Raw genomic sequence first — 72,089 nt, forward strand, 5'->3', positions numbered from 1 at the left:
TATCCAAGCATAATTTCCTAGCATGTTACAATTCAATTCCAAGTCATACATATCCTTGAGCATTAAATCCTTTACAAAGAAATTAATTAAAATTAAATTCCAAGATTTATACAAAATTTGCATACAAGTTGTATAAGCATATGTAATCATCAATACAACACAAATATAATCCTGAGACACCCCCTACCTCAATTTAAGCTGAAAATCTCAAAAGCCATCAAAACGAAACGGCTCCGAATCTAACGAAACTCCTAGGTTTTGTCGGGGACAACACGATCTATATGAATCTCCAAGAAGCCCCATGAAAATCCAAACTTGGCCTAAATCCCAAACTCAAAATTTGGTCAGAAATGGTTTCTAATAAGGGGTAATGGTAGAGCACGACGAGGCGAGCAACAAATACAAAGGCCGAAGGATTTTCATTTAGGAAAAGTAGGTTAAAGGAGGAGAGAGAAGATGGAAGCTCCATGGGCATCCATGGCTGCCTTTGGTCGTGCAAGGAGAGGAGGAAGAAGAAGAAAATTTGATTTTTCATCTTTAAGGCACCTATTTATAGTAAATCACAAAAAGTGCCCCGAAAGGGCCTCGCCAGGTCCGGAAAAGTGGATTTTGAGCAAACGCGCTCAAACGGAAAAACTCCATGAACAAAAAAGATTAAAAATGAGAAAATATAAACAAAGGAAGAAACCGCGTAAAAAACCGAGTCCCGAGTAGAAAGTTATGCCTTGAACAAATTCGGCGGCAATCGGGTTCAGAAACTCTGAAACTGGTAAAAAACGACCAGAACGGAATTCTATGAATTTACAAGTCAACAAAAAGTGAAAATGAATCCCATATGAGGATCCAGGCTCCAGACGAGACATTTTGCAATAACTTTCGTTAATTGCACAATGACCCCTACAAAAATGGTTAACTGCGAAACTGCCCCAGAATGAAAATATCTTCTAAAAGATATTTTCTTAGATGCCCCTGAAATAAAATATCTTCAAAAGATATTTATGAAAAACACCCCAATAAATGAAATTAATTCCAAAGATTTATGCATCCATGCCCCTATGGGCACCGGGAGCAACCAGAGTACTTTCTCGTAAAAGTAAAGATACGTATTTCGTGGAAACCACTCACGATAAGGATACGTGAAGTCAAAAACCAACTCCGAGCACAAGAAGTGAGGTTGTGCCAAAAACTGACAAACGGAGATAAGACGAAATAGGGAAAATGACAGAATAGGGAAAAGACGAAATAGGGAAAATGACAGAATAGGGAAAAAACGAAATAGCGCATAGTGTCTAAAAACGAAAAATGCGAAAATTACTCGGTCCTCAAAGGAAGTTGTCAATTCACATGAAAGAGTCTCAGAAACCAGTTCTGAGCACTCAAGATGACACTAAGGGACGAAAAACTATCCACATAAAAGAAAAGATAACGGAAAAAATTTATCCGCAAAATTTGAGGAAAAAGGGAAAAGGAAGAAAATGACCGGGTCATTACAATGAGGGCATATAAGAGATGGATTAACTAATAAGTTGAGTCATACCTAAACGTGTCAGGCCACGGAACCAGTTTGATGACATGCCATTGAAAGAATATGGTGAATAGTTTACTTTTCTGTTTTTGGATAGGATGGATTTATATATATAAAGATATGTGCCATGATATGAGCTTGAGGCTGCCTACTATTCAGGTTGAGGCTGCCCTATAGTTTAGTGAGAGTTCTTTAGTATGTATCTATATATATACGGATTATTTAGTTATTATTGAGTTGACTAGGATGTATACGTGTATCGAGTCTCTGTTTGGATTGTAGTAAAGTAGAACTTATTCGTGGGCTGACCCACAATTATTTTTCAGGTGTTCGTCAGTTTCAGATTTAGAGATTATTCGTGCTGAGCAAAGATAGTCTTCATCACTCTTCTACGTAGGATTCTTCTTTATTTTTTAATCATTGGATTTCTTTATTTCAATTACTAGTATTAGGATTTTATTAAGGATCCACATGATAGATTCCCGAGTTGTAATCTAGATGGTTATTGGTATCAGAGGATTCTGATGGTTTATCGAGAATTTATTCTATTGGATTATTATTAGAGGATTTTATTATTTAGTTTCTTTTCAGATTTATTATTTATTCTTATTTATCTTTTGTATTCTATGCTTGTTTATTACCTTAATTGTTTGATATTTTCCTCGGTTTCGGGCTTGGGCCTGATCAATCCGTGTCTTAGAGTCGAGGGGTATAACAGTTGGTATTAGAGCACTCCAGGTTCAAATGTCTCTAGGGATCTATCATTTATTGACTTCCGCGTAGCATATTCTTTTACTTAAAGCTTAAGTTTATGATTCATTGTATTCCTTTACGGTCCGCTTCACTCATACTGATGTTAATAAAATGGTTAATGCTGGAAGAAGACGGGACATACAAAGGGCAAGACAGCAAAGGAGAGCGGCAAATAGGCAACGAAATCTCTTACGATGTCAGCAAGTTGCGAAGGAGCAACAACTGCCTAGGTTTCAGGAGAAGGAAGAGGTATAGCAAACTCAGGAGTCTCAGGATAAAAACCATACTCAAGGCAGTGATATAGAGTATCCTCCTCAGATAACTGACATGATTGTTAAGGCTATAGTAGCAGGCGTAGCAACGGCACTTAAGAATCAGCCACAGGTTTAGTAGACACCTGTTCCAGTACCAAGGGTTCAGGCAAATCCTTGGGAGAAGGCTAGGAGTTCTTTCACAAAGGGGAGCCCACCTGAGTTCTCAAGTTCCACCGATGTGAAAGTAACTCATCAATGGAAGAAGGACATCGAGCGTCATTTTCGTATGGTTTTAGTGCATGGAGGTTCAGAAGTAAATGTTTGCTACTTTCAAGCTTGTGGATCAATCGCCTAACCCGGGGCGAATGATAGCCCGAAGGTGACATAGCGAGGGGTAGTAATAGGTCGGGCGATCAATGGCCCGACCCATGAGCGACCCAGTAGCGGAGAGGAAGCAGGTATGGGCGATCGATCGCGCGATGTAGAAAAAAAAAATAATAAAATAAAAAAAAAATTGGGCCATGGTTGTTTTATGCTCTTTTAAGCAAAACTTTTCTCCACTCTAAAATTTCTTCTCCACTCTCCTAACACACTTCTACATCCTTTCACAACCCTTATACATCTATATATCCATAAATTTACCTAAACCCATTACAATCTTCCATCTTTCCAGATTACTAAATTCCATCTTTCTAAATCCATTCCACCATTTTTCACCTAAACTAACTCTCCTACACCCATTAGAATTCCTTCACGACATCCACTTTCCTTTCTTCCTCCTTTCTTACCTTATATATACCTTGATTGTTCCTTTATTTAGCATTCACCATACCCACTCCCCTTGCCATTAGTTTATTGCCCATCTTATATGCCAATCTGGAGAAGAAAATTCTATCATTGAAGGAATTATTTCTTAAGGAATGGGGGCGCCACCAACTGTTGGACAAAAAGCCTCAAAGATTTTTTCTTTATAATAGCTCCACAAAAGAAGAATGCAACACAAGGTGCTTCTACAAGTTGCTCAAGACCAACTCCATCTTCTGAAATACCACCACTTCTTTGAGACTTTGTGGATAAGAGGTGGCATGGCCGGCCTCTTAATTATAAATTTGGTTTTGATATAGCCATCTTATTTACATCAATTCAGGAGACTCAATGGTCCATTATGAATTTGCGGCGCTGGCATTTTAATTAGTTTTTTGAGCCGGCAAGTGCACTCATCTACCCCAGATTGCTTAAGGTGTTTTATTGGAATCTACGTTCCAAGCCTGATGAACAAGGCATTCTACTTTCATCCATTGATGGTATTATGATCCAATTTGATCCATAGACTATTGTTATTGCTTTAGGATGTCTACCACAATGCCTTGCCAACTTGGAGTTAGTTTTTACTCCTATACCAGATGATCTTACTACTCCTCTGATGATTCAAAGCCTTTGTGCGTGCATTTTCTTAGGTCCAAACAATAATTCAACATCCAAATCAGCCATGCCACTATATCTATGGTTCACTGATGCCATCCTAACTCATAATGTGTGCCCTATTGGTTATCGGTCTGAATGCTGGTAAGATTTTTTGCATGCATTATATGCCACACAATTTGGCCATTTGGTGTCTTTTCTCGCAATAATTTAGGGCAGATTAAAAAGTTTCATGATTTTGTGATAAAGAAAAAATTCAGATACTGACAAAGATTGGGCTTTTTCTTTCCCAATCTTTATTTTTCAGCTTCTTACTTCTCAGAGCTATAACATTTTAGTGGACGAGATGTCTTATTCTCGGGACCTTCGAGATGGTAAGAATGAATGGATTCGTAGTCCGTCTCACATGGATATTAAGGTAGTAGCTGCTCTTGGAGAAAAGGCTTAGAAAATTATAGAAGGAGAACAAGTTTTGCCTGTTAATCCGAATCAATTAGCTACTAGACAGATATTGGAAGATGACCCCCACGATGAACTGATGGAAGAGGCAACTGCTGATGACATTGATGAGCATCCATATGATTATTTAGTGGGTGAGGTAACCCAACTCCGAGCTGAAGTTCAAGAAATTCGCCAAGAACAGAGGACGATTCGTCAGGATCAAAGGTCAATAATGGATATGATGTGAGCTCTTATAATCCATAACGGGCTTAATCCCGATGTTCCACCGCCTATATTCTAGATATCTTGCTTAGGAGATTTTGGTCTTTGTTTTTTCTTTTCTTTGTAGTTCTTATTTTCGTACTTTTGATTTTTGCCCAGTGAGGACACTGTCTAATTCAAGTTTCGGGGCATAGAGTCTAGTCTAGTTTCTAATTTAAAAAAAAAAAAAATTAATTCAATTCTTTTTCTTCGGCATATTGATTTTAATTCAAGTATTTGAGAATTGTCGAAGGGACTAAGACACTTTAGTAATTTTTAAATTATTTTCTTAGATAGTCCTGAATTCCTAATATTCGTGTTTTACCTTATGTGGGTTCCATTATCTAGTATGATAGGACTTCTAGTAATTGTCAGTCCTTAATGGATTTCACGTGCACAATGCACACTAGAATTTTATTTATAGGTATTTGTAATTTTAGTTGAATTCTGATGACTATGGATGTATATGAATTAGTAAACTTTGAAGGTTATTACTATGGCATACATATTAAAAATAAAAAATAAAAAAACTAAGACCTTACATGGAGTAATCGGGCCTCATGTCTCATAAGCATAAAGTATTTGCATGAAGAAGTGGGGGGTAATGATGAAAAAAAAAAAATGAAAAAAATTAATTTGGTTCATCTAGGTTTGTAGCCTAGTTGACTTGAGTAATTAAGCCATTAGGGGTGTTTTTACACCTAATGTGATAAGCGCTGAAAAGTGCGCATTTAAACCCTTTAAACTTGAACATTCTAGGGCCTTATTCTATCTTATTTTCCCGTTTTAGTCTAATTTTATGTTATTCCCTTTTCAGGCACTTATCCCCAAAATAAGTCAATTCAGCTGAATTATAGCATAATAGATGCAATCTCAAGCTTAGTAGAAGAAATGAGCAAAGTGGAAACAAAGTGGTGAAAAACAACTTTCTTCGATTGATCGAACTCAAGCTCCGATCGATCACACAGTGATCGTTCCAACCATGCCATGATGGATCGAGCCTTTTGTCCTTATCTTCAGCAAAATATCTTCTTCGATCAATCCAACATTTCCTTCGATCGATTGAACCCCTTTGATCTTATCCTCACCTACCATTTTTGTCCTATTCTCAAAAATATCTCAGCCTTGTCATTATCCAAAAAGTACGCCACCAAGGTTCGATCGATCCAAGTAACCTTGTGATTGATCGAACTACCTCAAGTTGCGTGAAAAGTTGATTTCAAATTAAATGTGTGCTCGTGGTGTAATCATTAGGAGGTCCTAGTGCGCAAGGACTGACCATGGGTGTGACCTTTGAGCTACCTATATAAGGATCTTGGCTATTTTGAGTAGAAGAAGTTAGTTAGTTAGAGAGACTTGGCTAGAGATTAGAGACAGAAATACACAAATTGGGAAAGTTCTTCCTCTTATCTAGGGTTTTTACCAAGGAGGAAGATGAGCTCTACAGTGGAGATAGCCCTTGAGGGTTGGATGACAACATCAATAAGTGGCTAAACCATCTCTTGGGGCTAGAGATAGCCCTAAGCATGCCTCCTAGACTTTGATGTTTTGTAATTAATGGGGATTAGTGTTGTATTTCTTGTCTTGATATTTGATATATATATATATATAAATCTTGTTTTTACAATGATTTGTGTAGTTTAATACTTCCAATTCATCATTTAATTCTATTCATATGTCTATATATGCTAGAATGGATATTCATGTATTTATCTCTAGATTTTGTGACATTGATGCATGTCTATATGTGTTGATATTTTGAATCTAGTGATGGTCAAGGCATGGTGCATCAATGGAATACTCTTGTAGTTAATTTGATGGTTCATACTTATTTCTTGATGGATTGTATCACAATCTTAGTTTAATTAGTTTAATTTTCGTGTCACTAGCTTAGTTATAGTGTAGTTGTCTTACTTTCTTGGATAAGTGGACAATCCATTTTTATTGTTTTATGTTCTATACTTATGAATGCAAGTAGTATATTTCTTTAATTTGTTCATTGATTATGGGCTTATGGAAGGATTAATAGCCTAATTTGATATGTTGTGTTATTCACTAGATTGGCTAAACAATGTATGCTTACTTGGCCATCTATGCTAATAGTTCAATCAATGGCACACACTTTCATTTACAACATATAATCCCCCTAATCCATTAAATATTGAATGTCTAAGAAAGTAATATTTAGTGGTGAACTCTATGACCCAAGACTCATCTATCTTATTCTCTACACCTTACTTTAGTTGTTTTCCATAGCATTTGTTTAGCTTAAATTGTAGTTTAATCCAACCAACAAACCATCTTTGATCATTCGACCTACTAATCCGACCATGATTTTCAAGCAAAAATACACTCCATATCCCTTGGGACGATCCCTACTTACTCTAGCTACATTTATAGTTAGTAGTGGTAGTGGCATTCTATAAATTCAAACTTGGCCACATTACACCTTTATTGCAACTTTGGTGCACACCGTGACAGTTGACACCAAGTTTTGGCGCCGTTGCCGGGGATTTTGGCAACATCGTATTTTGGAAATTAATTAGAAATTAGTACTTTTTTGATCCTGTTTTTATTTTATTTTATTTTGGTTATTTATTGTGTTTGTTCTTGTTTGGCTAGGTGCATTGAGCCAAGGAAGTGAAGCAAAAGGAAAATTCAAAAGCAAAGAAGCCAAGCAAAGCTAAGCAAAAATTAAAAAGCTAAAAATTTAAAAATTTGCAAAGCAAAGCAGGGCAAAGCAAAAATTGAAAAATCATTTGAAGTTGCTTAAGGACCCTTTGTGAGCTTTTCTAACTCTCTCTTTAGTTAAATCGTGAACCCGCATGGAGGAAAGTTTTTAATTTCTTAGATAGATCATGAGCCCGCGTGGAGGCAATTTACTTTTCTTGCATCTTGTTGAAAGCATGGGAGTATGGGAACAATTTATATGGAGTTTTGTTGATTGATTTGTTACGGAGGAGAAGTACTTTTTGATAGTGCATGCATAGTCGTAGATCATTAAATCCTATTCTTGTCCCACTTAATTTTCATCTTGAATCCGTTGTTGCAATCCAAGGGGAAAGAGTAGCTCTTATCACTCCATTTCATCAATCGAGGGCATTAATGAGGACCATGTGGAGGACCTTGGTCACATTGACCAACAAGGTATCCTCCACCTTAATATACATTATGACAACATTCAAGTACCATTAGGCATGCCAGGCCCTTCATTCCACAATAACAAGGCCATGTTTCATTGGGAATGCCTCGGCCAAATTTTGTTCAACCCCCACCTTCTGTTGCTCAAGTTAATCGTGTGGCTTATGTCGAGCCACCAATTGTGAATCCTCCTCTTGCTTTAAGAGATCATTATGTGCCCAATGAGTATAATGCACCAACATGCATTCAATTACCCCCTTTTAGAGCACATCATTATAAGATTAAACCACAAACAATCCAAATGCTTCCTAATTATCATGGACTTCCAAGTGAAGAACCTTACAACCATTTGGATGAGTTTCTTGAAGTATGTTCCACCGTGAAATACACGGATATGCCGGAAGAAGTTTTGCGATTAAAACTCTTCCTTTTTACCCTTAAAGATAAAGCAAAATATTGGTTCAACAATCTTAGACCTTTTTCGATAACTTCTTAGGCAGAAATGGAACAAGAGTTTTTGAAAAAGTATTATCCAGTTTCAAAGACCAATGCAACAAGAACCTCAATTCGAGAGTTTTCTCAAGGGGATGGGGAGATGTTTCATGAGGCATGGGAAAGATTAAATGACTTGCTTAGGAAGTGTCCATACCATGACATTCTTAAGTGACAATTAGTTTAATACTTCTTTGAAAGTTTGCCGGATAATCATAAGGGTATGCTTAATGCATCCATCGATGGTTCTTACCTTGATAAGCATGAAAATGATGTTTGGTAATATGAGAGCATGAGTGAAAATTCAATGCATCGATCTTTGTCATATAAAAATGGCAGAAATCTAGGTTGAAGGAAGAATATCGGCTTGTATCAAGTTGACAATTCCAATGACATAGCCACCGAAGTCAAGTCTTTATCTCAAAGGTTTGATCAATTTTTGATCAACCAAAATTCGGTGAATCAAGTGTCTTCCTCCCCTAACCATTCTCATCATCCATCTATGCATAACTTGTTCTAGTGTTTTACATTCTACTTCTGTCCTCATGGACATGTGTAAAGTGAACACCATGAACAAGTGAATGCCGCATTTGTTAACCAAGGGAATAATTCCTATGGCACTCATTACAATGTCGGGTGGAGGAACCATCCGAACTTCTCTTGGAAAAGCCAAGGGGAAAGCTCAAACCCTCCCCAAAGTGGTTTTCAAGGCAAGTATGTTCCACCCCCAATGCAAGGCCAAGGTTCCCAATGTTATAGATCATCATACCAATCATCACATGGAAACCAATTTTCTAACTCTCATTTTCCAAACCAATCTTCATATTCTCAAGGGAATTCAAGGAGTCTCATATTTGAGGAAAAAATTTTGACTGCTTTGGGTAATTTAGAGGCAAATACCCAATTACTTCATTCTCATTCCCAATCTATTGCGAAGCTAGTAACCCAAGTTGGGCAAATAGCTAGTACCTTGAATGCTAGGGAAAAAGGGAAGATGCCTTTGAATCCACCGCCCAAGCAATAATTTGTTGTGGAGACCAATTCCTCTTTGAAAGGTCCTACACTTGAACATGTGAACGCGTTGACCACTTTGAGAAGTGGAAAAATGGTTGACAATTAAGTAGGTGTTTCCAATTAAGAGAGTGAATCGGTGCAACCAAAAGTTGACACCCGTCCCGTCTCACATCTTATTCCTCCTTCATTGCATGTGAATGAAACCATTGTTGAAAATGCTTCCACAAATGATTTTGAAAAAGTTTTTGAGCCTAAGGCTCCATTTCCGGATGCTTTGAAAGCGTCCACCTCTCTTGAAAAGAAACAAAATAAGGCAAATGAAATCATTGAAGTGTTTAGGCAAGTGAATATCAATCTTCCTCTCTTGGATGCAATTAGAGAAATTCCGGCTATGCCAAGTTTTTGAAAGATCTTTGCACCCTTAAGAGGAAGAACAAGAGCCAAGCACCAAAAAGTGTTGTTTTGACCGAGCAAGTAAGCTCCATCTTGTAACACAACACTCTCTAGAAATTCAAAGATGGTTCACCCACTACTTCTTGCATCATTGGTGACCATGTCATTAACCGGGCTCTTCTTGATTTAGGAGCAAGTGTGAACCTTCTTCCATATTCGGTGTATGTTCAATTAGGCTTAGGAGACTTAAAACCGACATCGGTAGTTTTGCAACTAGCCGACCGATCCATCAAAAAGCACCGGGGTATAATTAAGGATGTATTGATCAAAATTGATAAGTTCTTCTTTCCGGTCGATTTCGTAGTCATTGACATGGAACCAATCGCCAATCCCAAGAGCCAAATTCTCGTTATCCTTGGCTATCCTTTCTTGGCAACCACTAATGCCAACATTAATTATAGGATAGGAATAATGAAAATCTCATTTGGCCACATGAAAGTGAAGTTGAACATTTTTAATCCAACCCCGAGTTCAATTGACAAGCATGAAGAAGTGTGCGTTGTTGAAAAATGTATTGAAAATGAATTTGCCAAAACTGAATCTTTGTCTGATGTTGAAACTTCCAATGGTTCGCTTTCCAAAAAGACTTCAAGGAAAAATGTTCTCAAATTAAGTGTTGAAAGGGCATGGAAGCCCAAGAGTTGCATTGACAAATGACCATCAATATAATTTGAATCAAATCGAATAAGTTCCTTAGGGAATGATTTGTTAGGTGGGATTCAAAATGCCATTCATCCCGTCAAGGAGGGGGTGCTGATAAGCGCCGAATAATGTATATTCAAGCGCCCTAAATTACATTAACAAAGTCCAGTTATTAATTATTTTATGTAGATTAACTCCAATTCTATGTTTTTATGCATTTTCAGGTTCATTGGCCAAAATGGAACAAGAATAAGGCCTTGTGGAATCTTGAGCAACAAAAGGTGCCAATGCTGAATTCTGGCAGCAGTAGAGCCTGGACTTTGCTTGCCATTTTGACCTTCCAAACTCGAGAACTGGACTTCCCTCATAACATGAAAGATTTAGAGCTCTGAATCAGCTTTCCAAATCTTCAAGTGGTTCATCATTCGGAGTTCGGAGCAGAGAGTTATGATCTTCACAACAGAGGTGCGCAGAACTGCCTAGCAGCACTAATGTACTTCCTTTCTCCCCATTTTCGACCAACCAGACTTGAGATTTAGGTCTTCATCAAAACATAAAGTTTTTAAAGCACTGAATCAGCTCTCCAAAGCTTCAAACAGATCGTCATTCGGAGTTCGGGGCACAAAGTTATAGCAGTTTTCCCAAAATAGGTCAGCACTGAGCAAGAGGAGCATGTTGCACATTGCACTAAGTTAGAGTGCTCGAAGTCACCAAGCGTGTGCTCGAAAATCAGGCAGAATGCCCTTCGGAAATGGCTCATTTCAGCCCACTTGCACATTGGTTTCCTCAATGCCATCTTCCTTCTTTATGAAGTGGTTGGAGGTGTTCCTTGGAGGAGAGAGGGTATTGTTGGAGCATAAAAGGCTACCCAAAGGCCACATATATGAAAAAAGCTTTATCTTGAGCAAGAGAAAGGAGAGAGAAGAGAGCAAGGAGAAGGGTGTTCTTGAGTGCTACAGTAGGAGCTCGAAAATGGAGATGAGGATGATGCTTCTTCCTTCTTCTAGTTCACCAATGGGTAACTAAACCTCATCTAGGGAGGTGATGAAACCCCTCCCTTGTAAGCATGTGTTAGTATAGTTTATTTTTGGGGATTACAATGTATTTTTGATAGTCTTTCCATGGTCAAGAGCCTCATTTTTGTTGTAATGAATGTTGAATGTTTTAAATGATTATTGTGAGTTATTCATCTTGTCTTGGATGGTTGCTTTTCTTAATCATATTGCTTGCACTTCCATGGTGACAATGGAAGTTAGATCATGGAATGGTTTTAATGGCATGGAGTTGGAGAACCTAGATAGTTCATGGCTTAGGGTTTCCCTTTGATGGGCTATACTTGATTCTTAGCTTTATGTGCATTCACCATTTAAATTAGGGCTTGATAATCCTTGGCTTAGTAAGCATGTTCTAAGCTACATTTTAGTTTAGGTAGTTGATCATGTGAACCTTTGATGGTTTATTCTTGCCTTTCTAATTAAATGAACTTCTTAAGGATATTATAGCAACCTAGTATTGTTATGTATCATGACTATCATATATGTTGTTTTCCCCTTAAATTAATCTTAACCTAGCATGTGTATAGGGATGGAGGTGGATTCATTTCCCTAGCCTTCTTTACTTGTACTTCACTCCCTTGAATTCTTGCAATTTATTGTTTTATGCACTTTTAATTTCCTAGCTTAAGTGACATCCAACAAAACCTCTATACACCCTTCATCATTCTAAGAATGATTCTAGACATTTAGGTTGTATTAGACTAGCGTAGTCCCTGTGGTTCGACTTACCCGACCAATAGCCCTATTTTACAATGATTCGTGCTATTGCGAAGGTTGATGTTAATTGACCAACCGATCAGGTGCATAACAAGATTTTTGATCCGGGCTAAAATAGCCCAACGTCTTGCTAGAGACATTAAAGACTTATACGATTTGTAGGGTTTACATCCCTATTCCTCCCTCATTTCTATTTTACTTTCATTTCTTGCGTCATCTAGATATGTTCTTGGATCATACATATTGTTTGAGACTTTGATTGGGAATGCATGCATTTTCATCTTCAAATTAGGCATTTAGTGCCTGTTCTATCAATTACAAAAAGAAGTTTGATCGATTGAACACCATCTCTGCATACAATCATCTATTTGATCCATCGTGCGAAAATTCTCTGCATATTTCATCTCTCTATGTATCGTGTGAACTTTCTCTTAGATTGATCCAAGAATTCCTCGATTGATCCAGTTTTCCCTTGGATCGATCTCAATTCTATACTTAAAAAAAATTTTGAACTCTGAAAAATCACTCCTCTATGTATCGTTCAAAGATTTCTGCAAGTTTTTACCTATTGGATCGATCGAATTTCGATCGATCTATGCGCTCCATTTGACTTTGACTTTTTGAATTTCAAATTTAAAAATTCAAATTTAAAAAAAAAAAAAAATTTATCTCAAAAAAAAAAAAAAAAATTCAATTTTTTTTTTTCAGTTTTTAAAAAATATTTTTCAAAAAAAAAAAAATAAAGTTTTCAAAAATTTCAAAAAAATATATTTTCCAAAAAAATCCAAAAAGATTTTTAATTTTCAAAAATTCAAAAATTTTCAAAAATATTTTGTCATTTTGCAGGTTCGATCGATCTGAGTACCTTCATGATCGATCCGTGTTTGATCAATCTGATCACCCATGTGATTGATTGAACATGTCGGGAACAGTTTTTTAAAAAAGACCTAAGGGTCATTTGAATCGATTTCTACATTAATCCAAAGCCCTTTCCTCTCTCTCGACATCTCTCTTTCGTCTTCCCCACCTCCGGTGACCTTCTAAGCTACACTCTTTATCTCAGATCGATCTCCCGATCTCTCATCTCTCTCGATCCACTTCTCTCTTCTCATTTTGGTAAGTTTTGAAATTTCCTTTTTCATTTTTGTTTCATTTTCATGTTAAACATGTTGCCATGCTTAGATTAGAGCCTTCAATGTTGATTTGTTGCCATTTTTGAAGCTTCTAAGCATGTGTATATATATGTTTATTTTATTTTGTTTCCGAATTTGATTTCAGGGGTCATGTGCCGATTTAAGTGACCATTCTTGCTTTGTTGAGGCGTATAGGGGGTCATGAGCACATTTGGATGCCCCCGTGTTGTCCACGTCACTGATTCGTGGCTGTTCATATTTTTCCATAGGTTCGATCGATCACACTAGTACCATGATCGATCATGGTACGATCGATCCAACTCATATCATAATCAATCTAACTTGGATCGATCCCATCTTTTTCATGATCGATCGAACTTCACTGTTTTGCATATAGAGCTCATATACCCTCTTCCGTGTTTCATGCTATCATATTATTGCCTAATGTCTGTGTTTTCCACATTGGTTGCATTCCATACTTATCATGTCTAGCATGTTTCACATATTTGAACATTCAATGTCTATACTTGGCTGCATTATCACTTACATAGATTCATGTATTTTACTCAGAGTTATCTATCTTCATCTGACAAACATGTTTCTATCTGTGTGCTTTCATTTCTATTTCCTGTTACTGACTATATTTGCAAGTGTTTCTTTCTTTTTGCAGGCCATGACTCGGTTCAAGACCACGACCCACTTGACATATGATCGCAGGGTCCGGCAATGAGTAGAGGAGCCTGAGGAGCCAGCTCTTGCTCAATCCGAGCGCTCCTCCTCCTCTGTATCTCCCTCTGCATCTTCATCAACTCCGGAGGCCGAGCATACGCCACTTCCTTCACCAATTCCAGCACCACCACCGGCACAACCTGGCATGGTCCGTGACAAGGTTGAGAGTAGATATTTGCACTTTTTAGTGGCGCATGAGTCAGTTTTTGACGAGACATTCTTTGCCCGGTTGGACACGACTAAGTGGGCCTATGACGAGATTTTTCGGCGTAACATTTCTCCTATCCTGGCCTCAATGGCCAATCCAGTTTACCCGAGGCTCGTCGGTTATTCTACCAGAACCTCCAGGCGGCCCCGAGTAATCTGGCGAAGTTGCAGACCACTATTGATGGGCATCTCATCCGCATTATAGTGGAGACTTTGGCAACAACTTCCCAGTGCCCACATATCTGCCCTCCCAGTATGGACTACCCTATTCTTCAGAGTCTTTCAGATGCAAATATAGCCATAGCTTTTAATGGCCCTGCTAGTGCCGGTGACACATTCGCCACCAGGACCTACATGCCCGACTGCCTATGGTTCTTTGATTTGGTTTTATACCAAAATGTTTTTATGGCGGGGCACAAGATTCAGTGGCGGGCAGACTTTTTGGCAGCCCTATATGCTTTCCACACAGGCCACTGGTTCTTAGTCCCAGCACTCTATTGGAGTGTTATGATGAAGCTATACATGGACTACATCAGCAAGACCTGGCCCAAGCGGGCCAAGTTCATCCCCTTTGTGCATTTGATTACCCAGATTCTTCGGGACCAGCATTATCCTTTTCACCCGGAGGAGCATCCTAAGACTGGGGCTTGCCACTGTGGCAAGAAGGACTGGAATAAGAGCTACAATGCTCTTATTAATAGTCTTGAGGAGGAGGCAGTCTTGGCGACTGAAGAGGCAGAGGAGGAGGCAGCAACAGCAGTCGAGGATCCGGCAAACGCACCTGTGACTGAGGGCACATTCATGGATATTGACTTAGAGCAGGAGCATCCAGCCAGAGGAGTCACCACATCACTCTCCAGAGGGGTCACCACTTCATTCTCAAGAGCAGAGTTAGGATGAGCATCAGTTTCCCAATCCTGCCATTCTTGGTGCTCCAGCTCAGACACCCAGCTTGGGGGAGCGTATCCAGACACTAGAGGATGCGGTCGTCTCCCTTCGAACTGATAAGGCCTCTCTCAGCACTGATGTGACTACCCTTCGCACGGATGTGCTGACTGCGCTGCAGAGTATTTCTAGAGATATCCGGGGTTCACGCCCTCCTAGACCGACTTCCTCTACCTGACCTTTCTCTCTCTCATTATCATATATGACTGTGTTTTTAGACTAATATTGTGATACTATTATCCCATTTTTACGGCCAGCCTGTTGACCCGTTACTCTGATGTACTTTATACAGTTTTTATTTTTATTATTTATTCATGCTATTTTGAATGTCTCGCTTTTATATCGATATATCTGTTGATGTTTAACACCATTATCAGGTGCATCCCAGTGACTTCAGTGAGAGAGTGCTACCCAAATCTTTCAAGACCACCCTTATTCCTCTCTCTCTTTATTTCATTTCCAATCCCACTTACACTTACATATCCACTGTACACCATTATTATCCCATTTGTTATCTGATAAGGTTTTATCCCAATGCAATATTTTCAGGACCACAGTTAATCCCAAGTTTGGGGGGGGTTATACCACCCACTTCGAATACTTGTGTCCCGACCATTCATCGCCATAGTTGCACTGGTATACTCTTTCCTCTTTCTTTTGTTTTCTTTGCACATTGAGGACATTATGCCATTTAAGTTTGGGGGTAATGTGTGTTCTTTGTAGTATTTGCATTCAATTCAACATTTTGAGCATGACTTGTGTATTTGAGGAATTTTCTATGATTGGTCCATAACTAGCTATGATTTTGATCTTTTGAGGACTATATTACTTAAAATTTAATAATTACTTGACTTGAGAGTCCAATATTCCTTGTATGCCTTGTGAATGTCGTTTAGGAGTAAATTTTTTGAAGGATTGATATCTTGCTTGCATTTGTGGTCCACATCATCTTGATTTTGGGATTGTTTTGAGATTCACTCTAGTATTCTACACTAGCACAGGCGCACACTACCATTCATTTGTAGGGTACATGCTTTGTTGATTATTGATTTGGTTATATCCCAATTGAGCTAGTAGTGCATTAAAAGCTTTCATTTTTGATAAAGGTGGATAACAATCCCTTTTCACTAAGTTGTCGGGATTCTAGCCTCATCAAGTACTGAATTTCTCGCGCCGAAAGGTGGAGGGCCCAAACTCTAGGTTAATAATTGAAAAAAAAAAAAAAAAAGTTGCAAAAGCAAATAAAAAAGTGAGGACTTCTCTCAAAAGGTGAGAAGTGGGAAATGATTAGATGGAGGTTGTTTTTATTTGTAGTCTAGTCGATTTAAGCTTGTAAGTCCTTAGAGGTGTTTAAACACCTAATGCCCTAAAACCGTCCGGTTTGGGAGTCATTGACCTAACGCTCGACCTCATGGATCGCTAGAAAGCTTAATAGATCTACACATTGCACTATGCTTCCATCTTTGATCTTTAGGGATAGAAAAAAAAAAATCGAGTGAAAAAAATAAGCGCACCTAGATTAATAAAGCTTTAATAAAAGGTCCACTCTTTGTCTTGATGATCGGTATTAGATTTGTGTGCTAGTTTAAGGGCAATGATGTGATCATTTCTTTAGTTGGCTTAGATAATAACATATTTGATGCCGGTTCACTTAAAAAGAATTCTAGAGTGGTTTTGATTTGTATGATTATTATCTTGATGTGTGGAGAACCATATTTGCTTGCTTGATGTTGAGATTTTGGGAGATTGCTTAGAAATGATTGAAAATTTGAATACTTGAGGTAGTTTTCTCCCAATGCTTGTCTGGAATATTGGTGCCTCTTTAGAGAGAATGAGCTTAATGTTTATGGGTATCATTTCTGGAAACCCTCACGAGACTTCACTCGTCCACTAGGGGTAACCTAGGGGTTTAAAAGGCTTATTGCATGTGCTAAATGCAATCGTGTTCTATACGAAAGTGGTGTTATCCATTTATTACTTTCTAGTTCATAGTTATATAGTTGTTCATTTTTTTTTCCTCCCTTGTAGTTCATTGTTAGGGACAAGCAATATTTAAATTTGGGAGTGTGATAAGCGTTGAAAAGTGCGCATTTAAACCCCTTAAGCTGGAACATTCTAGGACCTTATTCTATCTTATTTTCCCATTTTAATCTAATTTCATGTTATGTCCCTTTTCAGGCATTTATCCCCAAAATGAGTCAATTCAGCTTAATTAGAGCATAAAAGATGCAATCTCAAGCTTAGTGGAAGAAAGGAGCAAAGTGGTGAAAAACAACTTTCTTCGATCGATCAAACTCAAGCTCCGATTGATCACACAGTGATCGTTCTAACCATGCCATGATGGATCAAGCCTTTTGTCCTTATCCTTAGCAAAATATCTTCTTCGATCGATCCAACATTTCCTTTGATCGATTGAACCCCTTTGATCTTATCCTCACCGACCACTTTTGTTCTACTCCCAAAAATATCTCAGCCTTGTCATTATCCAAAAAGTACGCCGCCAAGGTTCGATTGATCCAAGCAACCTCGTGATAGATCGAACTGCCTCAAGTTGCATGAAAAGTTGATTTCAAGCCAAATTAAATGTGTGCTCGTGGTGCAATCATTAGGAGGTCCTAGTGCACAAGGACTGACCATGGGTGTGACCTTTGAGCTACCTATATAAGGATCTTGGCTATTTTGAGTAGAAGAGGTTGGTTAGTTAGAGAGACTTGGCTAAAGATTAGAGAGAGAAATAGGTAAATTGGGAAAGTTCTTCCTCTCATCTAGGATTTTTACCAAGGAGGAAGATGAGCTCTACCGTGGAGATAGCCCTTGAGGGTTGGATGACAACATTAATGAGTGGCTAAACCATCTCTTGGGGCTAAAGATAGCCCTAAGTATGCCTCATAGACTTTGATATTTTGTATTTAATGGCGATCAGTGTTGTATTTCTTGTCTTAACTTTTGATGTATATAAATCTTGTTTCTACAATGATTTGTTTAGTTTAATACTTCTAATTGATAATTTAATTCTATTCATATGTCTATGTGTGCTAGAATGGATGTTCATGTGTTTATCTCTAGATTTTGTGATATTGATGCATGTCTATGTGTGTTGATATTATGAATCTAGTGATGGTCAAGGCATGGTGCATCAATGGAATACTCTTGTAGTTAATTTGATGATTCATACTTATTTCTTGATGAATTGTGCCACAATCTTAGTTTAATTAGTTTAATTTTTGTATCACTAGCTTAGTTGTAGTGTAGTTGCCTTACTTTCTTAGGTAGGTGGACAATCCATTCTTATTGTTTTATGTTCTATACTTATGAATGCAAGTAGTATATTTCTCTAATTTATTAAGTGCGCATTGATTGTGGACTTATGGAAGGATTCATAGCTTAATTTGATATGTTATGCTATTCATTAGATTGGTTAGACAATGCATACTTGCTTGGCCATCCATGCTAATATTTCAATTAATGGCACACACTTTCATTTACAACACATAATCCCCCTAATCCATCAAATATTGAATGTCAAAGAAGGTAATATTTAGTGGTGAACTCTATGACCCAAGACTCCTCTCTCTTATTCTCTACACCTTACTTTAGTTGTTTTCTAGAGCATTTGTTTAGCTTAAATTGTAGTTTAATCCAACCAATAAAGCATCTTTGATCATTCGACCTACTAATCCAACCTTGATTTCCAAGCAAAAATACACTCCATATCCCTTGGGATGATCCCTACTTACTCTAGCTACATTTATAGTTAGTAGTGGTAGTGACATTCTATAAATTCAAACTTGGCTACATTACACCTTTATTGCAACTTTGGTGCACACCACGACAGTCGACACCATAATGCCCTAAGACTGTATGGTCTGGGAGTCATTGGATAAAAGGTTGTTACATAAGTCTTTTAGAAAGCTTAATAGACCGGATATTGCATAACCAATCAATAAAATAGCAATGTGTGTGAAAAAAAAAAATATTGCTATAGGAAATAACTTGAGAAGGGATTTGAGGAATTGAAAAGGTTGGAAGACCATATCCATTGGACCAAGCAATGATGAAGATCTAAGTCTAATTAGACTTAGAAAAGAGACCAAGAGAAGCCACAAGCTTATGAGAATGGAAATAAGAAGAAAATGAATAATCCTTCTTTAACTATAAAATTTTCTCCAAAATTTGTAACTTGAACCCATTTTGGTATTCTGTCTGTACCTCTTTCCCCAAGTGTTAAAACAGCTTAATTTTCTTACATGTTGAAAGGAAATTCGAAGATCTACAATTTTGTATTTCACGAAAATTTCATGAAACAGCTGTTTATCTTGTCAAAACTGGGCTAGAAATCTGTACGAATTTTGGAGTCCTTGTTTCGTAGAATTTTCATATATATCTTCCATTTGGAAAAGGGAACTTTGGGGCCATTCTTATCTTATTTAAAGGGAGTTCTCTACATCGTTAAGAAGATCATATGGAGGAGCTTGAGGCTGAGATCAGAGGAGAAACATTCAGAAGAAAGAAGAGATCAATCCATGGCGGTGAAGATGTCTTCCTCAACTATGAAGAAGTCCATTCTAGTCATGAGTGGCTAAACGCTTTGTTAGGGTTGTGATGTAGCCCTAACTTAGCACTATTGGTTTGATTGTATTTATTTATTGGAGAACAATTATTTTCATGCATGATTGTATAACCTAGAGAATTTTTACTTGACTTTTTAATAGAAAATGGTTTTAAAGTTTCAATTCAATTACAAAAGTATTTTCTATCTTCTCTTAAATATTTAAATCTTATGATTGAGCACACAACTCATTTACTTATTGTAGTTGTGAATGAGATGGTTATGTAAAGGTTTTTCACTAAATATAATATTAGGTATTTGATGGATTATGCTTAGAGAATATAGACCATACTACACCTTAGATTAAAGTAGTTAGGTATATAGTTTATACTAATCGAAGATAGTCCATACTTATCTTTAATTTTATATTATCTTCTAGTTGAATTAATATGTGCATCTAGCCATGATTAATTTCTTATGCATGTTTCATATCTCTCTAATAAATTAATGCAATTGACTCATGGTACGACGTTAGTGGTGAAATCATGTCCCTAGTTTCTTCTCTCTTATTTTCTTCATCTGGTTTAATTATTGTTTTTATTTAATTTTCTACTTAGTTCATTAGGATAAATAATCAAAACTTGTTTATCCCATTTCAAGTTAATTTAAAATTTAAGAAATCTATTAACAACTTCGTTAACTCAAATTTATTGGATACTACACCTTTACAGGGAAGTCATATCTACAAAAATTCGTGCACTTGCGATTGATTACATCAAAAGTTTACAATAGAGTTGGGTCGACACAGGAGTAAGAAATTGAATGTACTTCAATTAGTAAAGAGTAAGAATAATTAATGTACTTCATGCCTTATCTTATTTATTTTTAACTCAAAGGCAAATAAAACCAAAAGTTCATCTAAGCTAGTGAAAGGGGTGGTTGGTATCAGTTGATAATAAAGGAACAATTAATGAATTTTGGGAATTCAGAATAAATTTTATAATCTCATATTCTCTGCTAATTCTTTTTAATTTATCGAATTTTTATCTCCTTTTTTGCTTTAATTTTATTGGATGAATTTGAATAGAGAAGAATGTAAAGACATCAATTAAGCAGGGGTTTTAGCAATTTACTGCAAATATGTTGTCATAGTTATTATTTTATCATTATTATGTGCCAAATAAGAAAAAAATTGTGAATTGGGGAAATGTAATATGGGCCAACATGGTCACTGGAAGAAAAAATTAACCCCATGGACGATTCAACTCAGGCTCTCTTTCTCTAAGATAACCCCATCGATCTCTCATTGATTCTCTTCCGCGCGAAGCTCACTCAATATCTACTGAAATTTTCTCTGTTTCTAGGTAAAATCATCGATCTCTCTCTCTCTCTAAGCTCACTCACGATCGACTGAATCACTATTTTGTTCATAAACTTTACAGACTAATGTAAAATGTATAGAAACAGTTTAGACTCTGGAAATAAATAACACATAGTCTCATAATTGTTCTCCAAAATACTATCATCACTTCAGTTTTATACTAATTTAGTACAGATAGATGCATATACAGGTTTATACTTATCACTTGAATTTTTCCTTTTTCTTTTTCTTCTTTTCTTTAAATTTTGTGTTAATAGTAACAGTGTTTCACAGAATCACACACAGGATCGAAGAGAATTATTTCAACTTCCTACCAAGAACAATTGAGGTAAGGCTCGTAACATGTTCGATACAATGTCTGAATGGTGTAGACTGATTGCAAAACATGTATGAATTATTTTTGGATGGTTTGAATACCTTGTCTTTCAATTTAAGCAATATTACAGCATATGCACCATAATTTTTCCTTCATTTACAATCATGATTTTGACGATTCTCTACTTCTCTTTCAACCCTATAGTACCTAATACCTATGACAAAACATAATTTACTGGTTTATGATTAAAGGTGCACAATTGCAGTGGCTAAATATTAATTACTCAATAGCTAGATAAATTTGACAAACCAAGGGCTACTTTTTTAATCATATCAGTCTCTAATAAGAAATTAGCCTCACTATAACAGGAAAAATGTGGGAAGTACAGAACACTACTAAACCTGATACATGATAATCTTGATTGCTTTTAAATTTCAAGTCTTACCAATATTTGCTAAAAAGGAGAGTTAAATTTTTTCCAGTCTAACCAAGGCTTCTTCCATGTTGATCCTTTTCTCAGGTAAATCATTTGAACATTCCATGGCCAAACCCAATATAGATGATACACATTGCTCCTTCACAGAGAAATTTTCTTCTTCTTTTCCCATCAAATTAGAGTCCACAACTCCAATTATTGAACCATCCAATGCTTCATTCACCCAACGGTTCAAACTCATTTCTCCGGCAAACATTTCGTCTGTCGGCTTCTTCCTCATGAATGTTTCTATCAACACAACACTACAACTGTAGACGTCGCCTCTTTTAGATACTATTCCTCCCGTTCCATACTCTATGCATGCTATGAAAACAAGCACTGGAACTGAACTTTTAGCATGGAATAGAGAATTTCATGTTTTAGAATATATATATCGAAATACTGCAGCATGAACTAAATTAAATAACAAACATGGAACATCACCTGGTGCCATATACCCAATTGTTGCAAAGGTCATGGTTTGTATTGCAAGATCCCCTTCACTTAAGAGTTTTGCAATTCTGAAATCAGCAATGTGTGCAACCATGTCTTCATCGAGGAGGACATTGCTTGCCTTCAAATCACAATGAACGATGGGTGTTATATGATCATGGTGTAGATACACCAAGGCTGATGCGACATCTATCCTGACATTTAATCGTTGTAGGATATCCAAACAATAGTTGTGAGAATACAACCAATTCTCAAGGCTCTCATTAGGCATGTACTCTAGTACCAAGGCTTTGAAATCTAGGTTAGTGCAACTGATGATGATTTTAATTAGATTTCGATGGAGAATGTTGCGCATTACCTCATACTCAACATCGAAACTCTTGAAAGCTTCTTCTACTTGCAAATTGAAAACCTTTACGGCAATCCTCATCCCATCCAATAGTATTCCTTTATATACTGAACCATAACTCCCTGTGTCGATTAGGTTGGTTTTACTAAATGCTTTTGTTGCTTGTAGAAGTTTGTGGTCATAGGTTACGCCACGTCAGCAAAGTAGTCAATACAAGTTGACCAAAAGTAGGAATAAGACAAAAATGTTCAACACTTGGTCGATATACATGAACGGGCCAGCTCAACAAAAGCATTAGCGGCCAGTCGATAAGCCCATAGCCAGACTAAGCCACAAACTGTCAATCGACGGGCCCAGAACCTCGAGTCGAACCAAGCCACAAACTATCAATTGACGACCTAGAACCTCGATTGGAACCAAGCCACAAACTGTTAATCGACGGGCCCAGAACCTCGATTCGACTAAGCCACAAACTGTCAATCGACGGGCCAATAACCTAGATTCGACCTAAGCCACAAACTGTCAACCGACGTGCCTAGAACCTCGATTCGACTAAGTCACAAACTGTCGATTGTCGGGCCCAGAACCTCGATTTGACTAAGCCATAAACTGTCGACCGACGGCCCAGAACCTCGATTCGACCAAGCCACAAATTGTCGACCGGCGGGCCCAGAACCTCGATTCGACCAAGCCACAAACTGTCAATCTACGGGTCTAGAACCTCGATTCGACCAAGTCACACAAACTGTCGATTAACGGGCTTATAACCTCGATTCGACCAAGCCACAAACTGTCGATCGACGGGCCCAGAACCTCGATTCGACCAAGCATCGATTGGTGGGCTAGCACCCCGATCTAATTAAGTCATGACTCGTCGATCGACGGGTCTAGACCCTTAACATAATCGCCGAGCGAAGGAACTAAGGACGAAGAGTAATGATAGGACTCTTCAAAGCCACTTGGGAATGCTGAAGGGATTTTGGAATGAAGGATGGAGAATCAGCTTCAAGTCCTGCAAACGACAAACCCAATTTAGGGAAAAGCGGAAAGGCAGTCTGGAGTAAAGCACAGAGACCGTTACAACCACCCTCTAAATTAGGGCATCCAGAGAAGGTAGGCAACAGATCCGGAAAAGTTGAGATTAGGGCATCATGATCCGTAAAAGGACATGGGCCCTGACTCGCTTTGTCCACAGGCCCAATGGATACAATTTAGATGACCTAGGGCTATAAGGAGGTGGCTAAGGAAAAAGGGTGAGGAGGCAGAATCGGGCTCTGTTAACTTCAGAAGATCATTCTTATCTACCATCGCTTTCAAACCCTAGATTGGGCTGATTTTCTCTCCCTCAATCCACTCTTCTGTATTCCTCACATTGTTTTTAGTGATATTTTCGGATATGATTTCATTCACATGTTGACTCAAAAAATAGGTACAAACAAAGTTCCTCATACGAAACCCTTCTCCATGCATGACGTGACAAATATTCTTGGTTTTGCAATTTGATCTTTTTGGTTCGATGTCCTATCAACACAAGTATGAGGGACACAACAAGAATTGCTAATGCAATAGGGGGTAAAAAGTATTTCAGAATTGCTATTCGCCTTTCTTGTTTGTTTTGCATGGAGGAACTTGCAATCGGGGTACACCATATAGTGCATCATTGTGCAAAAAAGACATGGCTGTAAAGTTGGAAAGGTGTCCTCCAGTAGGAATTTCTCCTTGCAAGTTGTTAAAAGACACATTGAAATGTTGGAGATACCTTAGTACCTCCAAGGACATGGGAATACCTCCAGACAAGTTGTTACTGGATAGATCCAAGAATTCCAAGCTTATCAAGTTGCTCAGGGATTGCAGAATAGGTCCTTTCATTTTATTGTGGGCCAAGGAAAGAGAAACTAATGACTGAGCTCCTCCTGATAAGTGATTCAATGACAAGTCTATATGTGTTATAACCTTCAAATTTCCAATATCTAATGGTAGGTGACCTCTTAAAAAGTTTGAGAATAGTTTAATAGCCACTAAATCTTTAAGGCTCCACAATTTGGACGATATGATGGAAGTCAATTTGTTGGAGTCAAGATAGAGCCATCTTAGAGATTTAAGCTCTCCTAAGCATGTTGGAATCGGTCCATAGAGCTTATTATTACTTATATATAAGTCTCCTAATTTCCCTAATAAACAAATATCATCTGGGATGTATCCTTGCAATCTATTATTTTGAAGTTTCAAAATATTAAGATTTCTTAATTTTCCATTGTTTTTGGGATAGGTCCAGTCAACTGGTTTCTTGATAAGTTTATATATTCCAAGTTGCTCAAATTACCAGTTCCACTAGGGATGTTGCCCTTAATTTTGCATCCAAATGCATCAAACAATTGTAGTCTAGTAGACAAATTCCCAATGAAATTGGAAGTATGCCATTTAGTGGATTTGATGATATGCTCAATAACTCCAATTGTCTGGAATTCGTTAAAGAAGAGAAAAATCTCAACTCTGGAGTAGAAAATTCCTTGGTCAAATTATTTCCACTAAGTAAGAGATTATGTAGTTGTCTTAAACTTCCAATCGTATTGAGTATAGATCCAGTGAATGAATTTCCAGACATGTCAATGATGGTTAGCCTAGAAGCATTAGTGATAGAGCTTGGAAATTTTCCACCGAGTTTATTTCTCCCTAGATGAAGATTTTCAAGATTGAAAAGCCAAAGGCCTATGTCCAAAGGAAGATGGCCGGAGAAGTGATTAAATCCTAGGTTAAGGATTTTCATTGTTGACATGTTGAATATATTAAAAGGAATGGCGCCGGTTAAGGTGTTTCTATGGACAACAAGTTCCACGAGTTAAGAAGTTTGTATTCTAACTTTACTCTCGGCATGAGGTGATTTTAGGCGATTTTTAGGAGATTTGGAGTTAGGGCACTGTTTTCGAGAAGATATTTTTATATATGCATAAACTATGTTATAAAGAGGTCTTTTTTGGATCTTGCAAGTCTGCCACGTTTGGAGTTGAAGGGAGAGGTTGTGCAAACATATTCAGACAGAGGGTTTGTTCTTCGGTTGGATGAAAAGAGTACGAGCCAACGGGAAACGACGCTTTAATCTTGCCTCATTGGGAGATTCGACAGAGATGTCGGTAGTTTGGAAGGAATCAAGGAGTGGGCTTCAAGGATTTGGCAGATTTCATGTGGGTTTAGGGTTTTGAATTTACCAGATGGGTTGCTGCTATTTCGATTTCCTTCTAAGAAGGAAGCACAGAGGGTGTTAAGATGGGGGAAGAAATCTTGGGGGGAGGCACAGTTGCTGATCAATCTATGGTATAACAGAGTTGGGTGTTTGGGGATGAGGAAATGGACACGGCAGAGGAGATAGTGTTGTTTGAGCTTCCACTTCATTGATGGTGTCAGAAGCTATTTGAAGCTATAGGGGATTTATGTGGTGGGTTTAGGGAGGTCGAGGTCACTGAGAGCGAGACAGAAAGGATAGTTATCATGGTGGATGACGGTGGGGTCATTCTAGAGTTCGTGATCGTTGAAGACAAAGATTGGGCTTTCAAGATCTTAGTGACGGAGGAGATTGGTCCTTTTGTGGTGGCGAAATCCATTGCACCTCTGAATTATAAGAAGAATAAACGTGTGGCTCGCAGATCTGATGCTGGTTCAGTCTGATCGGCGAGCTTGGGTAGATCGGAGAAAGATGGATGGCAGCTAGGTCAGGGACAAAGTGTTATGTACGCGCGGGAGGCAAGTGGGGAAGGGGTGAATTGGAGGCTTGCACGTGCAGGGGATAGGGGCTTGAAGATTGCGGATAAGGTGTTGGAAAGGGCTGGGCCGGGGGGACGTGGGCCGCTTAATGGGCCGCACAACAAGTCAGCTGGTCCTTATGTTCAGATGCACAAGTCCAATGATGGGTTTGGGCCTAATAATTTAGTCCAGCAGAAGAGAGATAGGGTTGTGTATTGGGCCCTAATAAAAGTTTGTCCATTAGAGTATTGGGTTTGGGCTCAAAGGAAGAGGAGAGGAGATCCAGAGGGGATGGGTTGGGCCAAGCCCAGGTGGGGATCTCTGCAGCGGTGTTTGGTGAGGTTAACAGACACTGGACGCGATCGGAGAAAGAGAGCTAGGTTAGAGTCAGCTCTTATGGTAGTCGCAAGGGGAGAAGGTTTCGTCATGGGAGTTGCTGTGAGCAGAAGGCTTCAGATTTTTGGGCTCTGCCATTAACTTCTTGTGAGGATGGTGAAATCACAGTTTGAGATGGGAAGCGCTGGTCACGGAAGGAGAAATAGAAATGGGTTTGCTCAAAGGAAAGCCAACCTGGTATGTTTGTTTTCCCTAAATCTCGGAGCTTTTTGTCTACTCCCTTTTCTTCTTCTTCTTCTACTCTTTCTTGTGGGGTGTTAAGCAAGGAAATGGGGGTGGAGGTTGACCGGAAGTCGGAGAGAAATGGGGTGTTGTCGCCTATGGTGGAAGTGGATTCGGAGGGGGTGGGGCTGGAGGTAGAGATAAAGGATAAGGTGGGATAGTCGAGGAATCATACACTGGATATTATGTTGAGTTGTTCTCCTAAATTAAAGGGAGAATGTATCAGTGATGGCAGCGCTGGTAGGTCTGGACGAAGTTATGGTGTGTGTGGGATGTGATTCAAAATTTCAGTTGAGTTAGGAGGCTGCGTCAGTATTGTTGAAGGAATTGAGAATGTATAATGGGCTGAAGGGATTGAACCGTGTGTTGGATTTTGGCACAGATACAGTAGGGGAGGATTCTGAAGGGGTTTCTGGCTCACCTTTGTTCAATAGATCTGAGGTTTCGATTGTTGACGGTGGTGACAGATTGGGGGGAGGGGGTAGTGATAGGAATGCTATGGAGATGGTTCCATGGGAGGATTCTACCTGTTCAGAGGGTTAACCGTTATGTGTTTTAAAGCCGGACGAGGAGAGGAAGTTATCTGCAGCAGGTTGTGAAGACAGAGGGGTGGAGTGGGTGAAGGATAACATTGATAATGTGAGCAGTATTTTGGGACTATCTTTTCAGCCGGATGAGGAGTAGGCTTGTTTAGTGATGCATTCAATTGTGGAGGGAAAGAATGGGGAGGATGTGGGCAGTGTGACCAGAACAGGTAGAAAGAAGCGGGTATCCCTGTGGAGAGGGGGAAGGGAGATCCGAGGCCTGATTTTTGATATTAATTATGAGGGGAAAAATGGGATGGGGAGGGAGACGAGCAGTGAGAGGGGAAGAGGGGAAGGAGAGGGGAGGGGTCATCTATTGGTTTTTAATGAAGTGTCGCATCATTTCGTGGAATGTCCGAGGGCTAAATGATTTGGACAAAAGAAAGGTGGTCAGATTGGCAGTGAGGAAGTGGGGTGTTCATGTGGTATGTTTATAGGAGACGAAGATGGTGGCTATGTCGGATAGGGTGGTTAGGAGTCTGGGGGGGGGGGGGGGGGGGGGAGGTTTGTTGAATGGGAGGCGTTAGATGTTGTTAGGACATCTGGGGGTATTCTAGTGATGTGGGATAAGCAATGGGTGTCAAATGTGGATGTGTGGCGAGGGAGATTTTTCGTATCTTGCAGTTTTATTATGGAAGAGGATGGGTTTCATTGGATGATGGGGAGAGGTATCTTCTCTGGGAGGAATTGGGATTTGTTAAGGATCAGTGGAGTCTTCCATGGTGTGTGGGGGGAGACTTTAATGTAGTTAGATCCCCTTTGGAGAGATCAACAGGAGGAAGATGGACTCAGGCTATGGTACAATTTTCAGAATTCATTGATGGCTAGCATCTTCATGATTTGCCTTTGGACGGTGCATCTGGTGTGTGCCGTCGTGTTCACCCAAATTAAGTGTGTAGTGTGGCTAAGTTTGAATTTATAGAATGCCACTACCACTATTAACTATTAATGTAGCTAGAGTGAGTAGGGATCATCCCAAGGGAAATGAACGGTACTTTGGAATCAATTTGATGGATTAGTAGGTCGAATGATTAAAAGATGGTTTATTGGTTGAATTATATTACAATTTAGACTAAATAAATGCAATGTAAAACAATTAAAACAAATAAGGTGTAGGGAATATGAGAGAGGAGTCTTGGGTCATAGAGTTTACCACTAAGCATTACCTTCCTAGACATTCAATATTTGATGGATTAGGGGGATTATGTGTTGTTAATGAAAGTGTGTGCCATTAATTGAATTATCAAGCATGGATGGCCAAGTAAGCATATATTGTCTAGTCAATCTAGTGAATAGCACAACATATCAAATTAAGCCATCAATCCTTCTATAAGCCCACAATTAATGCACACTCAACAAATTAAAGAAATATACCACTTGCATTCATAAGTATGGAACATCAAACAACAAGAATTGATTGTCCACCTATCTAAGAAAGTGAGGCAATTACACTACAACTAAGCTAGTGACATGAAAATTAAACTAGTTAAACTAAGGAGGTGGCACAATCCATGAAGAAATAAGTATAAACCATCAAATAAACCACAAGAGTGACCCATTTAAGCACCATGCCTTGACCATCACTAGATTCATAATATCAACACACATAGACATGCATCAATGTCATAAAACCTAGAGAAAAACACATTAACATTCATTCTAGCATACATAGACATATGGATAGAATTAAATGATCAATTGGAAGTATTTAATTACACAAATCATTATAGAAACAAGATTCATATATATAAAAGATGTCAAGACAAGAATTATAACTCAAATCCCCATTAATTACGAATCATCAAAGTCTAGAGGGCATACTTAGGGCTATCTCTAGCCCCAAGAAGATGGTTTAACCACTCATTGATGTTGTCATTCAACCCTCAAGGGCTATCTCTATGGTAGAAATCATCCTTCTCCTCTTGTGTTCTTGGTAGAAACCCTAGATGAGTGGAAGAACTTTCCCAAATTGTATATTTTCTCTGTCTAATCTCTAGCCAAGCCTCTCTAACTAACCAACCTCCTTTACTCAAAATAGCCAAAATCCTTATATAGGTGGCTCAAATGTCACACCCAATGGTTAGACCTCGTGCACTAGGACCTCCAAATGATTGCACCACGAGCACACTTTTAATTTGGCTGGAACTCTGTTTTTCACGCAACTTGAGAAAGTTCGATCGATCACAAGGTTGCTCGAATCGATCGAACCTTGGCGGCGCACTTTTTGGATAATGACAAGGCTGAGATATTTTTGGAAAAAGGACAAAAGTGGTAGGTGGGGATAAGATCAAAAGGGTTCGATTGATTGAAGGAAAGGTTGGATCGATCGAACAAGATATTTTTCTGAGAATAAGGACAAAAGGTTCAATCCATCATGGTATGGTTGGATCGATCACAATGTGATCGATCGGAGCTTGGGTTCGATCGATTATAAAAGGCTTCTTCACCACTTTGCTTCCACTTTACTCCTTTGTTTCACTAAGCTTGAGATGCTTTTTTTAATGCTCTAATTCAGCTGAATTGACTTATTTTGGGGATAAGTGCCTGAAAAGGGAAATAACACGAAATGAGACTAAAACAGGAAAAGAAGATAGAATAAGGTCCTAGAACATTCAAACTTAAGGGGTTTAAATGCGCACTTTTTAGCGCTTATCACATCCCCAAACTTAAATATTGCTAGTCCCTAGCATTGAACTACAAAGAAAAACAAGAAACAAACAACTATACAAGAATGAACTAGAAAGCAATAAAAAGATAATGCCACTTTCATAGGGAACACGATTGCATTAAGCACATGTAACAAGTCTTTTAAACCCCTAGGTTACCTCTTGTGGACGAGTGAAGTCTCGTGAGGGTTTTCAGAAATGATACCCACAAACATTAAGCTCTTTCTCACTAAAGAGGCATCAATATTCTAAACAAGTATTGGGAGAAAACTACCTTAAGTATGCAATTTTTCAACCATTTCTAAGCAATCTCCCAAAATCTCAACATCAACAAGCAAGTATGGTCCTTAACACATTAAGACAATGATCATGCAAATAAAAACAACTCTAGAATCCTTTTTAAGTGAACCGGCATCAAATATGTTGCTATCTAAGCCAACTAAAGAAATGATCACATCCAGCCTCAAACTAGCATACAAATCTAGTGCTGATCATCAAGACAAAGAATGGACCTTTTATTAAAACTTTATTCATCTAGGTGCGCTTATTCTTTTCACTCGATTTTTTTTTTTTTTGTACTAACCCTAAGGATCAAAGATGAAAGCATGGTGTTGATCTATTAAGTTTTCTAGCGATCTATGAGGTTAAGCGTTAGGTCAATGACTCCCAAACCGGGCGGCTTTAGGGCATAGTTGTTTAAATACCCCTAAGGACTTACAAGCTTAAATCAATTAGGCTGCAAATCAACACTACCTTCATCTAATCATTTCCCACTTCTCACTTTTGGGGAGAAGTCCTCACTTTTTAATTTGCTTTTGTAACAACACCCTTTTTTTTTTTAATTGTTAACCTAGAGTTTGGGCCCTCCACCTTTCGGCGCGAGAAATCCAGTGCTTGATGAGGCTAAAATCTCGGCTACTTAGTGAAAAAGAGTTTGTTATCCACCTTTATCAAGAATGAAAATTTTAATGCACTACTAGCTCAATTGGGATATAGCCAAATCAATAATCAGCAAAGCATGTACCCCACAAATGAATGCTAGTGTGCGCCTGTACTAGTGTAGAATCCCAGAGTGAATCTCAAAACAATCACAAAATAAAATGATGTGGACCACAAGTACAAGCATGATATCAATTTTTCGAAAAATTTACTCCTAAATAGCATCCACAAAGCATACAAGGAGTATTGGACTCTCAAGTCAAACAATTTTTAAATTCTAAGCAATATAATCCTTAAAAGATCAAAATGATAGTTAGTCATGGACTAATTATAGAAAATCTCTCAAATATACAAGTCATACTCAAAATCTTGAATTAAATGCAAATAACACACATTACCCCCAAACTTAAATGTCACAATGTTCTCAATGTGCAAAGCGAACAAATTCAATAGGAAAGAGTAAACCAGTGTAGCTATGGCAATGAATGACCGGGACACAAGTATCCGAAGTGGGTAGTATAACCCCCCTAAACTTGGGATTAACTGTGGTCCTGAAAAGATGGCACTGGAATAAAACCTCATTAAATGACAAATGGGATAATAATGGTGCATAGTGCAAGTGGAATGATAAATGAACTAGAGAGAGGAATAAGGGCGGTCCAGAAAAATATGGGCTGCACTCTCTCACTAAAGTCACTGGGATGCACTTAATAATGGAGTCAATCAGCAACATATATATCAATATAAAATCAAAACATCCAAAATATAATGAATAATTAAAAAAAAATAGTATAAGGTACATCACAGTAATCGGACCAACAGACTGGCCGCAAAAATGGAATAACAGAATCAAAGTATCAGTCTAAAAATATGGGCATAAGTATGATAAAGAGAGAGAGAGAGAGAGGTCAGGCAGATAAAGATAGTTTGGCAGGGCATGAACCCCGGATATATCTAGAAATGTCCTGTAGCGCTGTCATGACATCCGTGCAGAGAGTGGTCACATCTACTTTGAGGGAGACAACTGTGTCCTCCAGGATACGCTCCCCTAAGCTATGTGTCTGAGCCTGAGTGTCAGGAATGACTGGATCATCCCGATGTGGCAATCTGGAGTCATCAGGAGACTGATGCTCGTCCTGGCTCTGCGAGTGATGTGGTGACCCCACTGGAGGCTCCTGCTCCAGGTCAATATCCATATGAGCTTTCTTTGCCGCCGGTGCCTTTGCTGCTGCTGCCGCCTCCTCAGCCTCAAGATCCTCCGCCGCCTGTGCAGCCTCTACCTGTAGACTCTTAATAAGAGCGTTATACCTTTTATTCCAGTCCTTTTTCTTATAGTGGCACGCCCCAGGCTTGATGAACTCCTCTGGGTCAAAAGGATAGTGCTGGTTCCGGAGGATCTGTGTAATCAAATGGGCATAGGGAAGGAACTTAGGCCGCTTCGAGTTGCTCTTGCTGATGTAATCGATATACAGCTTCATCATGACACTGCAATAGAGTGTAAGAACTGAAAACCAATGCCCGGTGTAGATGGCATATAAAGCTGCTCGAAAATCTGCCCACCTCTGGATCTTGTGCCCAGTCAAACATTTCGGTATAAAACCGAATCAAAGAACCACATGCTGTCAGGCAAGTAGGTTCGAGTGGCAGAAGTGTCAGCGACAGTAATGGTGCCATGAAGAGCTATGGCCATATCTGCAAATGATGGCCTCCGTAAAATCGGATAATCAATGCCCGGTGGACAGGTATGCGGGCACTGAGAAGCTGTCGCTAGAGTCTTAACAGTAATGCGGATGAGATGCCCGTCGATGGTAGTTCGTAGCTCAGCCAAGTTACTCAGAGCTGGCTGGAGGTTCTGGTAGAACAACCGAACAAGCCTCGGGTAATCTAGATTGGCAACTGGGGCCAATACGGGGGAAAGATGGCGGCGGTAGATCTCATCATAGGACCACTTGGTCATGATCGACCGAGAAAAGAAGTCTTCATCGAAAATGGACTCATGCACCACTGAAAGGCGCGAAAACCTCCGAGTGACCCTGTCTTGGACTGCGCTAGGCTATGCCAGTGGTGGTACTGGAGTAGGCGAAGGAGGCGGTGTGGGCTCACCCTCTTGCGATGAAGAAGAAGCAGAAGAGGAAGAAGAGGAGGAATGCTCGGACTGTGAAGGAGTTGGCTCCTCTGGCTCTTCTCTCTCTGCCTCACTCGGCGATCATATGTCCGGTTAGCTGTGGTCTTGTACCTAGTCATGGCCTGCAAAAAGAAAGAACACTTGCAATTGTAGTCAGTAACAACAAATAGTATATGAGATACAGAAATGAAAGCACAACAGATAGAAACATGTTTGTCAGATTAAGATGGACAACTTAGAATAAAACACATGAACCTAATTATGCAAGTGGTGATGCAAGCCAAGTATAGACAGTAAATGATCAAATAATGTGAAACATGCTAGATATGACAAGAACAGAATGCAACCAATGTGGAAAACACAGGCATTGGGCAATAAGATGATAACATGAAACACGGAAGAGGGTATAGGAGCATCAATATGCAGAACTGTGCAGTTCGATCGATTATGAAAAAGAATGTGATCAATCCAAGTTGGCTCGATCATGACATAAATTGGATCAATCATGCCTTGATCGATCAGGGCTTTGGTGTGATCAATCGAACCTGTTGAGAAATGAAAAGTCACCCGTTTATAAGGTGGAAGACATGGGGCTCATCCTAATGGTCACTTCAAGGCTCGTGACCCCCTATACACCTCAACAATGCACAAATGGTCACTTAAAATGGCACGTGACCCTCGGATCTAAATTCGGAAATAAAAACTGTATACAAATATATACATATATATTTACATGCTTGAAAATTCCAAAAATGGCAACAAACTCAACATGGAAAGCTTGAATCTAAGCATGGTAAAACTTATAAAAAAAACTTAGGAGATAAGTGGACCGAGAGAGAGAAAAAAGATGATGAAGTCGGAAATGGAGTTTGGGACTCGCCGGGAACTTGCCGGAAGTGGGAAAGATGGAGCAAAGCGTCGGGAGAGAGAGTAAGGACTTTGGATCGATGCAATGAACGATCCAAATGACCCCCGTGTCAATTTTTAAAAACTGGTCCCGACATGTGTGATCGATCACATGGTTCATTAGATCGATCGAACTTGGATCGATCATGAAGATAGATCGATCGAATCCTACAAAACGACAAAATATTTTTGAAAAATTTTGAATTTTGAAAGCTTAAAATCTTTTTGAATTTTTGAAATTTTTTATTTTTTTATTTTTTTTTAAACTAATAAAATTTTGAAATTTGAAATTTGAAAAAGTTAAAAGTCAAAAGGAAGAACTCAAGGAACTCTGATCGATCGGATAATGATCGATCGAAACTCGATCGATCCAAGATGTGAAAACCTGCAGACACATTTGAACGATTGGACAGAGAGATAAGATTCAAAAATTTTCTTAGTATAGAATTGAGATCGATCGAAGGGATAACTGGATCGATCGAGGGAACTTGGAATGATAGAAGAATGAGTTCGAACGATACATAGAGACCTGAAATATGCAGAGAATCTTGCATGATGGAACAGAGAAATGAAAATATACAAAGATGATGTTCGATCGATCGAATCTCTCTTATGATCGATTGAACAGGGCACTAAATGCCTAATTTTGAGTTAAAAGTGTATGCATTCCCTATCAAAGTCTCAAGCAACAAATATAATCCCAGATTGTATCTAGACGACGCAAGAAAATAAAATAAAATAGAAATGAGGGAGGAATAGGGTTGGAAACCCTACGAAGCACTAGTGTTTAATGTCTTTAGCAAGACGTTGGGCTCTTTTAGCCTGGATCAAAAATCTTAGTGTGCATCCCCTTCTTAATGGGGTGAAAAGAACTTTGAACCCCATCCAACAAACTATTCCCTAAGGAACTTGTTGGATTTGATTCAAGTGACATTGATGGTCCTTAATCAACAAAATCTTTGGGCTTCCATGCCCTTTTAACAGTTGACTTAAAAACATCTTTTGAAACCTTTTTGGAAAGCAAGACATTTGATTGTTCAATACCAAGCAAAGACTCATTTTTGTCAAATTCATTTCCAAGGCATTTTTCAATAACACATACTTCTTCATGCTTGTCCATAGAATTGGGGCTTGGATTGAAAATGTTCAACTTCACCTTCATGTGGCCAAATGAAATTTTCATTATCCCTGTCCTACAATTAATGTTGGCATTAGCTGTTGCCAAGAATGAACGACCAAGGATAACGGGAATTTGGCTTTTTGGATTCGAGACCGGTTCCGTGTCAATGACAACGAAATTAATCGGGAAGAAGAACTTATCAATTTTGATCAATACATCTTCAATGATACCCCGGGGCTTTTTGATGGATCAGTCGGCTAGTTGCAAAACTACCGATGTTGGTTTTATATCTCCTAAGCCCAATTGAACATAAACTGAATATGGAAGAAGGTTCACACTTGCTCCTAAATCAAGAAGAGCCCGGTTAATGACATGATCACCAATGATGCAAGAAGTAGTAGGTGAACTGGGGTCTTAGAATTTTGGGAGGGTGTTGTGTTGCAAAATTGAGCTTACTTGCTCGGTCAAAACAACCTTTTTGGGTGCTTGGCTTTTGTTCTTCCTCTTAAGGGTGCAAAGATCCTTAAAAAATTTGGCATAAGCCGAAATTTGTCTAATTGCATCCAAGAGAGGAAGATTGATTTTAACTTGCCTAAACACATCAATTATCTCATTTGCTTTGCTTTGTTATTTTTCAAGAGAATTGGATCCTTTTAAGGCATCCGGAAATGGAGCCTTGGGCTCAAAAACTTTCTCAAAATCATTATTTGAAGTATTTTCAATATTAGATTCTTTCACATGCAATGAAGGAGGAATATGATGTGAAACAGGACGAGTGTCAACTTTTGGTTGCACCGGTTCACTCTCTTTATTGTGAACACCAATTTGATTATCAACAATTCTTTCACTTCTCAAAGTGGTTACTGCATTCACATACTCAATTGTGTGACCTTCCGAAGAGGAATTGGTCTCCACAACAAATTGTTGCTTGGGTGGTGGATTCAAAGGCATTTTCCCTTTTTCCCTAGCATTCAAGGTACTAGCTATTTGCCCAACTTGGGTTTCTAGCTTTGTAATTGATTGGGAATGAGAATGAAGTAATTGGGTATTTGCCTCTAAAGTACCCAAAGCGGTTAAGACTTTCTCCTCAAATGCAGGACTCCTTGAATTCCTTTGAGAATATGAAGATTGGTTTGGAAAATGAGAGTTTGAAAATTGGTTTCCATTTTGTGGTTGGTAGGATGAACGATAACCTTGGGAACCTTGGCCTTGCATTGGGGGCGGAACATACTTGCCTTGAAAACCACTTTGGGGAGGGTTTGAGCCTTCCCCTTGGCTTTTCCAAGAGAAGTTTGGATGGTTCCTCCACCCGGCATTGTAGTGAGTGTCATAGGGATTATTCCCTTGGTTGACTAATGCGGTATTTACTTGTTCATAGTGTTCACTTTGCACATGTCCATGGGGACAATTGGAATTAGAATGTAAAACACTAGAACAAGTCATGCAAGATTCATTGGAAGTATGATGAATATGATTAGGGCAGAAAGACACTTGATTTGCCGAATTTTTGTTGGTAAAAAATTATCAAACCTTCGGGATAAAGACTTTACTTCGGCGGCTATATCATTGGAATGGTCAACTTGATACAAGTCGACATTCTTCCATCCACCTAGATTTTTACCATTTTTAGATGATAAAGAGCGATGCATTGAATTCTCACTCATGCTCTCATATATACACCATACATCATCTTCATGCTTATCAAGATAAGAACTACCCATAGAAGCATTAATCATTCCTTTAAAATTATTCGACAAACTTTCAAAGAAAAATTGAACCAATTGCCATTTAGGAATGTCATGGTGTGGACACTTCCTAAGCAAGTCGTTCAATCTCTCCCATGCCTCATGAAACAATTCCCCATCCCCTTGTGAGAATTCACGAATGGAAGTTCTCATCGAATTGGTCTTTGATACTGGGTAGTACTTTTTCAAGAATTCTTGTTGCATCTCTGCCCAATAAGTTATCGAAAAAGGCCTCAAATTGTTAAACCAGTATTTTGCTTTATCTTTAAGGGTGAAAGGGAAGAGTTTTAACCTCAAAACCTCTTCTGGCATGTCAGTGTATTTCACGGTGGAACACACTTCAAGAAACTCATCCAAATGCTTATAAGGTTCTTCACTTGGTAGCCTATGGTAATTGGGAAGCATTTGAATTGTTTGTGGTTTAATCTCATAATGGTGTGCTCTAAATGGAGGTAATTGAATGCATGTTGGTGCATTATACTCATTTGGCACATAATGATCTCTTAAAGCAAAGAGGGGGGGTTCATAACCAGTGGCTTGACACGAGCACCATGATTTACTTGAACAACTGGAGGTGGAGGTGGAACAAAAATTGGCCGAAGCATTCCCAATGGAACTTGGCCTTGTTGTTGTGGAATGAAAGGTCTTGGCATGCCTAATGGTACTTGAATGTTGTCATGATGTTGATTCACATTAGGGTAAAGAATGCCTTGTTGGTCGATGTGACCAAGGTCCTCCACATAGTCCTCATTTTGTTCCTCAATTGATGAAATGAAGTTACTAGACTTACCCCTTTCCCTAGGATTACGAACAACCGATTCAAGATGAAAATTAAGCAGGACAAGAGTAGGATTTAACGACCTACGACCATGCATGCACAATTAAAACAACAACTAGCAACAAGCACGTAGCAAATAACAATCACTTCGCCTCCACATATATTGCTCCCATACTCCCATGCTTTCAACAATATGCAAGAAAAATAAATTTTTACCTTCACGCGGGCTCACGATTTATCTAAGAAATTAAAAACTTGCTACCACGCAGGCCGACGATTTAACTAGGGAGAGAGTTAGAAAAGCTCACAAAGGGTCCTTAAGCAACTTCAATTTATTTTCAATTTTTGCCTTGCTTTGCTTTGCAAATTTTTTTTTATTTTTTTATTTTTAGCTTTTAATGCTTTTGCCTTGGTTAGCTTGCTCCTTGCTTTAGAATTTCCCTTTTGTTTCACTTCCCTTGCTCAATGTACCTAGTCAATTAAGAACAAACATAATAAGTAACCAAAATAAAATAAAATAAAGACACGATCAAAAGAGTACTAATTCCTAATTGCTTTCAAAATACGGCGTTGCCAATTCCCCAGCAACGGCGCCAAAACTTGGTGTGTGCCGTCGTGTTCACCCAAATTAAGTGTGTAGTGTGGCCAAGTTTGAACTTATAGAATGTCACTACCACTACTAACTATTAATGTAGCTAAAGTGAGTAGGGATCATCCCAAGGGAAATGAACAGTACTTTGGAATCAATTTGATGGATTAGTAGGTCGAATGATCAAAAGATAGTTTGTTGGTTGAATTATTCTACAATTTAGACTAAATAAATGTAATGTAAAACAACTAAAACAAATAAGGTATAGGGAATATGAGAGAGGAGCATAGTTGTTAAAGGCTCAAGGCGCATAAAAGCGCAAATGCCTCCTGGAGCCTGAGGCGCAAGGCGCAAGGCGAGGCGCGCGCCCGAATGAAGCAAGGCGCACGTTGGAAAAAAAAAAAAAACAAAACCCACCCAATAAAGTATTAAAGATGCAAATCATGCAATAGTATATAGAAAGATGTAAAAGTCAACTAAATGAATTACTTAAGTTAAATATTCAACATAAAGATGCCAAAACCAAGTAAATCAAGTACTTGAGTTCAAAACAGTGAATAATTAAACATATTAACATAAAGATGCAAAAGTCAACTAAGGAGAAGTATAAGATAAAACTAAAACAAACATAAACATCATTCTTCCTAAGAAGACAACACCAATGAATCTAAATATCATCCTCGTCATCAATAAGCATAACATCATTTTGATCGTCACTAAATGATTCATAATTCTCAGGATCCTCTTCTATCTCATCTGAATCATCCTCATCCTCATCCACAAGTCGAACTGAAGGACTTTCTGCTCCCTTTGTTGGTAACCGTGAACTAGAACTAGATTTTGATCTAGTAGACCGTTGCGGCCTGCTTGCCTCTCCAATACCAGCAAAATTAGCAACATCACCCCATGTCAAGGAATCATCTTCATAGACTAGATCATGTTCTGCATCAGAATCATCCATCCTCCCCGTCAACCACTCGTTGCTCTCATCAATGTCATCGAGTAAAATGGGATCAAGAGTGTCACGCATATTATATCGACGCCTCAATGCTCTATTATATTTGATGAACACTAAATCATTCAACGTTGTTTGAGCGAGCCTATTTCTTTTCTTGTTATGAAGCTGCAATAAATTCAACTTTAACTAGTAAGTATAAAAAATTAAAATTTTAATTTTCAACAATTAAATTACAAACCTAGTTAGTAAATACTAAATAGTATATACTTACATGCTCAAACACGCTCCAATTTCGTTCACAACCAGAAGAGCTGCAAGTAAGGCTTAAAACCTTTATAGCAAACTTTTGGAGAAGTTTTGTTGACTTGCCATAAGTTTCCCACCAATTAGCTATTAAAAAAAAAAATTAATAATGATGTTTAGCAACTTTAGCTTCATCTTTCTATCGACTCTATTGTCAAAATAATTTTAACACTTAGCTATACTAACTTAATATACTTTACCACTTTACCTGGTCCTCGTGTACTTCTCTGTCTAATAGCAAAGGGATTACCAAAGAGGCCCTCAGCTTTAGAATATAAGGACAGCTCCTTAGTAATTTTGTCTTGGTCTTTGACATCCGGGACTAACCTTGCAATGCATGCATACAAAACCTTTGCAATCTCTTCATCTTCTTCAATTTTCGAATTTGAATAAAAGTATTCTGGGTTCAAATAATAACCTGCTGCATGCAAAGGGCGATGAAGTTAAACATTCCACCTCTTATCAATTATTTCAAAAATATCTGAGTATTTATCTTCTACTCCCCTAAATGATTTTGCAATGGCTTCTTTAGCCCTATCCATAGCCGCATAAATGTATCCCATGGGAGGCTTTCTCTCGCCATCAACTAATCTCAAAACCGGAATAAGAGGACCGGAAACCTTAAGGATAAAGACAATGTTGTTCCAAAAGGAAGGCATCAAAACATAAGAAGCAACTCTTTTACCGGCTTCCTCTTTCGCCCATTTACTACGATTCCATTCTTCTGAAGTAAACATCTTTCTCAAGTTATTCTTTTGCTTGTGAATACTTGATAATGTGATGAAACATGTAGCAAATCGAGTCTTAGCAGGCCTAAGCAACTCCTTTTTGTGAGTAAAGTTCCTCATAATGTTCAACAACTTTGGTCGCATATAAATATAACTATTCAACTCCACTGCCCTTTGCATTGTTCTAGAGATGGACGGTATTTTCCCAATATCTTCCAACATCAAGTCTAAGCAATGAGCAGCACATGGGGTCCAATACAAATGTGGGTGTTATTTCTTTAACATCCTCCCTATTTGAAACCAAACGGAAAAAAGAAAAAATGATATAAAAAGAATGAGTAAATCAAAGTTGATTTAAATTATATATTTGTAAAGAATGTAAACTCTAAAAGTTATAAACATTGAACATTCTTACCGGCATACTTATTGCTTGACTCACTATCTGTGACGACTTGGATGACATTTGCTACTCCAATGCGGTTCACAAATTTATTAAGTAAGTCAAACGTCTTGTCACCATCCTTTGAAAAAGAAGAAGTATCTATCGACTCAATAAACATGGTTCCCCTTGGACTATTTACTAGGAAATTAAGCAATGTTCTCCCTCTCTTGTCTGTCCACCCATCTGCCATTAATGAGCATCCAAATTTTGACCACTCCTCCCTATGGTCATTCATCAAAGCATTGGTATTATCCAATTCCTTCCTAAGCAAAAGAACTCTCACCTCATGATAACTAGGTGGTTTCATGCCAGGACCATATTGTCCAATTGCTTCAACAACCTCGGCAAAGCTATCATACTTAACAGCATTGAATGCAATTCCTGCACCATACATCCACCTTGCAAAAGCAGCACACGCTCTTCCTCTCAACTCTTTCTTGCATGCATCATTAATGGCTGTTTGTTTTCCCCCTTCCTTTCTTTTTTGTACCACAATTTCCGGTCTGGGAGTGAAATATAAATCAATCGGTCCCTTTTGCTTTTGCATCTTTGAGGAATTGACACTAGCACTGCCTGCACTAGCTACCCTTTTTCCCCGATTGCTAACTTCCATGACATCATCCTCATCCTCTCCATCAATGAAATTAATCTCATCACTAGGTAACAAATTCATTTGTTCTTTTTCTTCCTTTTTCTTACTCATGTACTCTTTGATTTCTTCTCTAACACTAGATGGGCATCTTGTGCATGCACTCACATTTCTATATCCTCCAGCTAAGTGTTGCTTAGCCCGATAAATACCTCCTTTTGTAACTTTTGCACAGAAGTTACAAGTGACGGCATTTGTATCTTTCGGATTCTCCAAATGTGAGTAATTCCATGCCGGATCATTTCTTGAACCTTCACTAGGCATCTTTTAAAGTTCAAACTACAATCAAGTTCAATAGAAATTATGTAAGCTGCAAATCAATCTAATTTTCTATAACTATAAGCACCATGATTCATTCTATAACTATAACAACTAAACATACTTTCAATAATAGAACCTAATTATATTATATGAAAATAATATAACAGTAAACAGTTGCTATTTACAATTTGCGATTGTCTTTTATAATTTAGACTTTAGAGTACACACTTCACTAATTATTTCATTTTAACATGTTAGAATGATTCAATGGAACAAATACAGGCATACAATTTGGCTGTAATTGTGATTAAGCAAAGTAACTGCAGAATGTGTTGGCTCAAATTGGGAAATAGATCCGTCACAGACTCACAGTCACTCTCTACGTGGAGAGAGCTGATAGATCGGTTTGGAGCTAATTTTAATGGATTCAGTATTTCAGTGTTAAGTAACTTAAGTTTGATGTTAATAAATTTGACTTCAATTTGGTGTTAGTTGTTAACTGGACAACTTCTTCTCTCTATCAGTCTATCTCTCTGTATTTGGTATTTTGGTGTTATGTAAATTTTGTATAGATTAGAAGCTTTGTATTCCTCTGCAAATTTTACAAGAAAATCAATTAAATACCTTCTGATTTCAATAATTCTTTTTTTTTTTTTTGGGTAACCCGTAACCAAGAAAAAGAATTACATTCTATCTGTCACATACAGGCTACAACAATCCAAAAAAAAAAAAAAAATAGCAAGTTTAGCAACTGTTATTTTACAAAAAGTTTCTTTGAACAGAGTAATTGATAATCGCATTTTGAATTCTTGATCTTTTGAGAAAGTGGCATATGAAATGATTGTCACTTGCCCAAAATAAAGGTTAGAATCAATCTGTTGGGGTAACTGAATGACGAGGTTCTTTACAAAAAGGTTTAACCAATCTACTTCCCTCTTTAAAGTTCCAACTTTCTTGTTTATGTCAATTATATACCAACAACTAACTTGATACTTCAGTGCTATGAATTATGATATGGTTCGATTTAGTTATTAAATAATTTTATTCACCTTGTTAACCTTGAAATTTATAAATCAAAACTATATATATACATATAGAATTCCTGATGGTTTTATAATTCTTCTCTGTACCTTAATAGCTACTCAAGAAAAAAAATAAAATAAAAAAATAGAGAAAAAAAAGAATAATAATAAAAAAAGAAAAAACTGCCAAACTCGACTCTACAGTCGGTCGAGAGAAGAAAAGAAAAAAAAAAAAAAAAAAAAAAAAAAAACTGAGACAGATCACAGATCCGAGAAGAGAAGGAGAGAAGAAGAAGAGAAGGAAGAGGAGAGAAGAAGAAGAGAAGAAGAAGAGAGAGAAGAAGAAGAGAGAGAACGTACCGGCAGAGTCGCGGTGTCGCCGACGGCGTAGATCCAGCAGATCCGACACAGATGACAGATCCGAGACTGAGAGTAACTGTTGTCCAAGTCGTCGCCTCTGTGACCTCTGTCTCCGACTTTGTTTTGGTGTTTGTTCTTCTTTTGTTTTTTGTTTTTTTAATGTGGTAACAATGTGTTATAAAACTAATAAAATAGAAACAATAAAATAATAAAACAAATTAATAAAGTCAATAAACAAACAAAAGTTAAAATATTACAACTTCCATCAGGCGCGCCTTTATATCGCCTTTAGCCTTGCGCCTGTAGAGAAAAGGCGCTCGCCTTTTGCAACCCATGCGCCTTAAGGTTCTAGAGGCGCTGAGATGGCGCCTGAGGCGCCTTGCACCTCAGGCGCGCGCCTCCGGCGCCTTTGACAACTATGGAGAGGAGTCTTAGGTTATAGAGTTCACTACTAAGCATTACCTTCCTAGACATTCAATATTTGATGGATTAGGGGGATTATGTGTTGTTAATGAAAGTGTGTGCCATTAATTGAATTATCAAGCATGGATGGCCAAGTAAGCATATATTGTCTAGTCAATCTAGTGAATAGCACAACATATCAAATTAAGCCATCAATCCTTCCATAAGCCCACAATTAATTTACACTCAACAAGTTAAAGAAATATACCACTTGCATTCATAAGTATGGAACATTAAACAACAAGAATGGATTATCCACCTATCTAAGAAAGTAAAGCAATTAAACTACAACTATGCTAGTGACATGAAAATTAAACTAATTAAACTAAGAAGGTGGCATAATCCATTAAGAAATAAGTATAAACCATCAAATAAACTACAAGAGTGACCCATTTAAGCACCATGCCTTGACCATCATTAGATTCATACTATCAACACACATAGACATGCATCAATGTCATAAAACCTAGAGAAAAATACATGAATATTCATTCTAGCATATATAGACATATGGATAGAATTAAATGATCAATTGGAAGTATTTAACTTTACAAATCATTGTAAAAACAAGATTCATATATATAAAAGATGGCAAGATAAGAATTACAACACAAATCCCCATTAATTACAAATCATCAAAGTCTAGGAGGCATGCTTAGGGCTATCTCTAGCCCCAAGAAGATAGTTTAGCCACTCATTGATGTTGTCATCCAACCCTCAAGGGCTATCTCTGTGGTAGAAATCCTCCTCCTCCTTTTGTGTTCTTGGTAGAAATCCTAAATGAGTGGAAGAACTTTCCCAAATTGTATATTTTTTCTCCCTAATCTCTAGCCAAGCCTCTCTAACTAACCAACCTCCTTTACTCAAAATAGCCAAAATCTTTATATAGGTAGCTCAAATGTCACACCCAATGGTCAGACCTCGTGCACTAGGACCTCCAAATGATTACATCACAAGCACACATTTAATTTTGCTAGAACTTTGTTTTTCACGCAACTTGAGGCAGTTCGATCGATCATAAGGTTGCTCGGATTGATTGAACCTTGGCAGCGCAATTTTGGGATAATTACAAGGCTGAGATATTTTTGGTAAAAGGACAAAAGTGGTAGGTGGAGATAAGATCAAAAGGGTTCAATCGATCGAAGGAAAGGTTGGATCGATCGAACAAGATATTTTTCTGAGAATAAGGACAAGAGGCTCAATCCATCATGGCATGGTTAGATCGATCACAATGTGATCGATCGGAGCTTGGGTACGATCGATCATAGAAGACTTCTTCACTACTTTGCTTCCACTTTGCACCTTTCTTCCACTAAGGTTGAGATTGCTTTTTTTAATGCGCTAATTCAGCTGAATTGACTTATTTTGGGGATAAGTGCCTGAAAAGGGAAATAATACGAAATTAGACTAAAACGAGAAAATAAGATAGAATAAGGTCTTAGAACATTCAAGCTTAAGGGGTTTAAATGCGTACTTTTTAGCGCTTATTAGCGTCTTTCACATGGGTTAATGGCAGAGAGTCCCCTACTCTCTCACGCCTTGATAGGTTTCTTATTTCAGGAGAATGGGAAGAGAAGTTTCCAAATGCAACTCATGCAGCCTTGGCTAGACCGACATCGGATCATATTCCGTCGGATCTTTCCTCTGGCCACCACCATAGAGCCTCTTGTGAGCTTCCACTTCCCATCACCAAAGTGATTACTGTAACCCTCATCATCAAGCTTGCCTGTAGAAATTAAATTCATCCGGATGTCTGGAACATGTCTCACATCCTTAAGTAGCAACTTGCTGCCAATATTGTTCTCTAGACAAACATCACCCTTGCCAACAACTTTAGACACCATCATTTCCAATCTTCACACTACCAAAGTCACCTGTTGTGTAAGATGAAAAGAAATCCCTCCAAGTGGTAACATGGATAGAGGCAACGCTGTCAACCACCCAACTAGAATCATGACATGTGAAGTTGACAACATCTTCATCACAAGTAACAAGTATGTCTTCAAAAGTGGCTACAACAGTTTCTTGGTTTTCTGCCTTTTTGTCTCCTTTTTCTTTAGATTATTCCTTCTTCCATTTTTTGCAATCCTTTTTCATGTGGCCCATCTTCTTACAATGATAGTACTGAATGTCCTTCTTGTTCTTGGACTTGCTCCTTGACTTCCCACGATTATTGTGAACCTTACTCTGACTTCTACCTCGCTGCTCTGTAACAAGAGCCTCTAATTGTGTACATGAAGAACCCAAGGCTTTCCTTCTTGTTTCTTCATTTAATAGGCTGCTCTTAACCATACTTATGGAAACAATCCTATCTGAGGCTGAGTTGCTTAGAGAAACTACAAGTGTCTTGCAATTGTCTGACAAAGAACTGAGTAATAACAAGGCCTGCAACTCATCATCAAGAATAAATTTCATGGAAGAAAGCTGATTAACAATGCTCTGTATCTCATTCAAGTGCTTTGCAATTTGAGTCCCCTCTTTGTACTTTAGGTTCACAAGCTTCCTCAGCAGGAAAGCTTTATTTGCAGCTATTTTTCTCTCATACAGCTTCTCTAATTTCTTCCAAAGAGAGTGGGCTGAAGTCTCATTAGATATGTGGTGGTAAACACTATCATCCACCCATTGGTGTCTGTACCCAACAACCTGCATATTCAACAAATCTCAATCTTCTTTCTTTGTATCCACTGGCTTTGCTAATTCACCCCGATTATGAGCATGATACTTTTTACAATAAAGAAGATCCTCCATTTTTCCTTTCCATAATTGCCAATTACTGCCATTCAAACTAATCATTCTACTCATGTTAACCTCCACGTCTGCATAAACCAAATTTTTGCCAACTTAGGGCTCTGATACCACTTTGTTAGGGAAAAAAACAAAGATATAACAGGGCAATGCAACAATTACAATACCCAAGTCAAATGCGGAATACCTAGAACTGGAACTTTCCCCTCACTTTGGAAACATCCATGATTAACAAATATTAGAACATAGATAGGAAACAATCAATAAAATCAATCACACAATGAACACTAGGATATACGTGGAAAACCCTTTAGATTGAAGAGTAAAAAACCACGGGCCAACTCCGAATAATCTTTCACTATCAACAATAATAATGGGTTACAACTGGTCTTCTCTAGGTTGAACTAGAGGCTAACAAATCAGAGATTCTTCAAGGGAAATCAAAACCCTCGGATAACAGCAACATTAGCAGAATGAAACGTCACCCAGAAAAGGGTGGATATCAACCACAGAGATAAGTAATCTCCTCCAGTGTAGAGCAGAATGTAAAATAGAGATAAATGGATAACCTGCCCGAAGAGGATGATCTTCTCAATGCTAGCAATCTCCCCCTGAAGCTACACTTTGATTGGAGTTTAATGGCCAACTGATTTGCAGAGAGTTGTGGGCTATGGTCTTCCACAATCTCTCCCTCTTCTCTCACGATGAAGAGAAAACCAAATCAGTAATACGCTGCCTCCTACTTCTATTGTTTAAACAACAATCTCTTTTTTCTCATTACCCTACATCTCCACTAAAGGAGAATATATATACGGGCTTCCACATGGGTTTTGTACATCCAAGTGGGTTGAACCATATGAGACTTATTGGGCTCTCCACATAGGAGGTAACCAACCCAACAAATTCTTGGGGGGTATTTTCTGCATTTTGGTGTCAGGTGTCTACCACTATCACCAGACATGAGGCAATTTCAGGAAGTCACTAATGAAAAACAATTGACCAAGAAATGAGTTTAAATTCAGGATGCACATTTTGACAAGAAAAATTAATTGTTTCAAAGTGGACATAAATTATTATAGAGAAAAAATATGAGTAAGTACAAATTACTACTAAAAATGATACATGTTAATCAAAATTGCTTCCATCTTTCAAGCCGCTACCAAAATTTGCTAGAAAAGAGGTTTTGATTTTCTTGAGTCTAGCCAAAGCATCAATCATATTGATCCTTCCCTCTGCTGAATCATTTGAACAATCCATGGCCAAACGAAAAATAGATAATACACATTCCACCTTAACAAAGAAATTTTCATCATCTCTTCCTATCAGATTGGTGTCAACAATTTCAATTATCGAACCCTCTAATGCTTTGTTCACCCAACGCTTCAAGCTTAGCTCTCCCGCAAACATTTCAGCAGTCGGCTTCTTCCTTGTAAACGTTTCCATCAACAAGACACCATAACTATGGACATCACATCTTGTTGATACTCTTCCTTCAATTCCATACTCTACGCACCACATCAACATTAATTAGAAACTTAACAATGAAACTAGATTGACTTTACCTTGTTGGAAAAAAATTGGGAAAAAAAAATAATAATAAAAATAAATATTATATTCTAAACAAGAAAAAGGACAATGCAAGTTCATAAAATAAATAGGAAAAGCTGAAAAATGAATTAAGATGGAACATAGAACATCACCTGGTGCCATATACCCGATGGTTGCCAAAGTCATGGTTTGAACCATAAGATCCCCATCACCTAAGAGTTTTGCAATCCCAAAATCAGCAACATGTGCAATCATGTCTTCATCAAGAAGGACATTACTTGGTTTTAAATCACAGTGAATAATAGGTGTTGTATGACCATGATGTAAATGTTTCAATGCTGATGCAACATCTATCATTATATTTAACCGTTGTAGGAAGTCCAAACAATAGTTGTGAGAATACAACCAGTTCTCGAGGCTCCCATTAGGCATGTACTCTAGTACCAATGCTTTGAAATCCATGTTGCAGCAACTGCTCATGATTTTAATTAGATTGCGATGCCGAGTGTTGCGCAACACTTCGCACTCGACATCAAAACTCTTGAAAGCTCCTTCTAACTGCAAATTGAAAACCTTTACTGCAATATTCATCCCATCAGAAAGCATTCCTTTATATACCGAACCATAACTTCCCTTGCCAATTAGGTTGGTTTCACTTAATGCTTCTGTTGCTCGTAAAAGTTCTTGATACGAAAACTTTCTCCATGCTCGAGGTGACAAATCTGCCATAGTCTGCAATTTGATCTTTTGTTTTCGATATCCTATCAACAAAACTATGAGGGTCGAAACAAGAATTGATAATGCAATAGAGGGTAAAATATATTTCAGCAGGGATACAATTTTTGATATCAATCGCCCGTTTTTGTTGGTTTTGCATGGGGAAACTTGCAGTCGGGGTTCACCACAAAGTGCATCATTATGCATAAACGACCGAGTTGTAAAGTTTGTGAAATGTCCTCCACTAGGAATTTCTCCTTGCAGTCTATTGAAAGACACATTCAAATATTGGAGATACCTGAGTTCTTCTAAGGACTTGGGAATTTTTCCGGACAAATTGTTACGAGATAGATCCAATAATTCCAAGCTTATGAGGTTGCCCAATGATTGAGGAATGGGTCCTTGTATTTCATTGTCGGACAATGAAAGAGAAACTAACGATTGAGCTCCTCCGATGGTACTTGGGATGATACCTGATAGCTGATTCCTTGACAAGTCAATTAGTGTTATGACCTTCAAGTTTCCGATATATAAAGGTAGGTTACTAGTTAGAAAGTTTGAGGATAGGTTGAGACTCAATAGGTCTTCAAGGCTCCACAAGTTTGACGGTACCATAGAAGTCAATCTGTTGGAATCAAGGTAGAGCCATCTTAGAGATTTAAGGTCACCCAAGCATGTTGGAATCTGTCCATCCAGCTTATTATCACTAACAGAAAAATCTCCCAATTTTCCTAACCGACAGAGTTCACCTGGGATGTGTCCTTCCAATCTATTATTTTGAAGATGCAAACGTACGAGATTTTGTAATCTATCTATTGTTTTTGGAATAGGTCCACTCAAGTGGTTCCTTCCTATGCGCAAGATTACCAAGTTGCTCAAATTTCCGATTCCACTGGGAATTTTGCCCTTAATTTTGCATCCAAATGCGTCAAACACTTGTAGTCTAGTAGAAAAATTCCCAAATGAAATTGGAAGAATGCCGTTGAGTGGATTTAATGATATGCGCAATACCTCCAATTGTCTGTAATTTGTTAAATAAGAGAAAATTCTCAATGCCGGAGTAGAAGATTCCCTGGTCAAACTATTTGTATGAAGGAAGAGCTTCCGCAAGAGTCTTAAACTACCAAGCGTATTGGGTATAGATCCAGTCAAAGAGTTCATGCTCATGCTAATGATAGTAAGCTTAGAAGCATTAGAGATAGAGCTCGGGATTGTTCCACTGAGTTTATTCATGATTAGATAAAGCTCTTCAAGATTCGGAAGCCAAAACCCCATGTCAGAAGGAAGATTTCCTCTAAAGTGATTAGATCCTAGGTTAAGGATTTTCATTGTTGACACATTGAACATTTTGAATGGAATGGTTCCAATTAAGCTGTTTCCAAAGACATTAAGTCTCTCAAGATTAAGGTTACCAATCTCTTCTGGTAAAGTACCTGCCATTCACAACATGACACCCTGGCATTATTCATCAAGCTTTAAGAGTTTTACAAATTATTCATTAAGCTTTAAGAATTGAAAAGGTATTTATTTATGAGTTATCCACAATTCCCACACATGGTGCAACTATTGTTGTGTGGAACAATAATTGTCGATTGAATTGGTTATTTGGACCTAAGAGATTGTAATATATATAAAGTATGATGAAACAAGAAATTATATGATGTTCATTTTTAGTTAATATAAATAATTAGTAGTAGTATAAATTAAGGTAGACTTTTATACAAGGGATCAATTGAATATGATAGAATTGGGAAGTAGTACAAACCACAAATATTAGAAAAAATCAAATGTCTAACTACTTTTATATATTTATTGTTAACATTTTATTATACTTGTATCAACTTATTCTCAAATATGATGTTTACAAGTCATTATATTTAAATTCCCAACTTTATTTAATTTTCTTGCATTATTTGTATTGCTTTGTGTGTTGGTTTAGTTTAAATTCGGTAAAATCAAAATAATCTAATTACAAATAAATCAAAAGAGAAATCTTAACCTAATCACCTCCTCTAGTTCTTTCATCTAGGATTAAACTTTTCACACCAGTCTGGCAAATCATGCAACTCGCAGTTTTGATACTTATAAGTAAATATAGAACACATTTTATATATAACAAGAAAGTATATATCAAAACTAGCTACTGAGTTAGATGGGAACTTAAATTATACCTTCCAAGTTGTTTTCATTAAGATATAATTCCTTGAGGATGGTCAAGTTGCCAATTTCTCTTGGTATGCAGCCATTAAAGCTGTTGATTGACAATGATAAACCTTGGAGCTCCCTGCATTTGTATAAATTAGATGGAATTTGCCCGTTAAGCTGATTCCGAGAAAGATAAAGTCCACCAAGTTTAGGGAGATGGTTGCACATATCTATAGGCAAACTTCCAGACAGGTTATTGTTTGAGAAATTAATTTTTCTCAGAGAAGAAATGTTGAAGATTGAAGATGGGATGAACCCTGTTAGAGAGCTATCGATTAAGTTCATTACTTCCAAACTTTGAAGATTACCTATCTCTGATGGAATAACACCTGAAAAGTTGTCAGAAGCAACACATATATAAATTTTTCCTTGTTCTACAAGTATGCTTGTAATGACTATATAATTGTGTAATAACAATAATTAGTCACATAAGAGCTAAGAAGCAGACACTTCACCTAGGGGTGTTATTGCGGTATCGGACACACAGACACAACTAAAAGTATGTTGAAATATTTTTCAGGTTGGATACAATTGGGACACAACATGGACAAGGCAATGACATGTTTTGGACACTTTCAAAACACGGCGGGATGATTTTGTAATTATTTTCTTTAAAAGATGAAAATAAGTGCAACTTAAAATATATTATAGGTTAATTACAAAATAATAGTATAAAATTCACTAAAATAACAAAGATCTAGCTCTAAGTTCCAAATTTATAATGATTTCATTAATGATTATATGGATAAAATGAGTAAAAGCAATTATTATATTCAATAATATTATATATATATTTCTTTTGACGTATCAATGCTGTATCTATGGCTTATTTTTTAAAGATTTGTCATATAGCCATGTTCGTACTATATTGTACCTGTGTCCATGTCCGTATTTGTGTTTCCAAGCACAAGAGTACTAGGTGGGTTATGATGATCATATGAATACCTTGTTTTGATGCTCAAGTATATTTAGAACATCCGACATAAATAAGTAAATAATAAAACAACATCCTCACATATGCGCTCATTGAAAATAAAAAAGAAAATAAAAGACTTCTAAGACATATTTAGCTAGTGTTCTGAATGCTATGGTTGAACAATTAGCTAGTATGGGAGAATAGCTCCTACACAAGTTTATCAATTTTCACTTCTGCTTAAGGAATTTCTTCTCCACAAAAGGTATATATTGAAACTACTAACTCGTGACTTAGATGTGAACTTAAAAGCATACCTTTCAAGTTGTTTCTACCAAGATATAACTCCTTGAGCATAGTTAGGTTGCCAATTTCTCTAGGTATGCTGCCATTAAAGCCATTCAATGACAATGATAAAATTTGGAGCTCCCTGCATTTGCATAAATTGGATGGAATTTGCCCGTTAAGCTGATTTGAAGAAAGATGAAGTCCTCCAAGTTTAGGAAGGTGGCTGCACATGTCTATAGGCAAACTTCTAGACAGGCTATTGTCTGTCAAATCAATTATTCTCAAAGAAGAAATGTTGAATATTGAAGATGGTATGGACCCCGTTAGAGAGCTATTGATTAAGCTCATTACTTCCAGACGTTGAAGATTACCTATTTCTGATGGGAATACACCTGCAAATTCATCAAAAGCAACACGTATATAATTTTCTATCTTATTATATCAGTATATGCTTGTAATGAATACATAATTACATGATATGATTAAGTTCTGGGTGCAGATGATATGAATACCATGTTTTGATACTTATTGGCAAATTTGGAACATCCCTTTTGTTTTGTTTTTTTTTTTTTTCTCAGTGAAAAAAAAAAACTTACAAGACCTATTTTGCTAGTGTTATGCATGATAGGGTTGAATGTATAATTAGCTAGCAATGGAGGTTTGTCAATTTTGCATTCTGCATATGGAATTTCTTCTCCACAAAAGGTATACTATATCGAAACTACTAACTCATGAGTTAGATGTGAGGTTGAAATCGCACCTTTCAAGTTGTTTTGACCAAGATATAACTCCTTGAGCATAGTTAGGTTGCCAATTTCTCTAGGTATGCTGCCATTAAAGCCATTCAATGACAATGATAAAATTTGGAGCTCCCTGCATTTGCATAAATTGGATGGAATTTGCCCGTTAAGCTGATTCGAAGAAAGATAAAGTCCTCCAAGTTTTGGATGGTGGCTGCACATGTCTATAGGCAAACTTCCAGACAGGCTATTGTATGTTAAATCAATTATTCTCAAAGAAGAAATGTTGAAGATTGAAGATGGTATGGACCCTGTTAGAGAGCTATTGATTAAGTTCATTACTTCCAGGCGTTGAAGATTTCCGATTTCTGATGGAATGACACCTGAAAATTCATCAAAAGCAATACATATATAATTTTCTCTCTTATTATATTAGTATGCTTGTAATGAATACATAATTACATGATATAATGTATGAGTTGGATGTGAGGTTAAAATCATACCTTTCAAGTTGTTTATACCAAGATATAACCCCTTGAGCATAGTCAAGTTGCCAATTTCTCTTGGTATGTTGCCACTGAAGTTGTTGAATGATAATGATAGATATTGGAACTCCTTGCATTTATATAAATTGGAGGGAATCTGGCCATGAAGGTTATTCAGAGAAAGATAAAGTCCTTCAAGTTTAGGAAGATGGCTGCATATATCCATTGGCAAACTTCCAGAGATGCTATTGTTTGTGAAATCAATCGACTTCAAAGAAGAAACATTGAAGATCGAAGATGGGATGGACCCTGTGAGCTTGTTAAAACTCAAGTGCAGCATTTCTAGTTTAGAGAGATTACCAATCTCTTTCGGAATGTTTCCATGCAAAGAATTGTTTCTTATATCCAATAATTCTAGCTTGGAGATGTTACCTAGTGATTTTGGGATAGTACCTGTGAAACTATTTTTATTCAGATGCAACTGATGTAGTTGTGGTAAGATCCCAAACCATGATGGCACCTCTCCACTGAAGTTGTTGTATTGCAGACGGATTTCTTTCGATCGATGCAAACGAGCCAACTCTTGAGGTACATAGCCATTGAAATTGTTGTGACTGATGTCGAGTGACGCGAGGAATGAGAGATTTCCAAGGTGTGGAGCGATGGTGCCTTGGAGACCCATACGAGAGAGATTCAAGGCTATGACTCTGTGGTGCCTAAGACCACACGAGACACCAACCCAATTGCAAACTGAGCTAGTGGTGGACCAATTACTAGCCAATACATCTTCAGGGTCGTGAGTGATATGGTCTCTGAAGGCAAGAAGAGCAAATTGATCGGTTGTCAAGTTTGTGATGGAGCTAGACAAGCAAACGATGAAAAAGCTTGCTAGCAATGAGATGGAAAAAAGGAAGCAACTAGTGTTGTCCATGGCATTCATGTGTAAATTACTATTAATGGACTTGTACAAAGATGGATTAGTTTAGCGGGACTTATATAGATAGGAAGCAACTACTGTTGTCCATGGCATGCATTTCACGAGTAGTACTCGGTTACACACTGGCTTTCTTGTACTCGGTTACACACCCACTTTCTTGTACACGTAGTTTCTCCAAAACAAAGATTTTCATACTACTTTTTGCACCACATAAAGTATTTGCCAATATATAATTTAAATCTAAACTTTTAATATTTGAAAAGAAGAGATATAAATAATTTCTAGTTCTGCTTTATGCTAGTAAAAATTTCACATTTAAGGTCCGTTTGTTTGGACGTAAAATATTCTTTTCGAGAAATATTTTTCTTTTTTAGGTAAAATATTCTTTTATTTTTACTTTGTTGGTGTTGAGCAAAGGTTTGCGTTGAGGTTGAGGTCGAGTCCATCAGGCAGGCATGTAAAATAACTTGCCAAAAATTGATTAGATAAGTTATTTTTGTTAAATTTTAATATTTTTTTTATTCTTAAATATTTTACGACAATCAAACACCATAAAATAAAAAAATATTTTCTGAAAAATATTTTACGTCCAAACAAACGGAGCATTAGTGAGAAAAACAATACAAGTTTCCGAGACATAAATCTCGAATTTTCGTTGGTTGGATAATTTATTTATTTGTGTGATATATATATATATATATATATATATATATATATATATATATACATATTTAATAATAATAATAAATGTATGCTTTTGCATGACTATTATAATTCGAGTTCGAGTTGGCTCAAGTTGCTAACACTTCAATATAAATCCAATCCTAATTAAATTCGGACTAAGATTTTTCAACCCAAGCCTAACCCTAATTGTAAAAATAATTGTCCAAACTCGTGAAAAATCGGGCTGGGTTCGGGTTGGGTTTGGATTACCCAACTCAAGTTGCACCCCTAATTTTGGGCAATATATGCAGTTCAGGTGAAAAAAAAAAAAAAAAAAAAAAAAAACACACCGCTATAACTGATTTTGTTGCATTTTGACAGTACGATTCGGGTTCTATTACACAATGTCCACATCTGATTTCTCTTTTTGTTTGTAAAAATATGCAAATTGAAGTAGTTTTTTGGGTTTAATTTGATTATATATATAGAGACATTTTTCCTTGATTAAATTGTGAAATAAAAAAATCCAATGACTATTAATATATTGTGCTAATCAATGGAAGCTAAATGACTTTGTCAACAGTCTAGCCCCTCAGCAACGCAAATGAGTTTTAATTAAAGTGACAAATGCTTCATTGTTGACTTAACCTCTTGCATACGTTTCATGACCACTTGATAGCAACAAAATTTTGAAAGCCAAGACTTTATCAAATGCAACAAAGTAGGGTATTTGGAAAATTAAGTATTGAATGACTCATTTCTTGCCCAAATTTTTTTAATTTTAAGTGTCAGTATAATGTGATAAATAGAGTCTGATATATTTTTATTCTTTTTCAAAACTTGGATGACTATTTGAGATGGAACTCTGATTTTTTCTTTTTCTTTTTTAATTTTCCAAACATAAGATTAACAATAATTTTTAAGACTTGAATCATCAATCTTCTGCTTTGATAATGAGAAAACAACACTATTTCTTTTTCTTTTTCTAATCATAATTATTGTTATTATTTTCATGCTTTTCCCTCATAGACTTCAGAACAGAAAAACAATTGTTAACAATCATACAGAGCAATTGTTAACTATCATAGAACTCTACAGAGCAGAAAGAAATCATCCAAGAATATCATTCTATCTACACAGGACTTCTATTAAATTGGGAATGGGCCAGCAATACTTTCCGGCAAACATCAGTCAGTCCACCCATGTATGGGATAAAGTTTGGAATTTTCGAACTAATTGACCCCAAGCAACCGTTCGGTACTTTCAAATATAACATAAGAGTTTTCAGAAAATTTGTTTCTCCAATATAGTACTAAAAATGTTCCAATTTTTAGACAACAATCTATTATGTATATGTTGAATTTAGTGAAAGATATAGTTGATAATAAAGAATAACCATGCATTGGATGGTCGGCACACAATAACTGTTTGAAGATTGGACGTAGCTTATTAACTTGGGCCGCCACCTAAAGAATATGATAGAAAGGAATAAAAAACAAAAAGAGTGAGTGGGTTATTAACAAATGATTTTAATTTTTAGTATTTGTATGTAAACTTCTACGATTGACGTGAAATAAAATGATCCAATGGTTATTGAAGGGCTAAATGACTTTGTCAACCGCTCAAGAGCCACTTCGGATATGTCCCAGCGATTTATTTGTTGAACTTTAGAGTTTAGTAAGTCTAAGGTCTGGGGTTTGACTTCCGGCTTAATATTCTTTGTGGCTAGCCTCCGCTGCCCTTGTAGTGACTTACCCGGCCCGGATGAGGAGGTGCCCTTTTATATTCTCAGAGATTAGTGGAGTTGTTGAGGGATTCTAAGGGTTTGTACCATCCCGAACAGCCCAGGTTAACTAAAAAAAAAAAACTGTTCAACCGGTCAACAACGCAAATGAGGAGGTCATCCTGAGCAAAAATATTGAGTAAACCTGCAGACCGGCCATGTCACGGACTAGGACCCTCTGCCGTATCCGGGAAGTGCTGTACCAAGATACGGCAGCGTTTTGCATATTGTTTTCCTTCTCCGTTTTCTTCTCGTTTGGCTTTAACTTTCACTTCTCTATTATTGCATTAAGAGTATTATATATTTCTCTCTCTTCACCCTCTCCTCGCTCTTGGATACTCTGACAACTACTTGATGCAATCATAATCAAGAAGTTTCACTTGGTCTCTTTTGATCTCTTCCAAATCCAAATTAAGGTTCATCTTTTCTTTTACACAGTGCACTTCCTCAATACACCATTACCGTTCAACACATCTTTGCAATTCAACAAACTCAACCTCACTTCATCCACAAATCAATCCATTCATATCCCTTAAATCCATATGGTTTTTCACCAAAAGACGCTAAATTGACAAATTCAACCCCAAACCATATACTTGGAGCAGTTCTGCTCTTGTTTCTGAATACCTATGGTTTTTTTCCCACTTTTTTTATTTTTATTTTTATTTTTTATTATTCTTTTTAACTCATTAAAAAATAATATTTAAAGTTTTTTATTTTAAGAATATGATTAATTACAACGATACCTCGAGGTTTGCCATATTGACAGTCATATACAATTTAACTCCTTTTTGAACAAAGACATCCCCTAGATTTGCAAACTTAAACAATGACACCTCATTTTAAAAAAACATAGTCAAACACAGCCTTAAGTGACAAGAAATGTCTAATATACCCTAAAATATATTTTAATCCTCACCTAAAATATTACCCTCTCATCTCATCTCTCTCTCTTTGTCGTTTCTCTTTCCGTACCTCTTGACCAAATGCAGCCTCATGAATAAATATTTGACAAAAAAATGTGCTCCATAGCTGTCCACCCAAAATGCACGGACTGTGAGGATGGGCTGGTTCGGGCAAGGTGGTGCTGGCGATGGGCTGTGGGGAAGACTCAGCCGTGATGGTCTAGTTCACAACGAGATGGCAGTGGCGGTGGACTAAGCCGTGGATGATGGCGAAGGCGGCTTGCGGCTGTGGAGAAGGCGACGACCATGGAGGAGTCGGCCATGAAGAAGAAGATTGGTTTTGATGGAGGCGATTGCGAGCTTGGTTTTGATGGCAGCCAGTTCGGATGGTGGGGAGATGGGGACGGCAGATAGCTGGGCGTGGGCGACGGGCTGGTTCGGCTCGGAACGGTGGTAGAACTGAATCGTCGTGGATGACTAGCGGCAGCTGCGACTGCGGCTGTGGCTGTAGATGAACTGCGGCAGTGCCCGGCAAGACGGATCCGGCTTTGGCGACGGCAGCTTGTGAACCCCGACATGGAGATGGGCTGGCTGTGAATAGCTTTGGCTGTGAGCTTGCGGATGATGGCAGCGAGCTCTTTCAAACCATGTACTCTCTCTCTTTAACCTCTCTATGCTCCAAGCAAACAACAGCAAGAATGGAATACGCTGGAAAAGATGGAGTTCAAGCAACCTCTCAATGCTCCAAGCAAACAACGGCAAGTACGCTCAAAGCAAACTTTAATTGTTTTTGGTACTTTAGATATACTATATATACATTTGGAGATCATGCTTCCTAATTCTTTTTCTTCTTTGATATAGTTTACTGAAACAAGCTCTAGTGACATTCACTTGTAACTAATAGCTCTTGATCATATGCACAACACTGGTGATATAATTTCAGACTCTTATATATGTACATTACCTTAACTTGGTGCAGGCAATAACTATTAACACTAATGCATGGACTGATGCTAGGCATGCTATTAATCAAATTTATGACATTCTTTACATGATGGACAGGGACGACATTCCAGTTGGAGTGGGAGGTGAGGGTGGGATTTTTGAAGATGGGACTATACTACCAGATGTTGGTGGTTATCTTCCATACACTACGCACCACCCTTGTTATCTTTTCTGCAATTTTTTTTTCACCCAAACCCTAGCTCCATCTATCTTCAAATTGACTCAATAATCTACATTACACTAACTGAAATATTGGGGCTTTGGTTCTAATAATCAAATAGACCATATGTGACTCAAGGAGGGTAATAGATTGCGGCTGTGGATGGCTCGGATGAGGTTGACGGCGGGACGATGATGAGCTCGGCTATGGGCTGTGGTGGCTTGATGGACGGCGGGGAAGAAGGGCTCACAGGGAATGAATGGGAAGATGGAAAATTTGGAAGAAGGGATTTTTTGAATGAGGGTAATTTGGTCATTTTACATGATCAAAGGGTAAACATGTACTTTCATCATGTTTGGGGTGTCATTGTTCAAATTTGCAAACTTAAGGGGTGTCTTTGTTAAAAAAAAAAGGCTAAATTGTATATGGCTGTCAATATAACAAACCTCAAGGGGTGTCGTTGTAATTAACCCTTAAAAATAACTATGTATTTTCAACATTCAATGTGATCCAAGATCAATATTTTTTAACACACTTTATTCGAAGTTTGATACATTTTCATCTAAGTTTCAACTCAACACTTTTAAATCTTGTTATCAGTACATTTGTTATTTAACTCAACCTCCTTTTATCTTGTTCTCACCACTTTTCTCCTCAACTCAATGCTCTTAAATCTTGTTCTCACCACTTTTTCCCTCAACTCAACGCCCTTAATTCTTGTTTTTGCCATATTCAATCCAAAACCATATACTTGGAGCAGTTCTGCTCTTGTTTCTGAATACGTATGGTTTTTTTCCTCCGGTCATTTTTTTTTTTTTATTTAACTCATTACAAAATAATATTTAACATTTTTTATTTTAAAAATAGTTATGTATTTTTCAACACAATGAAAACGACTAAAATCTTCGATGTGATCCGAGATCAATATTTTTCAACACACTTCATTGTAATTTTTATACACTTTTATCTAAATTTCAACTCAATGCTTTTAAATCTTGTTATCACCATATTTGTTATTTAATTCAACGTTTTAAATCTTGTTTTTATCACTTTTCCCCTCAACTCAACTTTATTAAATCTTGTTCTCACCACTTTCCCCGTGAACTCAACGCCCTTAATTCCTCAACCATAAATTATAACCATGGCCGAATTTTGTCACACAGTCTAATTTCGACGCACAAAAGTAGTTAATTTTTGTTTTAAATACTTATTTCATTGGTAAATTTTCTACTTCCTAAAGAATTTTAGTTTGACTCGTTTAGATGAAAATTGATTTTCTTTTTTTATAAATTTTGGTTCAACCGCTGCACAATTTTTTTTTTCTTCTTCTAGGTGAGAATTGATGTTCCATTTTTCATTTTTACCTCATTAATACACCCTTTTGTCTTGGAGTGTGACAATGCTCCACTATTTTATTTTATTTTTTTAAAAAATGAATATGCGAGTCAATTATGAACCATATATATATATATATATATATATATATATATATATATATATATATAACATAGAGAACGAAATTCTTGTATTCCAAAACTAGTTTCATATTAGTATTTATTTCCAAAACATTGGACACTGTCTTTTTTAAAACAATAACAAATATTTAAATTCAAATTGACCTGATAATATAAATATTTGTGGTAGACTTACTATATTTTTTGAGATTGCTTAGATTTGAAGTTGAGAAAAAGATTAAAAGGCATTGAGGTAAAAATTAAAGTTATTGAAAATAAGATTAAAGTTATTGAGAACAAGATTAAAGGTGTTGAAAAGATTAAAACCTGTTAAGGTAAAAATTAAAGGTGTTCAAAATAAGATTAAAATGTGTTGAGATAAAGATTAAAGGTGTTGAGAACAAGATTTAACGTGTTGGAAAAAAGATAAAATGTATTGAGGTAAAGATCAAATGTGTTGGAAATAAGATTAAAGGTGTTGAGAACTAGATTAAAAGGTATTGAGTACAAAATTAAAGGTGTTGAGAATAAGATTAAAATATGTTGAGAAAAAGATTAAAACGTGTTCAGGTAAAGATTAAAGGTGTTGAGAATTAACAAGAGTAAAAGTTTATAAATCACTTTAGTTGGGTTTTGCAGTATAACATTTTTAAATGTTCTATTTTAGTTTTATTTTAATAAGGTTCTCTTGGATGAATGGAAGTTTATTTTTATCGGAGGAAAAAAAAAGTCAGTATAGTTCGATTATTACAAATCACTTTTGTGAATAAGATTAAAAGGTGTTGAGATATCACGTGTGTACAAATGTATATATTAGTTTTTTAAGATTACTCAGTTTTGAGGTTGAAAATAAGATTAAATAGTATTGAGGTAAAGATTAAAAACGTTGACAACAAGATTAAAGTTATTAAGAATAAAATTAAAATGTGTTGAGAACAAGATCAAAGGTGTTGAAAAGATTAAAAAGAGTTAAGGTAAAGATTAAAGGTGTTAAAAACATTATTGAAAGGTGTTGAGTTAAAGATTAAAATGTGTTGAGGTAAAGATTAAAAGTGTTGAGAACATGATTAAATGTATTAGAAAAAAGATTATAATGTATTAAGGTAAAGATCAAATGTGTTGGAAACAAGATTAAAGGTGTTGAGAACTAGATTAAAAGGTGTTGATAACAAGACTAAAGGTATTGAGAATAAGATTAAATGTATTCAGAATAAGATTAAAATGTGTTGAGAAAAAGATTAAAACGTGTTCAGGTAAAGATTAAAGGTGTTGAGAATTAACAAGATTAAAATGTGTTGAGAAAAAGATTAAAACGTGTTCAGGTAAAGATTAAAAGTTTATAAATCATCTTAGTTAGGTTTTGCAGTATAACATTTTTAAATGTTCTATTTTAGTTTTATTTTAATAAGGTTCTCCTAGATGAATGGAAGTTCATTTTTATCTGAGGAAAAAAAAAGTTAGTATAGTTCGATTATTACAAATCACTTTTGTGAATAAGATTAAAAAGGTGTTGAGATATCATGTGTGTACAAATGTATATATTAGTTTTTTGAGATTATACAGATTTGAGGTTGAAAACAAGATTAAAAGGTATCGAGGCAAAGATTAAAGACGTTGAGAACAAGATTAAAGTGTTATTGAAAATAAAATTAAAAGGTGTTGTAAACAAGATTAAAGGTGTTGAAAAGATTAAAACATGTTGAGATAAAGATTAAAGGTGTTAAAAATAAGATTAAAAGGTGTTGAGTTAAAAATTAAAATGTAATGAGGTAAAGATTAAAGGTGTTGATAATAAGATTAAATGTGTTGAAAAAAAAGATTAAAATGTGTTGAGGTAAAGATCAAATATGTTTGAAACAAGATTAAAGGTGTTGAGAACTAGATTAAAATGTATTGAGAACAAAATTAAAGGTATTGAGAATAAGATTAAATGTGTTGAGAACATGATAAAAATGTGTTGAGAAAAATATTAAAACGTGCTTAGGTAAAGATTAAAGGTGTTGAGAATTAACAAGATTAGAAGTTTATAAATCACTTTAGTTGGATTTTACAGTATAAATTTTTTAAATGTTCTATTTTAGTTTTATTTTAATAAGGTTCTCTCGGATGAATGGAAGTTCATTTTTATCTGAGGAAAAAAAAAAATTAGTATAGTTCAATTATTACAAATCACTTTTGTGAATAAGATTAAAAGGTGTTGAGATATAGTGTGTGTACAAATGTATATATTAGTTTTTTTGAGATTACTCAAATTTGAGGTTGAAAACAGGATTAAAAGGTATTGAGGTAAAGATTAAAGACGTTGAGAATAAGATTAAAGTTATTGAGAATCAAATTAAAAAGTATTGGGAACAAGATTAAAGGTATTGAAAAGATTAAAACGTGTAGATGTTAAGATTAAAGGTGTTAAAAATAAGATTAAAAGGTGTTGAGTTAAAGATTAAAATGTGTTGAGGTAAATATTAAAGGTGTTAAGAACAAGATTAAATGTGTTGGAAAAAAGATTAAAATGTATTGAGGTAAAGATCAAATGTGTTGGAAACAAGATTGAAGGTATTGAGAACTAGATTAAAAGGTGTTGAGAACTAGATTAAATGTGTTGAGAATAAGATTAAAATGTGTTGAGAAAAATATTAAAATGTGTTTAGGTTTTCAGGTAAAGATTAAAGGTGTTGAGAATTAACAAGATTAAAAATTTATAAATCACTTTAGTTGGGTTTTGCAGTATTACATTTTTTAATGTTCTATTTTAGTTTTATTTTAATAAGGTTCTCTTGGATGAATGGAAGTTTATTTTTATCTGAGGAAAAAAAATGTCAATATAGTTCGATTATTACAAATCACTTTTGTGAATAAGATTAAAAGGTGTTGAGATATCATGTGTGTACGAATGTATATATTAGTTTTTTGAGATTACTCAAATTTGAGGTTGAAAATAAGATTAAATGGTATTGAGGTAAAGATTAAAGACGTTGAAAACAAAATTAAAGTTATTGAGAATAAAATTAAAAGGTGTTGATAACAAAATTAAAGGTGTTGGAAAGATTAAAACGTGTTGATGTAAATATTAAAGGTGTTAAAATCAAGATTAAAAGGTGTTGAGGTAAAGATTAAAATGTGTTGAAGTAAATATTAAAGGTGTTGAGAATAAGATTAAATGTGTTGGAAAAAAGATTAAAATGTATTGAGATAAAGATCAAATGTGTTGAAAACAAGGTTAAAGGTGTTCAGAACTAGATTAAAAGGCTTTAAGAACAAAATTAAAGGTACTGAGAATAAGATTAAATGTATTGAGAAAAAGATTAAAATTTGTTGAGAAAATATTAAAACGTGTTCAGGTAAAGATTAATGGTGTTGAGAATTAACAAGATTAAAAGTTTATAAATCACTTTAGTGGGGTTTTGCAGTATGACATTTTTAAATGTTCTATTTTAGTTTTATTTTAATAAGGTTCTCTTGGATGAATGGAAGTTCATTTTTATCTGAGGCAAAAAAAAGTCATTATAGTTCGATTATTACAAATCATTTTTGTGAATAAGATTAAAAGGTGTTGAGATATCATATATATATGAATGTATATATTTGTGTGCTTGGAATGAAGAAGCTTTTGCAGGTTTCTAAATGGGTCATTGCTGAAGTGTTTTAAAGCTCAACACGTTTTAATCTTTTCAACAACTTTTAATCTTACTCTCAACATTTTTTAATTTTATTTTCAGCACTTTTAATCTTTTTCTCAACAACTTTAATCTTATTTTCAATACCCTTTAATATTATTTTCAACATTTTTTGATCTTGTTGTCAACCAATTTATTATTATTTTCAACAGTTTTAATCTTGTTCTCAACACTTTTTAATCTTATTTTCAACATGTTTTAATCTTGTTCTCAACTATTTATTCTTATTCTCAACAGTTTTAATCTTGTTCTCAACACCTTTTAATCTTATTTTCAATGCCTTTAATCTTTACCTAAATACATTTTAATCTTGTTCTCACCCTATTTAATCTTGTTCTTAGCAACTTTAATCTCGTTCTCAACACCTTTTAATCTAATTTTCAACACCTTTAATATTTACCTCAATGCCTTTCAATCTTGTTCTCAACTTCAAATCTAGGTAATCTCAAAAAACTAATAAGTCTACCACAAAAACATGGACTTTGGGTCTCATGAATTATATTATCAGGTCACTTTGGCTTTAAATATTTGTCATTATTTTAAATATATAATGTCCAATGTTTTGTAAGTAAATACTAATTATAAAACTGCTTTTTGAATAAAAGAGTCAAACTAACACTCTTTAGAAAGTAGAAATTTTACCAATGAAATCAATTTTTAGGAAAAAAAAAAAAATTTACTTTTTGTGTGCTGAAATTAAACCGTGGGGCAAAATTCGGCTGTGGTTATAATTTATAGTTGAGGAATAAAAGTGGCAAAAACAAGAATTAAGGGCGTTGAGTTGAGGGAAAAAGTGGTGAGAACAAGATTTAAGAGCATTGAGTTAAATAACAAATGTAGTAATAACAAGATTTAAAAGTGCTGAGTTGAAAATTAGATAAAAATGTATAAACCTTCAAATGAAGTGTGTTAAAAAATATTGATCTTGGATCACATTTAGTGTTGAAAATACATAGTTATTTATAAAATAAAAAAATTTAAATATTATTTTTTAATGAGTTAAAAAAAAAAAAAAAAAAAAAACAAGTGGGAAAATGACCATAGGTATTCAGAAACAAGAGTAGAACTGCTCCAAGTATATGGTTTGGGGTTGAATTTGTCAATTTAGTGTCTTTTGGTGAAAAACCAGATGGATTTAAGGGCCATGAATGGATTGTGTGGAGAGAAAAATCCCCCTCTAATGAAGATCATCCACATCATCACACTGCAATTTTATATTCTTTATATTGCGAGGGCCCAATCCATATCAAGCCCGAATTGGAAAAGCCCAATCCGGAACAAGCCCAAGCTGATTCTTCCTTTCTATCAAGATTGCTGACATTGGTCTTTCGGCCCATTATTCAAGCCCAGCCGGTTCAAGATGCATGCAGCCTAGGCTATATGAGAATAAACGAGTCCTGCTAATTGAATGATTCATCATAGAAGGTAAATTCTATACAAGGAAGTTTTGTAAAAAGGGAAGTTTGGCATGGAAAGAAGTATAAAATGAAACAATATTATAGGAAAGAGGATTGTATATGGAATGTATTGGAGGGCAAGCAATGCGAGTCCTATCATAATTCCACCACCTTTTTGTATATAAATAGAGGCCTAGACCTCCAATAAAGGGATCGAACAATATATGCTTTTCTCTGAGTATTATAATTGCTTGTTTTGAGTGAGTTGTATTTTTCTTTTTATTTCTTTTAATAGATAGAAATTTGCACCTACACTTTGGCGCCGTCTGTGGGAACGTATAAAAATATACTCCCACTATTGTTTGAAATCGTTTCTGTTACTACGATCTAGAATGTCAAACGAAGGTTCTGCAACAACGGCTGATCAACAGATGAAGTTGATGCAAAAGATACGAGAAGAATTATTGCACCAATTTGTAACGCTTTGTCAGGCGAACGACGCCAGCGTAGCCCAAATTGCATTACTTTAACAGCAAAATGACCTTCAAACGGCGATGGCTCAGTTGACACCACAACCACCACCAGTTGATGCTGCCGCACCTCCCCCCACCAAAACGCTCCTCTAGTTAATGAGCCTCAAGCCAACGGGGCACGTCCCAATGAAGCTCGGCCTAACGAAGTTCAGCAAGAGCAGAGGACAAAGACCGAGGCGGTTGCCTCCGACAATCTTCCTTGTCGCACGCAGGATGAACAGGCTAAGTCCAGCCGTAAGCTTATGGTATGGTCTAATGGCATTCCAAATGGCACAGGCATACAGGAGGCCTTTGACAAAAAAAGACTCCTGAGGATTCAGACGCCCGCCGAGATGGCCAGAGAGCATAAGAACTCTCTAGTGAAGACTCCGTTCACCGATGATATATACCTTATTGACAGACCTAAGAAATTCATTAGGCCTTCCTTTACCCAGTTCTATAGTACGGAAGATCCTTCTCATCACCTCGATCACTATGCACAAAAGATGGCTCTGGACGATCACAACGATCCATTCATGTGTAAGGTTTTTCAAACTAGCTTAACAGGAGCTGTACTGGAATATTCATGTGTAAGGAATAGGCCACACAAATCCATCCCGAACTACGAAACTCTGTGCACTATGTTGCTAGCACAGTACTACGGAAACAAGAAACAAAAGAAGAGTATCGCTAGCCTCTTCACCATAAGGCAAAAGAAAAGAGAATCATTACAGGATTTCTTATCCAGATTTAACGTGGAGGCCTCGAAAATAGCAGATTACCATCCTACGACTGCAATAGAAACGTTCAAGCTTGCAATGATTCAGGGAACCAAGTTCCATACCTCCCTAGTCAAATATTCCCCTTCGGATATGCAGACTCTCAATGATAGGGCATAGATCTACATCCAACTTGAGGAGAATGTAGTCCACTGAGCACAGCATACCACCCTAGTCACAGTGGAGAATAAGCCTCGGGATAAAGTTTCAAATCCAAAAAGTCAAAAAAGCCAGCATGCCTCAGCACCAGTCGCTCAGGTACCTGAAAAGAGGCAAAAGACAGAGGAAAGGTTCACATCGCTTCGTACCACTTTGGCTCGGCTATTCCAAGAAAACAAGGTGAGATATGCAGCCCCTAAGCTAATGAGGCAACCCTTGGAGAAAAGGGACAATAGTAAGCATTGCGCCTACCATAGGGATTACGGCCATACAACCAATGATTGTAGATCCCTTAGGCAGTAAGTGGAGAACATGATAACCAGGGGTGAGTTCGCAGACTACTTTACACCAAAGGAGTACGTGAAGCCTCGGGAGGTCAATCCTCAGAAAGTGGAAGGCAATTAAGTAAAGGTCATTCATGTGATACATGGGAGATCAGAAGATGACCAAGAATCTGAAGAAGTATATCGATCCAGACTGAGGGCAGCCCACAAGCTAAGGAAGTTATCCTCAGTAAGCACTATCACCTCGGGCAATATCAGTATTGGGTTCGGCAATAGAGATTTATTTAGAGTTTAACTTCCCCACGAGGATCCACTAGTCATCAGTCTTCTGGTGGCCAATTGTATGATCAAAAGGGTTTTGATAGACCCAGGTTGTAGTGCCAATATTATCACAAAGGCGGTCTTTGAGTAGTTGGAGATCCCATCATCATCAATTCGGCCTACCTCCAGTCCTTTGATGGGGTTCGATGGCACGAAGGTGGACCCCCTTAGGATGATTGATTTATCCGTCACTGCGGCAAAAAAGGACATTGAAGGAGAACTTTGTTCTAACAGAAATCCATCCTTCATATAATCTTATTATGGGAAGAGGTTAGATTCACCGAATGAATGGGGTTCCGTCTACCCTTCATTAGGTGATGCGATGCTTGTCTCCGAACGGTAATGAGTTTATTAATCTTTAGGGAGATCAAGTCGCTACCAAAGAATGCTATATGTTGACACAAAATGAAGCAAAGAAGATGGTCAAGCAGCCCTAACCAATTGCGACTCCCAAAAGTTTGTCCAAATAACAATTACAGAACCATCTGCCCAAGTATTTGAAAGCGGAGGATGAAGCTAAAGCTACAAAGCCTACCGAGGAATCCCTTGAGGCTGTTGAAGTTATCCTCGGCAACCCCCAGAAAATCACCTATATGGGCTCTTCCCCTACAGCCGAAGAGAAGGAAGCGTTAGTTACTATCATTCAATGGAATGCTGATGCGTTTGCCTGGGATCATTCAGACATGGTAGGAATCAATCCTTCAATCTGATGCCACAGCCTGAAGGTAGATCCGGTATTCAAGCCAGTTAAGCAAAGACCCAGAAGGTTTGCTCCTGAGCGTAATTGAATCATTGCTGAAGAAGTGAACAAACTCCTTCAAGCAAGCTTCATCCGAGAAGTACACTATCCACAATGGCTCTCGAACGTGGTGGTAGTTTAGAAGAAGAATGAAAAATGGAGAGTGTGTATAGATTTTACCAATCTTAATAAGGTTTGCCCTAAGGATAGCTTTCCGCTACCCAAGATAGACCAGATGGTCAACGCTACCACTAGTTATGAGAGACTCACATTCCTCGATGCGTATTTTGGGTATAACCAGATCCTTATGAATCTAGAGGATGAAGAGAAAACTTGCTTCATAATAAAGAAAGACACCTACTGTTACAGAGTGATGCCTTTCGGATTCAAGAATGCTGGGGCGACTTACCAACGTCTCGTTAACAAGATCTTTGATGAGATGTTAGGAAAGACGGTCGAGGCCTACATCGATGACATGGTGGTTAAAAGTGTGAAAAAGGAGGATCATCCCAAGCACCTCCAGGAAGTCTTTGACACTTTAAGAAAGTATAACATGAAGTTGAATCCTTCTAAGCGTTCCTTTATAGTCTCTACAGGGAAGTTACTCGGCCATATTGTCAACAAGAGAGGAATAGAGGTAAGCCCGGCTCAGGCTCAGGCCCTTATACAAAATTTGGAACCAAAAACTTACAGGGAAGTACAGGTTCTGACTGGCCGAATCACAACTCTCAGCCACTTCATCTCTCGGTTATCAGACAAGTGCAAACCATTCTTTGATGCAATAAGATCCAAGAACAAGGATATATGGGGACTGATAAGCGCTGAATACTGTATATTCAAGCGCCCTAAATTACATTAACAAAGTCCAGTTATTAATTATTTTATGTAGATTAACTCCATTTGCATGTTTTTATGCATTTTCAGGTTAAAGTGCAAAAAGGAAGCAAAAATGACGCCTTGTGGAATTTTGAACAAAAAGGATGCCACTTCTGAATTTCTGGCAGCAGTGATCCTGACTTTTGTCGCCATTTTCGACCTAGCAAACTCAAGAACTGGACTTCCATCATAACATGAAAGATTTAGATCTCTGAATCAGCTTTCTAAATCTTCAAGCGGTTCATCATTCAGAGTTCGGAGCAGAGAGTTATGATCTTCGTAACAGAGGTACGCAGAACTGCCTGGCAGCACTGAAGTACTGCCTTTCTCCCCATTTTCGACCAACCAGACTTGAGACTTGGGTCTTCATCAAAACATGAAGTTTTTAAAGCACTGAATCATCTCTCCAAATCTTCAAACAGATCATCATTCGGAGTTTGGGGCACAAAGTTATAGCAGTTTTACCAAAGTAGGTCAGCGCTGAGCAAGAAGAGCATGTTGCACATTGCACTAATTTAGAGTGCTCGAGACCACTTTTCGAGTGCTCGAAAATCAGGCAGATTGCACTCGGAAATGGCTCAATTTCAGCCACTTGCACATTGGTTTCCTCAATGCCATCTTCCTTCTTTATGAAGTGGTTGGAGGTGTTCCTTGGAGGAGAGAGAGGGTTTTGTTGGAGAATAAAAAGCTACCAAAGGCCACACACTTCCTATCCTACATTTTCTACAAGATTAGAGGAGAGAGAAGAGAGCAAGAAAGAGAGTTCTCCAAGCTTGAAGAAGGGAGCACGAAAATGGAGGAGGTCTTCAAGCTTCTTCTTCATTCTAAGGCTCCAATGGGTAACTAACTCTTCTTCTAGGGAGGTGATGAAGTCCCTCCCTTGTAAGCATGTTCTAGTGTAGATTTTATTTTGGGATTTCAATGTATAACCTATGGTCTTTTCATGGTCTAGAGCATTTTGCTTCTTGTAATGGATCTTCATGTATTTTAATGATTATTGTTGAATTGATTATCTATCTTAGATGGTTTATTCTTTTAATCATAGTGCTTGCACTCTCATGGTGACAATGGTAGTGAGATCATGGAATAGTTTTAATGGCATGAAGTTGGAGAAATTTGATAGTCCATTGCTTAGGTTCCCCCTTTGATGGTCTATTCTTGATTCCTAACTTTATGTGCTTTTATCATTCAATTAAGGGCTTGATAATCTTTGGCTTAGGGAGCATGTTGAAGACTACACCCTAGTTTATGTAGTTTAAGCATGTATTTCTTTGATGGATTATTCTTGTTTTTGATTCAATGAACCTCTTAAGGATATTATAGCAACCAAGGGTTGTTATGTATCATGACCATCGTTTATGTTGATTTCCCGAATTTAAATTTAGCCTAGCATGTGTATAGGGATGGAGACGGATTCACTTCCTTAGTTTTTCTTACTCGTATCTTATCTCACTTCAATTATTGCAAGTTTCTATTTCATGCACTTCACATATTCAATTTAGTGACAAACAAACAACTCCTTATTTCCCCTTCATTCTAAGAACGATTCTAGACATTTAGGTTGCCTTAGACTAGTGCAGTCCCAGTGGTTCGACTTACCCGACCAATAGCCCTATTTTACAATGATTCGTGCTATTGCGAAGGTTGATGTATGATTGACCAACCGATCAATTTTTGGCGCCGTTGCCGGGGACTTGCAAACGGTTTAGCAACCAAAGTTTAGGGTTAAATTTAGTTTGATTGTGCATATTGTGTCTTGTGAATATTCCTTGTGTGTTTTGATCATCTTTGTGTTGTAAGACTCTAGGGACTCGAAGCTCGCCGTGGGATTGCTAGCAAATTGTAAGTCTAGAGGACCCCAGGTAAGTCTCGTGACTTCTAGTTTCGAATTGTGAATATCTTACATGTGTTAATTTTAGAAGTAGTTAATTTAGTTGTGAAGCCCTTGTAGAGGCTATTATCTTGTTTAATTTCGTGTACAAGCATCGGTCCTTGTCGTGGCCATTTATTTTCTGTCTTGATAATTGAGGAGAAAGGGAACATCGTATGTGGAGTATTGATGATGAATTGTGTTGCTGAATATATGCTTTGTTGTTGATGTTTGGCCGTAGGTCACTCTCTCTACCCACACTTGACTCGCCTATTGATATAAATTCACTTGAAAGAACTCTTAGACGGAACCTTAGGGAACCCACTCTTACAAAGGATCTTGAAACTGAATTCAATACAATGGGGGATAACGTAGGAAATCCGGGGAATGAAAGGGCTGAAATTCCTAATGTAGAACCAATGACTCTTAGAGATCATTTCATTCCTACCACCTATGCTTCTCCTTCTTGTATAGTGATGCCAAACATCGATGCAGCTCAATATGAGATCAAGTCTAGTACCATTCAAATGCTTCCATCATTTCATGGCTTTGATAATGAAGATCCATATAAGCATCTTGATGAATTCCTTGAAATCTGTTCGACCATCCGGTTGAGAGGTTTTCCTGACAATGCACTTCATCTCCATCTTTTCCCATTCTCCCTAAAGGATAGGGCAAAATATTGGTTAAACTCCCTCGCTCCCAACTCTATTACTTCTTGGGCTCAATTGCAACAAGAATTTCTTAAGAAGTATTATCCGGTGAGTAAAACCAACCAAATGAGGCATTCCATTCTAAGTTTTTCTCAAGTTGATGGAGAACAACTCCACGAGACTTGGGAAAGGCTACAAGATCTTCTTCGAAAATGTCCTCATCATTTGATCCCAAAATGGCAATTAGTGCAAGCTTTCTATGCTGGCTTGACCGAAACCCATAGATTCATGGTTGATTCTTCTTGTGGTGGGATGTTCATGTCCAAGAATGCGGATGAGGCTTGGACCTTACTTGAGAATTTGAGTGAAAATTCACTTCAACACAATTCTCGTATGGCTCCGACCGCAACCACTCCAAACAACACCAACCCTTGTCAACCAAAGTCAATAAGGGAGGAATCATCTCAAGTGGATGCCATCGCTCATAAATTCTACCAATTGATGGCACCACATCTTCCTCCTTCATTGTCTCAAAATTCGGCAAGTTCAGTTTGTGCTTCATGTTCTAGTCCATTCC

General features: G+C 37.1%; 2 protein-coding genes and 1 long non-coding RNA gene across 4 annotated transcripts in view; 2 read left to right on the plus strand and 1 right to left on the minus strand.

The window, feature by feature from the left end:
- The first annotated feature begins 20,933 nt into the window (after positions 1-20,933).
- On the plus strand, positions 20,934-51,675 carry LOC132279040 (uncharacterized). 2 transcript variants are annotated; one of them, XR_009471200.1, is made up of 3 exons: positions 20,934-21,097; positions 21,388-21,442; positions 51,436-51,675. It is a non-coding gene; the product is annotated as an uncharacterized LOC132279040 (long non-coding RNA). The 2 variants fall into 2 exon arrangements; XR_009471201.1 differs by lacking the exon at positions 51,436-51,675 and adding an exon at positions 42,115-44,358.
- A 343-nt stretch (positions 51,676-52,018) lies between these two features.
- LOC132277395 (receptor kinase-like protein Xa21) lies at positions 52,019-54,281 on the minus strand. The gene is made up of 4 exons (XM_059779256.1): positions 53,360-54,281; positions 52,877-53,239; positions 52,146-52,508; positions 52,019-52,038 (listed from the first exon to the last, which is right to left on the minus strand). Exons 1-4 carry the CDS (start codon positions 54,279-54,281, stop codon positions 52,019-52,021), a joined length of 1,668 nt encoding a protein of 555 aa, XP_059635239.1.
- Positions 54,282-68,348: 14,067 nt separating this feature from the next.
- The window catches only part of LOC132277396 (uncharacterized), a 17,306-nt gene continuing 13,565 nt past the window's right edge, over positions 68,349-72,089 (plus strand). Inside the window, exon 1 of the mRNA XM_059779257.1 lies at positions 68,349-68,750. Coding sequence (XP_059635240.1) covers positions 68,349-68,750 — 402 coding nt within the window. The remainder of the gene's footprint in view (positions 68,751-72,089) is intronic.

The sequence above is a fragment of the Cornus florida genome, unplaced genomic scaffold (genome assembly GCF_030987335.1).
Source record: "Cornus florida cultivar Cherokee Brave unplaced genomic scaffold, ASM3098733v1 CherokeeBrave_3.0.0_Hap2_Chr10, whole genome shotgun sequence".
Lineage (NCBI taxonomy): Eukaryota > Viridiplantae > Streptophyta > Magnoliopsida > Cornales > Cornaceae > Cornus > Cornus florida.

Excerpts from the sequence above, each read along its gene's own strand:
- LOC132277395 (XM_059779256.1), bottom strand. The coding sequence starts at position 54,281 with ATGAATGCCATGGACAACACTAGTTGCTTCCTTTTTTCCATCTCATTG. Across the intron at positions 52,509-52,876 it reads TGGTCAAAACAACTTGAAAG|GTGTATTCCCATCAGAAATA; the intron begins GTGCGATTTCAA and ends ATGAATTTGCAG. Across the intron at positions 52,039-52,145 it reads TGGTAGAAACAACTTGAAAG|GAGCTATTCTCCCATACTAG; the intron begins GTATGCTTTTAA and ends AAACTTGTGTAG.